The sequence below is a fragment of the Dermacentor andersoni genome, chromosome 4 (assembly GCF_023375885.2).
Source record: "Dermacentor andersoni chromosome 4, qqDerAnde1_hic_scaffold, whole genome shotgun sequence".
NCBI classification, from domain to species: Eukaryota; Metazoa; Arthropoda; class Arachnida; order Ixodida; family Ixodidae; genus Dermacentor; species Dermacentor andersoni.
This window is the reverse complement of record NC_092817.1, coordinates 100,830,784-100,902,872: the sequence shown is the minus strand read 5'-3', so window position 1 is coordinate 100,902,872 and position 72,089 is coordinate 100,830,784. Positions and strand designations below refer to the sequence as shown.

At 46.7% G+C, this 72,089-nt stretch overlaps 1 protein-coding gene and 2 long non-coding RNA genes across 3 annotated transcripts; all 3 read left to right on the top strand.

Moving 5' to 3' along the window:
- The first annotated feature begins 20,488 nt into the window (after positions 1-20,488).
- Positions 20,489-25,560, top strand: LOC129386365 (uncharacterized). Its single transcript, XR_008613770.2, has 3 exons — positions 20,489-21,410; positions 22,066-22,184; positions 25,451-25,560. It is a non-coding gene; the product is annotated as an uncharacterized lncRNA (long non-coding RNA).
- A 1,873-nt stretch (positions 25,561-27,433) lies between these two features.
- LOC126536543 (calcium-activated chloride channel regulator 1-like) lies at positions 27,434-40,168 on the top strand. Its single transcript, XM_050183558.3, has 6 exons — positions 27,434-28,153; positions 30,636-30,986; positions 32,093-32,342; positions 33,358-33,519; positions 38,449-38,679; positions 39,149-40,168. Exons 1-6 carry the CDS (start codon positions 27,791-27,793, stop codon positions 40,132-40,134), a joined length of 2,343 nt encoding a protein of 780 aa, XP_050039515.2. The 5' UTR covers positions 27,434-27,790; the 3' UTR covers positions 40,135-40,168.
- A 2,115-nt stretch (positions 40,169-42,283) lies between these two features.
- LOC129386364 (uncharacterized) lies at positions 42,284-43,603 on the top strand. The gene is made up of 2 exons (XR_008613769.1): positions 42,284-42,558; positions 43,331-43,603. It is a non-coding gene; the product is annotated as an uncharacterized lncRNA (long non-coding RNA).
- The last annotated feature ends 28,486 nt before the right edge of the window (positions 43,604-72,089 follow it).

Here is a 72,089-nt window from a genome sequence, read left to right as displayed (position 1 = left end):
CGGAGACCATCCTGGCGACTGAGGCACCAGACAAGATGAGGAGGTCGTAATACGGCCTTATCCGGCTAACATGCGCTGTCTCCTGACCCCGAATGAAGGTCCGAGATGATGTGACGGACGGAACGATATAGTTCACAGGTGAAGTGGCGTCAATGGCCCTGTACGGACAGTGGTACCGCCCAAGTAGTTCAGAAGAAATGCCTGGGGTGTGAGGCGGTATCCATAGCCACACAAGGGAACAGGCAGGGAAAGTGGGCGTGGCCTGATCATTGTCACGGCTTATCGTTTGATGCCCCTGATTCCCGCTGGTCAGCGGACGAACCAGCTGGCGGCAGTTTCCAGCCTATAGGGCAACTTCTGAAATTGTACTGCACGCAGAGGCGTCAGATACGTAGGGCAGGATAGTATCAAGTGGACACGAAGGCTCACGCCCGTACAAGAGAAAAAAAAAAACATGAGAAACCTGAGGTCTCTTGTGGGCAATTCTACATGCGAACGTAAACAACGGGAGTACAATGGTGTCACAATTGGTGCGGTATAGACGAGACGTACATACATCCTCAACATGTCGCCGAGTGTTCGGTTGTGCTGCTCCGTGAGATCGTGTGATACGCGATCGATTTCCGGTGAATAATATTGCACTCCTGAAGGAAGGATTGTATGCTTTTAACAAGGATACACAACCTCTATCGCTGAGTAGTTCTCGAGGAGCACCGGAAGAATGAACATCGCAACGAAGCACGTGGTCACGGCTGAAAGAGCCGCGGCCTTTGCGTAGCACGTCAGGTGATCAACGTCAACAATAATCCTACGGTTTCCACATGCACTGTATGGGGGGAGCAGGTCATAGAGGTCGATGCCGACGCGATCGAACTGTCGAGCAGGACACAGTACCGGCTGTATGGACCAGGAGTGCGCTGTGGAGGGGTTTTGCTTTGTTGGCAGGTGGTGCATGATCGAACGTACTGCTGGACAAACCGGTACATTCCACGCCAGTAATACCGTTGACACAGCCTTGTGAATGTTCTTAGGACGCCGGTGTCGGCGCTTTGGGGGTCGGCATGGAAGTACGCGCAGATATCGGAGCGCATATGAGGAGGGATAGCCAAAGCCATTTCCGACCGTCAGGCATAGTTGCGGCGGTAGCATCAACGAAGTCATTGCGAACACTGAGGTCGTCGTTGACCGATGGTGAGTCACATAGCAGCGAAAGGGCCACTTGCGCGCGAGAACAATCGATGATGTCACTCTGACGTTATAGGAAGTCCCACCCGAGGATTAGATCATGAAAACAGGATGGCAACACAAAAAACTCGATGATGTACAAAACGTGTTTGATGACTACACGGTGGTGCATAGAGCTGTAGGATGAATGCGTTGCGCGCTAGCAGTGCAGAGTGCCATATCAGATATAGGAGTCGTGATTTTTTCAGCTTGCGACAAAGATTGTCATGGATGACGCAAACATCGTCCCCGGTGTCGACAAGCGTTTGTGCGGATGCGCACTGGGACGCCAGCGCGGGTTTCGTCGCTTTAGAGCGGCTACCACAAACACGACGTGTGTCTGTTTCGCTACAGTAGGAATGGCTGCCAGTTTACAGTGCACACTCCCATTAGCCGGTGATCCCCTTTCTCGGTTTCAGAGTGAGCGCTAGATATTCGGACTACAATCAGGAGCAATCAGGAGCTTCAATAGTTTCTCAATAAACATTTGTTTACACTTAGAGTGGACGCTTCGGAGCAGTCACCACGCCATCTAAGATCATCTTCGTTAAAAGGAATGCGGGTAGTTCTCGTCGGCACATCGCTGACCGACATCTAAGGCTAGTGGACAACGCAGGATCGTTTGAACCAACATCTACATTCTTTTTATTTCTCCGAAGTCACCGGCGCCAACTTTTACCAGCTCAACTTCCTAAGAAGGCCACAGCTGACTGTGCACCCTCAGAGAGAGAGAGAGAGAGAGAGAGTAAAACTTTATTCAATGTAAATAAAATAAGGTACGATGGTTGGAGCCCCTATTCCAGGGCCCCACTGGCACGAGCGGCTCGCTGGGCTTGGTCCAGAAGAGCCAACTGGTTCTCCCGACCCTCGTCCGCAAGCCATGCCTCCCACTGCCTATTCCTCATTAGAGGATGTTGGTGTAATATGGGACTGTCTATGTGCGGAGGCCTCCTGGGGCACTCCCATGTGATGTGTTTTAGTGTGGGTGTGTCTGTGCACCACGGGCACTCATCAGTGAACCTCGTGGGGTGTATTCTGTGTAGGTGGTGCAGGTTGGGGTATGTATTCGTCTGAATACGACGCCAGTCCCTCTCCTGTTCGCTGTTTAAATCGGAGTGAGGATGTCCAAAACGTCTCCGCTCCTGCCTTTGCTGTAGGAGGATGTCACGAGAATTCGGTGGAAGGACGTCGCTAGGCCATGCCGTTGCTCGGACGTTCAAACCTCGAGCAATACGGTCTGCCCTAGCGTTTCCTGCCAGTCGCTCGTGTGCCGGACACCAGACGATAGTGTGGTGCCCCTCTAGTTGAGTGCCTAAAATTTTGATTATTGATTTGGGTGCCGTTCCTTGTAAAAACAGCCGGCAAGCCGCTTGTGAGTCGGATAATATGACAGCCGAATTGGTTTGGCGCTCGGCGTCCTGAATGGCCAAGGCGATGGCTGCAGCCTCTGCCACGCATGCCGAGGAGGTTTTGAAGGATGCCGTTGTTATGTTGTTGTTGCATGTAGAGACTATGCTGAAAGTGTCTGAGCTGGCTCGACTGGCATCCGTATAATACACCCCCGGTCCCATGCCGAAACGTTTGTGAAGGGTCTTTGCCCTTGCTCTGCGTCGTCCCGGATGGTACTTGGGGTGCATGTTTTTGGGAATTGGGGCCACCGCGATGTGCGATCGAACATTGCGGTCTATCTGTGCCGTTTCCTCTCCGCAATACTGGGGTCTCAGGAGAAAGCCTAACCTCGCCAATACTTCCCTGCCCTGAGTTGAAGAACAGAGTCTTTCTTTCTGGGCATATAACGTCGCGACTGCGTACTCGTCAAAAGTATTGTGCAGGCCCAGTCCCTCGAATCTCTCTGTGCTAGTGCATTCGGGAAGACCAAGGGCGGCTTTGAAGGCTTTTCTTATTATTGCGTTTGCCTGTTTAATCTCTTGGTTTGTCAAGGCCTGATACGGAAGGGCGTATGTGAGTCGGCTAATTACGAATGCGTGAACCAGGCTGATGGTCTCTCCCTCAGTTAGGCCGTCTCTGCTTCTTGCCACTTTCCTTATCATTCTGGCCACGTTTCCTGTGACCGCCTTTAGTTTTTGTAGGGTGTGAGATGTTCCAGCATTCTGCTGTATCCACATCCCCAATATTCTGAGTGTCTCCACTTCACGAATTGGCACCCCATCGAGAGTCAGAGTGAGCGGCACCCAGTCCTTCTTTCTTGCGTACTTCGCACGCACCCGAATGAATTCCGATTTTTCGGGTGCGCATGCCATGTCCGCCGCCCTCGCGTATTCCACGACTGCGTCTATGGCCTTTTGAAGGGTTTCTTGTTTGTCCCCGTAGGACTACTGGTGAGCCCAGAACGTGATATCATCGGCATATATCGCACAACCGAGATTCGGGTGTTTATCTAGCTCCAGGGCTAGCTTTCTCATCCCTACATTGAATAGCAGTGGAGAGAGTATAGCTCCCTGAGGGGTACCTCTGTCCGGACAGTTGAAGGTGTCGGACCTCGTGGAGCCAAATCCGATTGTTACCGTGCGGTGGCTGAGGAACGAGCGCACGTAGGTATAAATTCGCGATCCGCAGTTCACCGCTTCCAGTCCCGCCAGAATAGCGTGGTGGGAGATGCTGTCGAAGGCCTTTTTGATGTCCAATGCCAGTACAAATTTATCTTCCGACCCTCTGTTGGGGTGCAGGACCTCGTGCTTTAGTAGTAGAAAAATGTCCTGCGCTGACACGTGGGGTCGGAAACCGAACATCTTGGAGGGGAACATGTTGTTTAGCTCTATGTGGTTCGAGAGCCGGACCTGCACAACCTTTTCAAAGAGTTTCCCCGCGCACGACGTTAGGGAGATGGGTCGAAGGTTGTTGATGTTACGAGGCTTACCTGGTTTTGGAATAAGAATAATTTTTGCTTCCTTCCACTCTTTTGGAAGGACGCCGTCCTCTGTCCAGACCGTGTCGTTAAAGAATTTGGTCAAGCTCTTTAGCGTGTCGTCACTTAGATTGCGAATCATTGCGTTCGTGACCTGATCTACCCCTGGGGTCGTGTTTTTCTTGAAGGAGTGTGCCGCTGCGTAAACCTCTTCAAAGGTTATGGGGGCGTCCAGTTCCGGTTGGTCCTGACCTTCGTAAACGGGTTTGGTGGATTGCCCGGTCGGTACAGTTCCTACGTATATCTCTTTAATTTTGTCAATTATGTCAGCTTCCCGACCTTCAAACTCGTTTTCAAGCAGCTTAAGTGTGCGATTCGCGACTGTTTTTGTTCCTCCCGGGTCAATCATACTTCGAAGAATGCGCCATGTTTTCTTTGTAGTCAACGTGCCCCGAAGCGAGTCGCTGAACTGACGCCAATTGCTGTCGCTTAACTTTTGTGCGTATTCGTTAGCTTCCTGCGCTAGCTGAGCTATCCGTATCCTGAGTTTACGATTAAGCTTCTGCCTTTTCCACCTTATTGTGAGGCCTCTCCGGGCTTCCCAGAGATGCAACAGGTGACGATCCACGGCTGGAGCCTCCGTTGTCGTTTCAATTGTTTTGGTGACCCTAGAGTGAATAACTCGGATCTGCTCGGCCCATGCTCCTACGTCTGTTATGCTGCCGATTGTTTTCTGTTTTTCACGAAATTTGGTCCAGTCGGATAGCCTTGCCTTGCCAATAGCTCTTCGAATCCTGGCTGCATTAACCGATATGCTTAAGATATAGTGATCACTTCCTAGGTTTTCACCTAGGTTCGTCCATCGCGTCTCACTTTCGTTGTTGGTGAACGTGAGGTCGGGGGAAGTGTCCTGGGACACGCTGTTCCCGATTCGCGTTGGGAGATCCGGTTGAGTTCGCTGGAAAAGTCCGTAGCGCTCTACAACGTCTGCTAACAATATGCCCTTGGGATTGACTCTACTGTAGCCCAAGTTTGAGTGTTGAGCGTTAAAGTCGCCTAACAATATTAATTTGTCCCTACCTTGAGCGAGTCGCACCGCGGTGGCCACCACGTTTTCAAAATCCGCCTGTTTTTCTCTGGGAGAACTATAAACGTTTACAATAATTGTTTTAGGTTTGCCCCTTTTCTGCGGCCAAATCGTGATTATCTGGTGCTGAATAGGTTCCCGGAAAAAATAATTTACGCTAATCGCGACATCCTTCTTGGCAAAGGTGGCTACTTGAGGGTAGTCAGGGTGAGCATAAAGCTCGTAGCCTTTGAGTGTTTGATTTTGTTTCCCTATTTCCTGAATACAGATAACGTCGGGAGGGATTGGCGCCGATTCTATGTAGTGCGTGAAATTAGCCAATTTAGTGCGTAGCGTGCAGCAATTCCATTGCCAGATTTCAATGTGTCCGGTCTTTGTGTTGTTTGCCATATTATCCATGGATATTACTGTCGCTATCAGTGTGCTCTATAGCTTTCGGTGTCCTGGTAGGAGCTCCTGGACTTTGACTGACCCTCTTTCGGGGGACGGCTGCGGCTTTTGTTTGCACATCCTCTACCATTCGTTTGAGTTTGTGTAGCTCTGCGAACATTAGTTGCATGTTTTGTGCTAACTGTTGCAGCGTTAACGAATGAGTTCTGGAGGCAGTACTTTGTTGCAGTGATGTTTGTGGTGGTGATTTGGAAGTGTGGTCCGCAATTTGTATGGGTTGCTGTGATGTGCTGTTGTTTGCCGTGCGCTTAAAAGCTTCAAACTCGGCTCGTAGCTCGGCTAAACTGTTTCGAAGTATTTTGTTTTCTTCTACTATTTTCTTGTACTCTGGATTTTGTGTGATTGGTGTAGGTGTATTCTTAGCATTGGCTGTGGGAGATGCGACTTGCGCCCAGCTCACCTGATTATTTTGTGGGGTGCTGCATGCCAGTAGGATCCCTGGTGACTTGCTTCTTGGGGCCTCCTTCTTTTTTGTCTGATCTTGCCGCTGAGGCACCTTGGCTCGTGATGCCGACCGTCTCCTCTGTCCCGGCTGCCCGGAACAAGATCGGCTCCGCGACGGCGAGCGGGTTCTGGAGCGGCTGCGACGATCCATGGTCGGAAGAAACTCCAGCTCGGAGTCCTCGTCTTCAGTGGCGAACCACCGTAGCTGGGTCTTCGTTGGTTTCTTTGGCCGTGGTCTTGATACCTGCCTGACTGGCTTTAGTCTTTTGGGACATCGGTGGTCACCCGTTGGATGATCACTCCCACAAATGGCGCATTTGGGTGTGCACGTGTGTCCATCGGCAGGCTCCCGCACCCCGCACGAGCGGCACACCTGTACGTCGGGCTGTGGACATACGTCGGTGCGGTGTCCCACGGTGCCACAGGTACGGCAGAATTGAACCGCATTTCGGTAGGGTGTGCAGAGTTTCTCTCCCCCGAAGTAATAAACACACCTTGGCACTCGGCTGCCGTAGAAGGTGAGCAAGGCACTTTGTGAGTCGCCCATCATTCTTGCGTCGATCAACTCCAGTCCCTGCGATCGGATACGTAGGTTCGATCGCAGCACGTCAGAAGGGGTGTGTGCTTCTATCCCGTGGATTACTCCCCGCGTCGTGTCTTCTCCTGCCGTAACGTACGCATTGACCGGGTGTCGTCCGTTGATGTTCAAGGATTTAATGGCTTGCATGACCTTGGCCGTATCGCGATTCGGGGTGGATATCACTGCAATGTTCGAACCTGACTTGATTCTTAGAATAAAATTGTTGTCAGTGGTTCTGTCCTCGCACGCCTCCATGACGGCTCTTGCCAGTGCCTGACTGGTAACATTCTTGAGTGGTAGCCCTTGGTGTGGTCTGATGACCACCTTCAGGTCACTCTTCGGTAGCGGTGGAAGACGCTTGAGTCGTAGGTGCCCGCGATGCGCCATGGGTTTGGACGAGTTGGTAGTCGGACCTGATGGGAGTGCGCTTTCTTACGCGGAGCGGCGCTGCTGAGCGAGATTTTTCTTTTCCTTGAGGGAAAGAACGCGCTCCCATCCGGCTTCTGCGGTCGTTTCGTTGACCACGGTAGCGCTTTGCATGTTGTTGATCGTGGCGGCCTTATTGCATTCGTGGTGCGGTGTTGCATCACCCACCTGAGATGCAGTGAAATCCATCTGTTCTTCAAGTCGCGAAGTTGTAATAAGTCGCGGGTTCGATGTCGCAGCCGGATTTCTTAAGGCCGCCATGTTCAAATGCGCGCTCGCCCGCCGGCGCCGCTCTCCTACCTGAAGTTAGGGTTAGCTGCTCGGCACGTTCTGAAGGTGGAAAATCGGCCGTAAAACGGGGAAATATGGTCCGACTGACCTGCAGTTGGTCTCCACAGGCGCCGGACCACTTCTTGGAGATGGTGGTGATCGTTTCGGGCCGGTCCCAGAAGGTGGTCCGCCCGAAAAACCAAACATGCGTAGCCCCATGTGAGCGCAGCCGTTTCGAACGGCGTCTCCTGCACCCTCAGAGCAGAACATACTTTCGAGCCCACGTGACATTGTTTCGCACTATTGCTGCAATAGCGCTAGTTGTTGTTGCAGCTGTTTTCTTATCTTGGGGGTTTCAGAATTTCCTCTCGCTTCTCTATATAATTAGCGTTTCTCTTCTTCAAATAGGAACTCTATTAGGCTACCTCCTGCCGTTCAATTCTGGGCCTTGCCCCATTAGTGACACGCGCCAGAAAAGAGCAACATCCCCATCATGGGATACACATGCCCTGCACGTAAGAGAAGAAGAGAACGTGCCAGCAGCTCCTCGTGCAGGCTCGAGATTGTCGCAGCCGTTGCAGCGAAGCATAAGAACACGCCAACAACACGTTCTTTCCAAGCCACCGTCCTCCCGTACTGTCGTTTTCCTGCGCTCACCACTTCAGGCAAGTGATAGCTTTTACGCAGATTGCAGATTCAGGGCCATGCTACCATGCTACCAATCTCGAAGAGACTTCTTAGAACTTGTTAACCATGTTCGCTTCGAGGTTGCTACTTTTCGGCCATTTTTATCCTGTAGTAGAACATCTCGCGTTGTTCTAGCCAGCTTAACGTTCCCGTGCCTCGCATGATTGTATAGGAGCGTAATTAAATATTTATTTTACGTGTCACAAAGTTTTAGGCACCATCATCGCTCAAGGCGATCGTTAAAAGCGTTAACTATACGCACGTTGCTTTCCCTCGCTTTATCTGTCCTCAACATTATCGTAGTCTGCTAATCGTTATCACTAGGCAAATCATGAAATGGTAATTCAGAATTATCTTATGAGAATCGAGAGAGACAGAGACGGAGTCATAGTTCTATGGTAGCTCAACACACAGAGCGTATGGCACATCTCACGCTTTTCAATGGCATGAGATGTAGCAAGCAAGCTACTGGTCGCTGACCACTTTAATTCTACAGCTGCACTCGTTGTTGCTAATGCTCCAAAAGCAAGTCCTTGATCATTCTCCGGATATGCAAAATGTAAATTCGACACTAAGTGAAAAATAAGTACTTTAGAGGCACTTTCATCAGAGGGGGGGGGGGGGGGGGGGGGTAATTAACTTCATGGTATCGTGGTCTTCGTCCGTACCCAGGCATGAGCCGGCCTTGCACTGTAAAAATGTTCAACGCTCCAAGGTACACGATGAAGACCACACATGCAGAACAGTTACTGTGCCAGGTGACCACACAGAATCTCCGAACGTCCGTCACAATAAAAACAAACCAGATTCCAAGCCTAATTGTCCCCCGGACTACGCAAAGGCTAGCTGCATCAAAACGGGAAAAAGTAGGCCTACGGGAGTGTTAGAGATTTACTAATGGTGGGACGTGGTACGCTCCTCTTAAATTTTTTTTCAGCGCTGAAACGATTGCATCACTCCTCCTTCGCAGGATGAAACAGGAAAGTGTACTGCTGCTTCTGATGCCGGTGTTCGCGATGTCCCTGATAATAAACAAAGAAAGCGGTGGCTACCATGACGTACTGGTGGCCATCGAGGAGTCCGTGGAGCCGAACGATGCGCTCGTCGAGGCCATCAAGGTGAGCAGATGTCCGAACATTTACCAACCACGCAGCTTCCATAAATAGCCAAATTCTAGCGTCTTTTGTTTTCAATTTTGTGGACAATCTTGGGGCTTTGGTTTGATTAGCGTAGTTGCTCTCTGAAAGAACGAAAGTATATATTGTCACGTGGTGGTGACGTTAAGAACACAGTAGCAATACTGTGAAAGGCAAAACTAGATTTTATTGGGCGAACCTGTGCCCACAAAACAGGCTACACTTATAGCACAACGAAAGCAGCGAACACAGTCGGCGATCGTCGGAAATCTGATCAGCGAGGCAAGCGCGTCGGCTTTTATACAGCAGGCGTCGAATGTTCCAGACTAATCGTTCGGACCCGCGCGCCTTCCACAATGTTCTACACCATTCGCGTCACACGATGAAATCAGATAACACAACGTTCGGCGACAACAGACAGCCGGGTAGAAGCATCGATAACTTTCCAGAAACTTCGGATACATGCAAGCGCGTCCCGCGCTGTGCGATTACATTTGTTAGATGGCGAAACGTGGTCGCCAGATAAGTACACGTGTCAATACCCCCCTCTTAAAAAGCATCGACCCGATGCTGCAAACAAACGAAGTTAATAAACAAAAGCACTCGTAGCAAAGAAAAGAACAAAAATGACGAAGTTCGTCAGCGTCCGTAAAAGGGTTTAAGGCGCACCACGTGGACCACTTCAGATCGTGCGCGGCGCCGCTGTGAATGCGAAATGCCGTCTGGCACGACCTCATAATCCAGAGCGCCAATACGTCGGATGACCTTGTAGGGTCCGAAATAGCGTCGGAGTAGCTTCTCACTGAGTCCTCGTCGGCGTATCGGGGTCCAGACCCAAACACGGTCGCCAGGCTGGTACTCGACGAAGCGTCGTCGGAGGTTGTAGTGTCGGCTGTCGGTCCTCTGCTGGCTCTTGATTCGCAGGCGGGCGAGCTGTCGGGCTTCTTCGGCGCGCTGGAGATAGCTAGCGACGTCAACATTCTCTTCGTCAGTTACGTGCGGCAGCATGGCGTCAAGCGTCGTCGTCGGGTTCCTGCCGTAGACCAGCTTGAACGGCGTGATCTGTGTTGTTTCTTGCACCGCCGTGTTGTACGCAAAGGTTACGTACGGCAGGACCGCGTCCCACGTCTTGTGTTCGACGTCGACGTACATTGCTAGCATGTCGGCGAGGGTGTTGTTCAGGCGCTCCGTGAGACCATTCGTCTGCGGATGGTAGGCAGTTGTCCTCCTGTGGCTTGTCTGGCTGTACTGCAGAATGGCTTGGGTGAGCTCTGCTGTAAAAGCCGTTCCTCTGTCGGTGATGAGGACTTCTGGGGCACCATGTCGCAGCAGGATGTTTTCGACGAAAAATTTCGCCACTTCGGCTGCGCTGCCTTTTGGTAGAGCTTTAGTTTCAGCAAAGCGGGTGAGATAGTCCGTCGCCACGACGATCCACTTATTCCCGGATGTTGACATCGGAAACGGCCCCAACAAATCCATCCCAATCTGCTGGAATGGTCGGCGAGGAGGTTCGATCGGCTGAAGTAATCCAGCTGGCCTTGTCGGTGGTGTCTTGCGTCGTTGACAATCTCGGCATGTCTTGACGTAACGGGCGACGTCGGCGGTCAGACGCGGCCAGTAATACCTTTCCTGTATTCTCGACAGCGTACGGGAGAATCCGAGGTGCCCAGCGGTTGGATCGTCGTGTAGGGCGTACAGTATATCTGGACGCAGCGCTGACGGTACAACAAGGAGGTAGCTGGCGCGGACTGTTGAGAAGTTCTTCTTCACGAGTAGGTTGTTTTGAAGCGTGAACGAAGATAATCCACGCTTAAATGCCCTAGGGACAACGTCGGTGTGCCCTTCCAAATACTCGACTAGGGCTTTTAGCTCCGGGTCCCCTCGTTGTTGTTCGGCGAAGTCTTCCGCGCTTATTATGCCAAGGAAGGTGTCGTCATCCTCGTCATCTTGCGGCGGTGGGTCAATGGGGGCGCGGGATAGGCAATCGGCATCTGAGTGTTTTCTTCCGGACTTGTATGTTACAGTGATGTCGTATTCTTGTAGTCTGAGGCTCCACCGCGCCAGCCGTCCTGAAGGGTCCTTTAAGTTAGCTAGCCAACACAACGCGTGATGATCGCTGACCACTTTGAATGGCCTGCCATAGAGGTAAGGGCGAAATTTCGCTGTAGCCCAAACGATGGCGAGGCATTCCTTTTCGGTTGTAGAATAATTGCCTTCCGCTTTTGACAACGACCGGCTAGCGTAAGCTATCACGTGTTCATGTCCATCTTTTCTCTGGACTAGGACGGCACCGAGGCCTAGGCTACTGGCGTCAGTGTGTATTTCGGTATCGGCGTGCTCGTCGAAGTGCGCAAGTACGGGCGGCGACTGCATGCGTCGTTTGAGTTCTTGAAATGCGCCGGCCTGCGGCGTTTCCCACTTGAACTCGACGTCACATTTAGTTAGCTTTGTCAGCGGCTCAGCGATGCGTGAAAAGTCCTTGACAAAGCGCCTATAGTAGGCACACATGCCAAGGAATCTGCGCACTGCCTTCTTGTCGGTTGGCTGCGGGAACTTTGCGATGGCAGCTGTCTTCTGTGGGTCGGGGCGTACTCCTGATTTGCTGATCATGTGGCCTAGGAACAAAAGCTCATCGTAAGCGAAACGGCACTTTTCCGGCTTCAGAGTGAGCCCTGATAACTTGATGGCTTCCAACACTGTCGAGAGCCGCCTAAGGTGATCGTCGAAATTTCCGGCGAAGACAACGACGTCATCCAGGTAAACAAGGCACGTCTGCCACTTCAGTCCGGCTAACACCGTGTCCATGACGCGCTGAAACGTTGCAGGCGCCGAGCACAGTCCGAATGGCATGACCTTGAACTCGTAGAGGCCGTCTGGCGTGATGAAGGCAGTCTTTTCGCGATCTCTCTCGTCGACTTCTATTTGCCAGTAGCCAGACTTGAGGTCCATCGACGAGAAGTATTTAGCGTTGCAGAGCCGATCCAATGCGTCGTCTATCCGTGGAAGGGGGTACACATCCTTCTTCGTGATCTTGTTCAGTCGACGATAATCGACGCAGAAGCGTAGGGTTCCGTCCTTTTTCTTTACCAGGACTACAGGAGAGGCCCACGGGCTTTTCGACGGCTGGATGATGTCGTCGCGCAGCATTTCGTCGACTTGTTGTCTTATAGCTTCGCGTTCTCGCGTCGAAACTCGGTAAGGGCTCTGGCGTAGTGGTCGAGCGCACTCTTCGGTTATTATGCGATGCTTTGCGACTGGTGTTTGTCGAATCCTCGATGACGTCGAAAAGCAGTCTTTGTATCGTCGAAGCAGACTTCTGAGCTGTTGCTGCTTAATCACAGGGAGACTTGGATTTATGTCGAAGTCTGGCTCGGGAACTACGGTCGTCGGGGTAGATGCAACAGAATCCGAGAGGACAAAGGCATCGCTGGTTTCCTGAATTTCCTCGATGTATGCGATCGTCGTGCCCTTGTTGATGTGCTTGAACTCCTTGCTGAAGTTTGTCAGCAACACTTTCGTGTTTCCTCCGTGGAGTCGAGCGATCCCTCTTGCGACGCAAATTTCGCGGTCGAGCAGTAGATGTTGGTCGCCTTCGATGACGCCTTCTACGTCAGCGGGTGTTTCGGTGCCGACCGAAATAACGATGCTGCAGCGAGACGGGATGCTCACTTGATCTTCGAGCACACTCAAGGCGTGGTGACTACGAGGGCTCTCCGACGGTATCGCTTGATCTTCCGACAGCGTTACTGACCGCGACTTCAGGTCGATGATTGCGCCGTGTTGGTTCAGGAAGTCCATGCCGAGAATGACGTCTCGTGAACACTGTTGCAGGATAACGAAGGTGGCAGGATAAGTCCGGTCATGAATGGTTATTCTTGCCGTGCAGATTCCAGTCGGCGTGATGAGGTGTCCTCCAGCGGTCCGAATTTGAGGGCCTTCCCATGCGGTCTTAACTTTCTTCAACTGGGCGGCGATGTGTCCACTCATTACGGAGTAATCAGCCCCTGTGTCCACTAAGGTGGTAACTGCGTGGCCGTCCAGAAGCACCTCGAGGTCGGTGGTTCTTTGTCTGGCGTTGCAGTTAGGTCTTGGCGTCGGATCACGGCTGCGTCGCGTTGACCTGTGGCTGGTGTGTGACGTCGTCAGGTCGTCTTTCGTCGTCGCATTCTTTCTTTCCAGACTTCGTCGGGACGGCGGCGTGTCGTTATGTTGTCGAGGTAGTTTCTTCGGCGTCTTCGTCGGCGGCGGAGGGTCTTCGTCAGTTCGACGGACAGCAACCGCACCTCCATCGGTTGCTGCTTTTAGTTTTCCGGATATGGGCTTGCTGACCGGCCCCGGGCTGGGCCAGTGAATGGTCGGCGCTGCGGCGACAGGTAGCGGCCTGGTGATGGCGAACGCGACGGTCGTCGAGAGCTCCACTGAGTAGCCGCGAGGTAGTCAGCGATATCGCGAGGGCGTTCACCTTGCTGCGGGCGCGGAGCGTTGACGGCGAAACCTCGCAGTCCCATCTCCCGGTATGGACATCGTCGGTAGACGTGACCCGCTTCTCCGCAGTGGTAGCACAGCGGGCGGTGGTCAGGAGCGCGCCATACGTCTGTCTTCCTCGGGTAGCTGCGCTGGGCGACGGGTGGGCGTGCTGGCGGCGGGGGTGGTCGACGGAATTGCGGCGTTACAGGGCGCTGTCGCGGTCGCGGAGGAGGACCTTGACGGCGTGCGACGGCGGCGTAGGTCATCGCTTCTGGCTGGGGTTGCGGTAATTGAGGTTGCACCTCCGGAACCCCAAGCGACCGCTGAACCTCATCTTTGACGATGTCAGCGATCGAGGCCACTTGAGGCTGCGACGACGGGAAGATCTTCTGGAGCTCCTCTCGTACGACTGCCCTGATAGCCTCGCGCAGGTCGTCGGAGGCCAGCGATTGAACGCCGGCATAGTTTGTAGAGTTGGTGCGGCGGTCGAATTGCCGGTTGCGCATCTCGAGTGTCTTCTCGATGCTAGTGGCCTCGCGAAGAAACTCGTCGACGGTCTTCGGTGGGCTTCGTACCATACCGGCGAAAAGTTCCTCCTTTACACCACGCATCAGTAGCCGGACTTTCTTTTCCTCGGACATTTCCGGGTCAGCGTGGCGGAATAGGCGGCTGATTTCTTCCGTAAAGATGGTAACGTTCTCGTTTGGTAGCTGCACTCGGGCGTCCAGCATAGCTTCAGCCCTTTCCTTGCGCACGACGCTTGTAAAGGTGCGCAGGAAGCCGCTACGGAACAGGTCCCACGTTGTCAAGGTCGATTCCCTGTTCTCAAACCAAGTTCTGGCGGCGTCTTCTAAAGCGAAGTAGACATGCCGCAGCTTGTCGTCGGAGTCCCAGTTGTTGAACGTCGCGATGCGTTCGTAGGTCTCCAGCCATGATTCCGGGTCTTCAGTCGCTGCTCCATGGAAGGTTGGTGGGTCCCGAGGTTGTTGTAGGATAACGGGGAACGCTGGGGCAGCCATTGGGGTTGTTTTGACCACGATCTTCTTTGTCGACTCAGGTAGAAGTCCGTGCTCTGGGGGCAGTCCTTGAAGTCTGTGGCTAGCACGCTGGTCTTGGACGATGTTGGTTTTGTCCTCGGGCTTCGGGCTTGGATCGCGGCTTTGCGGGGGCGTTCGGTACATGAACGCACTAGCACCTCCACCAGATGTCACGTGGTGGTGACGTTAAGAACACAGTAGCAATACTGTGAAAGGCAAAACTAGATTTTATTGGGCGAACCTGTGCCCACAAAACAGGCTACACTTATAGCACAACGAAAGCAGCGAACACAGTCGGCGATCGTCGGAAATCTGATCAGCGAGGCAAGCGCGTCGGCTTTTATACAACAGGCGTCGAATGTTCCAGACTAATCGTTCGGACCCGCGCGCCTTCCACAATGTTCTACACCATTCGCGTCACACGATGAAATCAGATAACACAACGTTCGGCGACAACAGACAGCCGGGTAGAAGCATCGATAACTTTCCAGAAACTTCGGATACATGCAAGCGCGTCCCGCGCTGTGCGATTACATTTGTTAGGTGGCGAAACGTGGTCGCCAGATAAGTACACGTGTCAATATATGGGAAATTTCATGATACCGGCTCACAAATTTGGAGAGCAGTGGATGGTAGTGCAACACGCATGGCGAGAGTCCTTGTTTACGCCTTTGTCTCTTGTACAGATGTGTGAAAGTTTGCTACATTTCTAGAATGTCCCTCTCCGAATACTTAACATTCATTGGCACGATAAGCTGTTCACCAAGTGTTTCAGTATGTCATTGTGCTCAGTTAAGTAATTTCACCTACTTAGGAGAAGTTTATCGACAGATGGCGCACAAGAACACATACGCCGAGTTCACCTGTACTAATCTAGTTTTATAAATTAGTTGCGTTCTTCACTGTACAGGAAACTATGCAGTGACGTATCGTTCTTTCAATCGATTTTATTCAACCTTTTTAGAAATTAATACAATAACCACAATGCGCAAGGATATGCTCCTGCCAGGTTCTTAGCCATTCCTTCTGAATGAATATTTAGAAGCAATGGGCTTCGCTGTCGAAATCGAGCTTGACGCGCTGTTTACTTTTTTTCCCTCTTGGGACAGAACATGCTTTTAAGTGATTGCAGGATGCTGCGTGCTGAAAGTGTGAGGACAGCCTTCAGTCAGCGTTCTTCCTATTTTTTCTGTTTTTTTTTGTTCAGGTGTAGAGCATTCTTTTATAGTGGGCGTTTGAAAGAAGACAATGTAACATTATAAAATGCATGTTTAAAACTATGCTTCTTTCGGAGTCGTGGTTTCGTCAGAGAGAGTTATCACGAGGAGGGCGAAAACATATTGCAATGCGTACGCTAATAAACTAAACTAGCAAAATGTTTTAATAAAGTAGTAGATCGCGTAGACTTATGTACATTCAGGAATAAGTTATTCCCTAAGCCGAGTTTTCTTTCTCGCCGCCTCCGTGTCGTGGAAGTCGTCCATTTTATTATACCATACCATTTCAGCTTTATGTAGGCACGCGCATATCAAGAGGACATTTCCTTAGCAAAACAGAGAAAGTTTGTACAGACTGTACTATATGCATTTGCAAAAAAAAAAAAAAAGTTACACACGACATGTCTTTTACAGCACAAGCCTAAATTGTACAAATTTTTGTAAATGCTGCTTTTCATTCAGCTCTAGAGTGCAATCAAGTGCAGTATCTCAACGCGTGGCCTTGTGGCCATCTTCCTGCGGCCATATTTAAGAATGCATCATGTAACCGCGCAAACAACAAAGGACAAAGAAGGAAACACACAGGACAGGCGCACCTGTCCTGTGTTTCCTTCTTTGTCCTTTGTTGTTTGCGCGGTTGCATGATGCATTCTTATATCGACCACCAACTAGCCCACCAATCGCTATTAAATATGCCATGTATGAGGTTGTCAATTCTAGGGATTATACGTCGTTCGGTGTTCGAAAGTATGCGTCGGCGTTGCCGTTACCGTAGTTTTCAACACAAATACAACATCGCCATCAAGACGTCACCGCTAAGGAGCTAGTTCAATCTGCGATGCTTGTTCCGTGTGCCGTGTTCACTCCATTAACGCACATACCTCAGCGGTTTGTCGTATTCTCCTGTTACTGCGCAGGGACTTGAAGGAGTCGCCCTGTCTTTATGAAACATTTCTTCATTCCTGGATCACCAATAATTCGTGAACTAGGAAATTGTGACACATACTTTTGTAATTACTTCAGTACGTCGCGCTTACATATTTTCGCGTGCATTGGCGCTGAAGTCAATGCCGAATAGGGCGCCGTCCAAATCGCCTTTGTCTAGTGCAGCTCGCCCGCATCTGTCTAGGCAGAAGCAGAACCCCGTTCACGCGCGTATTATGATGTACTGTCCATAAATGTGCCATCCCTAAAAAACTTTATTCCAAGGCTCTCGACACCTATTGCAAAAAGGACTTGTTGGAATATTACTTTGGGCATATCCTAATGACTTATAATAATGAGACAGTAATCAATTATACATTGTGCAGTTAGAGACGTTGCGCTTCTTTTTTTTTTCATATAGGAATTGCATATCTTGAAGTACGCCTACAATTTTAATACTGGCTGAATGTATTACGAGAAAATAAAAATTCATCTCATGACATTGCGGTCGGGACGTGGCATTACAACGTCCCTTCGAACATAATAGTGCGTTCAGCAAAGTGATTATCTGTATGCAAATACGAAGCACATTCAACTGAAATGAAAAGAACGTCAGTAGACAGGGAGTTCAATTCAACCGAAGATCAACATCCTTTGCTTTTCTTTTTCCTTGCCACCACTGGACAGAAGTGTCAAAAACAAGTCGCGTTCACAAATGTGGACATCGCGCCCGAATACAATAGTACAGCGGGGCGCCGCATCTGCGTTACGTTGAAGTTTGCAGGGAGCCGCAAAGCCGGTGCAGGTCGTTGTCATCGTTTTACCGGTGCACAGAAAACCGATACGCACCATGCTGGTTTCAAGTAACGCTTGAGAGCGTATCTCAAGCTGCACTGGAGAATTTGAAGGTCTGCACAGAATAAGACCGAGAATGAAGGCAAATCACAAAAGCGTGTTGTTTTATTCGTGTCATATTCATTTCTGCAAGGTTGGCGAACCTTGCCCGAGGGGTGTATCGAGTGCGAGTTTGACGTCGACGCGGTGCGGAGTAAATACCACCATACAGTCGAAATGCTCGGACTACTCCGGTGCTAAGCAGCATATTCGGAAGAAAAATAGTATAATGTGGCCCTGTAATTTATTTACTTCAGCTGTGGCGTCGACAAGTGCTTGGCGCAGTACTATATAGTCGACATTGCCAAGAGTACGTTGGTTTGTTTCTTTACATTTTCTTATTTTTATTTCCTTCCCTAGTTGCATGGCTTGTACAGTTAGTTGGCTTTACGTGTAAGAGAGGGTGATATTTTCCTTTCCAAGATAGAGTTTCTGATTCTAAGTGCGGTACGCGATGGCATCTTTCGGACCTTAGAGCGAAACCACTTGGCGTTGTCAAGCGTAGTTTGTGGCGCTACCATCCTCACAGCACTACAGTATGAAAGCCGGCATGCGCCAACTTAGTGCAAGGAAAAGCGTGCACATTGATGTGTTAGTGCAGCAGCTGTAAGCAAGTAAATGAAACAGGAGAGCAACTTGCTTTATTAAGCTAGCGGTTCGAGTTCAGTCTTGAGGCTGTTCTGCTGATGGTATTGTACGTGACGCACCAACCGATCGGTGATGTTAATTTCTGATGACATCGCCTTTCTAAAAAGACGGCGACAAGCGCTCATCAAGCTTGCTTGACCTAATCAGCTTTTACTACATTTGTTGAAGTCTAGGATTTTGCCTTATTTTCTTTATATTCCTTCTCTTCGTTTAAAGTACTGTGAGCCTCTATATTTTAAAGTTTCATATGCCTGCAACGACCTCTGCTCCATCTCTTCGCTGCTTTTTCTTTCCCACAAGGATCCTAAACGTCTCTTGCTATTCTCCACCGCTAGCCAATTAATGTACCTATCTGATTGCAAGCCCAGGAAAGGTGGATGTTCCCTACGGGCCTAGTTTTGGTAAATATTTTGACATTATAATACAATATGCTGAGTCATCTCCCGATTTTTTAGCAGCAGATACATGCCTCACTCTGTGAATATCTGCTCCGGTATGTTTCTGTCCTTATGCCAGGGCCAGCTCGGACCTCAAATAGAAAGGCACTGCCTTTTGTGTTACCACAAACATTTTTTTCCCAGATACCTTATTTGTCGTCATTGTATAATTCCGCGAACATTTTTCATTTTCGTCCTTGCCATCCAATGTATGGCCTTAATTTCTTTGACTTACGATGCTTTCTTTTTAAGGCAGGAACCTTAAGTCGCTCATACCACCATGGCCTCGAAAAGAACGCGTCATCCGGTCTAATGGCACAAAATCTATCAGCAGCAGCAATAGATAATGCCCCCACAAATACGCAGAAAGTGTAAGGGCTCATCCCTCACAATGCAGAGGCTACGAGCACTCAGCAAAGTGAAGCGTACAGTGCATACATTCACTGGAATCACACATACAACGCACAGAGACGCGGCATCTAGTTGAGTGGTACAAAAAAAGCACGTGACCTTCTCAGTGGCTCATACTCCCGTAAGCAAGCAAAAAGTGCAATGACTCATACCCCCGTAAGGCTGCGGCTGGAAGCACTCAGCAAAGTGAAGCGAACAGTAAATGCATTACTGAAATCCCCCATACAACACACCGAACAGCACACGTTTCAATCCCGTGCTGAGCTGAGAGGATGCTACGAGAAGTCCAAGAGAAACGTTGTTGGCGCGAGTCTGACCCCGCCTTACGAGCGCGCGAAGCCGCAGCTAAGCGACGAAAACGAGCCGAAGAAACTGAACTGCGAAAGCAGCAACGTGATGATGCGAGACGGCTCATAACCAACTATGCAGCAGGCTTCTGCCTTCACGTGTTAAAGAAGTGTAACATGCTGCCGAACTTCTATTTTTTTTTTTGATGAGTCCATTTTGCGCACTTCTAATTCTAATTGCTCTGTTCTTGATTGTCGATGGTCTGACGTCATACAGGCACTGCTGCGCGCCGCCTCGTTGTCTCTGCACCGGGCGACGGGGGGCCGCGTCCACCTGGCCAGCGTCACGCTGGCGGTTCCGCGGCACTGGCCCCGACGTCCCGGTGTCCAGCAGGTGCCCCATGACCCGTGGTCCAGGGCCGACATACGCGTCGTGAATGATGGACCCGGATCACTCTGGCCGAAGCTGCGCGCGCCAGGCGCGGGCGCCTGCGGACAGCGCGGCGAACACGTGCTGCTGCCACTGGCCGCGCTGCCGACGAATTGGTCGTCGGACAAGATGGCCAGTGCCGCCGGTAAGTCTCTCGACAATTACACACAAGCGGAGACACTGCAGTCGTTAGACAGTGCGAGACTATGCTATACCAGGCAAGTGGCAGCCTCCGTGTCTCGAAGAAATCTGCAAATTAAAAGCAAAGAGATTCTTATTTACTACCATTCCATGAAATTTTCGATGTTTAAATCGGATATTGCTCTTTGTCTACTTCCTCGAAACTGTGACGAAATTCGTTGATATCTCCCTGACTTTTCTCCAAAACAAAATAGTAATGAAGAACGCTTGCCTAACCAATGAGCTAGCACATTACAGCAATTTGCATTAGCTCTATGAATTGATGTGCATAAAACATAGACAGTTACTTTTCTTTAAGCTTCCGTTAAACTAGAAAACCGACCAACGCGCTATATTTGACTTATTACGACAGAATTCAATGTGGGGTAGAAATTACGTGAGTGCCTGTCTCATCTCCATGATTAGGAGCTGCTTTCAAGCATTGTTACTCATTGTCATTTCAAGAAAACGAATAACCTCTCCAGAATGAATGGGTGTTCATGCGACCAAGTATAGAAAGCTTGCACCGAATCGCACGAAGCGAATTTAGTTATTGTTTTTAACGTATAATTCCAGCTGGTTCGAAGTCTTATCCGCAGGGGTGGCTTAGCGGCTATTGCATTGCGCAGCTAAGCACGGGGTTCAAATCTCGGCCGTGCAGCAGCGCATTTCGATAAAGGCGAAATACAAAAACATCCGTGTGCCGGGAATTGTGTGCACGTTAAAGAACCCCAGGTGGTCTAAATTGGAGTCTCCCACTAAGGCGTGCCGCATAATTAGATCGTGGTTTTGGCACGCCAAACATAAGAAATCATTTTGTTGTAAAACCGTATACTTTCATCTACTTGTATTTTGTTAATTTAACTTTTCTGTGCCATATATGCAGGCCCACGCTCCCAGAGAGAAAGAAAAAGAGAAAGAAAGAAAGAAAGAAAGAAAGAAAGAAAGAAAGAAAGTTGTTGAAATGCTTAAATTGGATGCTTAAATCCTTAAAGAACAGAAAGAACAGTGCCGGCGTACGTGACCCCACCAAATAACGAAACACGCTCTCCCTGAAGTATTGGTTCTCGCTATAAATCGGCAGGTAACGAAGAAATTGTTGGCGTGGTCAGTCTCAGTGAACGCTTCGGCAAGTTGTTCGTTGAAAGTACCCCCGAGTATATCAACCTCGTCTCGCGCAACTCGTGCTGCTCGTGCTACACAGGCTACCAACTGGCGTGGGAGTGGGCCCGTTACCGGTACGGAGTGCTCGGCGAGTTCGCAACCGCTGACGACATCTGGTATCCGGAGGACAGCGGCAACGGCACGGTTAGTTATCTCATTCCTTTTTGTACTGCTGGTTGAGTCACCTAAATTCACGTGCTGATGTTTAATCGGCCACAGACGAGCTCCGAGTAGCATCCTGGCTCACTTTCCGGGAATACTTACGGTTTAGCTTAGGAGGTACAGTTGTCTTGGTGAGCACATTTGAATGGAATATATTGGACGTGAGTCGTTGTTTCTTTGAGCTCTATCGCAATGTCATGAACGGGATAACGCAATAATGTGAGCTTCTCTTAGCGAAAAGTAAGCCGTTCCAATTGTTTAGGTAAGATTTGCATTTCACAGCTCAAAACATTTTTTTTTTTCTGCTGCCCAACTTTCTCAGTAAAACCTGATTAATAAATACAACTAACCAGAAAGAAGAATCGCTGGCGCACATCCTCGTTGCTCTATTCTAGGGAGTAGTGCTAATATGTATGTGACGTGAAGCGCTCATTGGTAGGGACAGTTATTTGCTTGAGTTTGCCCACTTCAACTCCCTATGCATGCATGCGTGCGTGCGGATATGTGTTCCGCGCACGATTCCAAGATTCATTGTTCTGGCATAAGAAAATATTATTTTAGTAGCTCCCTCGAGTCAGCCCCTGTAAATTTTACACTTTTAAATGTACAGGGCATAATATACCAATAATGTGTGCAGTTTCCTGGCAGCTGCGCCAACGACTCGATAAACGCAGCAGGCGTCCTACAGCGGGTTGACCAGCCCTGCGACCGGATGTCCACCTGGCAGCTGATCACCAGCAGTGACGACTTTAAAGGGTGAGCGATGTGCGTTTACAGTCCGTGTGCAGGTAAGTCTCGTTCCATTTGATCTGTTCTCTATTTCTAATCAAGAGGTTATCAAATGCTATTCCTAGCACGTACGAATTCATATACTTTTTCTACCGAAGTCATGAAAGGGTAGGAGTCATCTTAATAAAAGAGATATAGATTAAAAGTAGTAAAAATCTACGCAACAATGTGTGGCCGTGATCATGAAGAAATAGAACAATTATATGAGGATATTCAATTACCAATGAGAAATCTGCAAAATCAGTATGCTCTAGTCATAGGCGGCTTCAATGCGAAAGTAATTGAAAATCAGTCGGGGGAACAGGCAATTGGCAACTATGGCATTGATTCTAAAAATAGTAGAGGAGAAATGTTTGTATAATTCACGAAAAATAATATACTCTGAATAAATAATACCTTCTCGAAACCCAATAACGGGAAGTGGACCTGGAAAAGCCGTCTCGGGAATCAAGAAATAAATTTATTTTATACTCTATGCCGATACTGTCATAATGCAGGTTGCAAAATCGTTAGCTATTCTAAAATGCAGTGATCATAGCTTAGTCAGGTCTAGGATTACTCTCAAGTGGAAGAAAGAAAGAGTAAGATTACTGAAGAAAAACACGCCAACAAAGAAGCCTTGAGGCTGGAAAGGAGAGCAGAATCATGCACCAGCCTGAAGTAGAATTCAGACTGGTGCTCGCAGACAAATATGCAGATTCAGGACAACAATATGAATATGAAGGTAATGAAGGAAACAGTAACTAGATTAATTTCAGAAGCAGCAATTGAAGTTTGAGGTAAAAAACTAGGGCAACAAGGAAGTGATTCATTGTTCCCATGTAACAAATGACCTAAAGGAAAAGGCACAAAGCATGACGGTATATAACTCGAGTGGTCAGACAGAATTCCCCTAACTTTCAAAATGCATAAATAAGAGTGAAGTAAGTGAAATTCCAAACTACTGACTTCAGAAAAATTGAGGAAGCAGTAAAAGATGGCCTCAGCCTGAAATCATTTAGAAGAAATCTTCGCACAGGACAGCGCAACATGTACGCAGTGAAAGTTAAGCAGTGTAATACCGTCAGCGATTTCCATGATGTAGTAACAGCAGAATAATTCTGTAGTGACTTGTAGTGCAGTTCCCACAGCAGTCGGGCAACTTTCATTGGAAGTAGTGACAACATGATATAGAAGCTCCACGCCTAACTAGCGACTAGGTTAAAACGGCTTTACATGACATCTCCCCGGAGAAAAGTGGTAGGAGAAGGTTTATTAACAATTTATTTAATTGAAGATGCAAGAGATATTACACTTGAAAAGCTTGCGGCTCTTTATAGGCAATGCCTCTCGACTTGAAGTGTACCAGAGAGCTGGAAGAACGAACACGTTAAATAATTAGTAGAGACCCATTGGCTTGCTTTCAATACTGTATAAAATATTCACCAAAGTCATTTTCAATAGAATCAGGGCAACAGTTGAGTTCAGTCAACCTAGACAACAGGATGGCTTCAGGAAGGTGTATTCCACAATAAATCAAATCCATGTCACCAATCAGGTAATTGAGAAATCTGCAGAGTACAATCAACCTCTCTATGTGGCTTTCATAGGTTATGAAAAGGCATCTGATGCAGTACCAGCAGTCATCGAGGCATGGCGTAACCAAAGAAAACAGAAAGCATACGGGAATATCTTGGCAAATATCTATAAAGACTCCACCGCTACATTAATTATCCACAATACGAGAAAATACCGATCAAGAAAGGGGTCATCCAAGGGAACAGAATCTGCTCAATGCTATTCACTGCATGCTAAGGAGAATTATTGACGCTATTAAATTGGAAAGTATTAGGAGTCAGGATCAACGGCGCATACCTAGCAGCCTACCGTTAGCAGATACTCTCTTGTTCTGCAATGCTGTGAATGAAATGGAACAAATAATGACCTTAGCATAGAAAGTGTAAAAGCAGGATTGAAGACTATGAAGAAAAGAATGATAATATTCAAGATAATGGGAAGAGAGCAATAAATGCGTGGTTTGCAGTCAGCCTCTAGAATGCCTGCAAGAGTATGCTTATCTAGGTCAACTACACACGGAATCCTGATCATGAGAAAGAAATTTACAAAAAAATAAAAATAGGATGGAAAGCATACGGTATTCATTAGAAAACCATGACCGGCAAGTTACCGCTTTTCTGGAAAAGCGTACAATCATTGCATTCTTACCGGTACTAACATATGGGGCAAAAACTTGGAGGTTAGCGAAGAACCTTGAGAAGAATTTAGGCACCGCGTAACGACTCATGAAACGAAAAATGTCAGGTGTAATGTTCAGACACTGGAAGACAGCGGGATGGATTAGATAGGTGATACTCTAGCTGACATAATAATGACACCATGTATTTGGGCAGACCACGTATAATGCATAGAACAGATTACCGGTGGTCTATTGGAGTTACAGAATGAGCGTCAAGGGAACGAAAGCGCTGTCGATCACGGCAAAGAATGAGTTGATCCGAAGAGATTGGGAAATTTACGGGCATAGGATGGTGGTCAACTGGTATAATACATTGGCAGATGGACATCGCTGAGAGACGTCTTTTAACTGCAGAGAAAATAAAATGGACTTGTATAGAACACGAGAGAGACAGACAACGAGACGTTGTTGCAGCACCGGAGCTCAGTATCCATTGATCTGTTTTTACTTATTCGGTTCCCAGCCCCAGCTAAGCTCCCGCGCCACTCGTAGCATCGCCTTGCATCGTCTTTTTTCCTAGCTCGATCGTGTCGTTTTCGCTGGCGCTACAGGCTGATGGTGATATATTAAAATGGTAATACGAGCAATTATGACCGGTGTCACAGAAATTACGGTTGCTCGGCGGTTTTTCTATAAAGCTTGACATGTGCCTGTTTGCAGCGCAGGCGCAGTTTGGTGAAGGTATCTATCTCTCTCGAGCTGATAGTGGCGTTAGTCTGCTAAAAGCCCCACTTGCGCCCCCACCAAGATGGCATCGATCATCTTCGGCGTTCACACACTCGTCGAGTGGCCACCTTCTTTACTAGCATTTCATTTAACAAAGGTGTAAGGCAATACAGAAACTACATAGTCCCCCGTTGAAGGATCGACGCTATCTTTGAATTGGGCGGCGTACCTCAAGTACTCAAATCGCGCATGCAAAATACTTGCACGCTTATAGAAACCACTGTCGAAAGGCATTTTGACTTGAACTCTTGCTTTTATTTTTTTTTTCCAGACTTCACTCATTGAAGAATAATGAGCCAAACATGCCAACTTTTCGAGAAATACAACAAAATATCTCCATAGGAAGACACTTGGTCATAATTTTTGATGTTTCGTATACAAACAAGGTACTGTGAGCATTTCTCTTTTCATTCCTTTTCAATTCACTTCTGCATCAGAAGTTCTATTTAACTCACTCAATTCCATGTTATCAAAACTCGCACTAAATATTCAACGAATATATTTTTGTATTTCATTATAATGCAAGATTTCTGACAATGACCAAAAGCGGGGAATTGCGAAAAAAAGCGACTATCAGCTACTGAGTAAACACCTACTTACCTAATGTAAACATTTAAAATTGTAAAACGAAACATAGTGGACCATTTTATGTAGTTCTAATCCGTGCATAAAGACTACTTTTTATCATCCAGAAAGGTCATCACATCAAAAACTTGACCGCCAACTTCGGCTAATGTATGTTCGGAAGCGTTGCAGCTTTGAAGAAGGGGCAGTAATAGTTGCTATATGTGGATGCTCCTGGTATGCGTGAATATACCAAATCTTCCATTCACAAAAAAAGGTAAACTTGACTTCCTCCTAATTCAACGTATTTTTTTTAAAACATAGGCACGACACTGCCTATTTGCAGTATGCAATCAGTTAGTGCGATCTTTTTTTTTTACAGTTTTTTCTGCTTTTGTTTACGCTAACGCTGGAACCACCTGTTTCGTCATCACGTCGATAAAGTGCTGTGCTTCATTTTGATGCACGGAGACATACTGTGATTTTATTGTATGATGTGGAACGACGTGGGTCGTACAAAAAAAAACCTGCAACACGAAATGCCCCCACGTTTAAGTGGCGGGATCTGGCAAAGACTTAGAAAAAGCAGGTGGCGTATGCCAGATGAAATCGAATTTCAGAATGGAAATATTTTGCGGCGAACGTTGCGGGTAAATTACTGGCCAGATAGTTTTCTCTCATACGTGCAATCTACAGTGATTCAGATTCGAATACCAGAGCCCGTGGTTTTTGCGTTAGCTCAGCAAAAAGGAAAGAGTGCGAAGATGTACCATCAACTCTCATGTGTTACGGGCACCACTTATGGCACATCGCAGTAGGACGTACATCTCTGCGCCTCATGCTTTTAACTGGGCTACAATGCAACAACACATTGCTATTATGTTTGCATTTGAAACACTGTACGCCATACACTCGCACGCATTGGTACAAACACTGGGCAACGTAACGGTAAGATGATGTCCGAGCAAGTCTATGTGAGACTGAAGTAACGATCATAAGGTCTGATGCTGATCTTCATTAAAGGCACGATAGCCGCATTTCAATGCTGGAGAATCGCGAAAATGCTTAGTGCGCAAAAGTATGCCGGAGTCCTCCACTATGGCATGCTTCAGAGTCAGATGGTGATTTGGCACGAAGACCACCACAATTTATGCTATTCATTTACTGTTTTTTATCATTACTGAACTACCGATTAGCGGAAAGTGACAGAAAATGTTTGCTCTTTAACTCGAGCTTCTTGATCAAAAAATGTCCACAATGACCAAAACATGCAGTGCTGTGAAGTTATAGCAGCTGCAAACAATAGCGTCATAAAATTAATTGCGCTTGGAGTCAAGACCTCAGGCGCTTATAATTTCACGTATTAACGGGGCACCATATTGCCGAGGCGTCGCGTACATCCTGAAAAGAACTTTGCTTCAATTTCTCAACCGCGAACCTACGAGCAGAAAATTTGGAGAACTGACATTCTTCTGGGCAAATGGAGTAGACTGATTAGGCTGATGAATAATCTCAGAATTGTTTTCATCTTTTTTTATCATTTTGTACCGTATAGGCTAAATGTTTTGGTTTATAATCTACGGGCGTCTGTAGACAGGAAAACTTAGAACCAACCTTAAAACCAGAAACTTATTTTTAAATATCAATATATGAGGGGGGGGGGGGGGGGGGGGCGCTTCGGAGGCTTCTTTATAGCGTTTTTTTTTTATTCGATCGTTTTTATTTTCCCTGGGTAACTTTCGACCAAAGTACAAAGCGGGAAAAAGCTAAGATTTGCAGGAATATCACTAGCGAGACAGCACAACCTAGTCGCATTTAAGGCACACGACTTTAATGCATGCCTTCATAGAAAAAAACGCAAGGAAGAATCAGCAAAAGTTTGCGCTTTTATGGCAGGCTGGTACATCAATAGCGTTCAATTTTCTTTTTCAGTGATGTTTTTCATACAATCTCGTCAATCTTTAAGCTTAATAAAGTGGGGAGAAGCAATGGCACATACCTCCAAAGTTCGAGAGTTTCAACTGTTTGTACAGTGCGATGAGCCCAAATGGGGCGTTTGTTTGCTTGTTCGTTTGTTTCGTTTTGTTTTGTTTTTGTTTTTTCATGTATCCTTTCCAACCACCTAATCCCTTTTGGCCCAAGTTCCTGTAACAAGGACATGAAAGCGTGTTTCTGCTTCCAGGACGCTGCTTCGTTTGCGGCTCTCAAGGAGGCCATCGCCTCAGTCCTCATCGATAAGCTCGACGATGGTGCCCTGGTCTCGCTTGTCTATTTCGCCAATGGCAGCAGCCTGCATAGTGGTCCCGTAGCGTTGAACAACGCCTCACGGAGTGATATCACCAACAGACTGCTTGAAGTACCCATGGAGGGACCTACTTGCACTATCTGTGGGCTACGTTTGACACTGCAAGTAAGATGATGAATAAAAGAAAAGTAGTTAGTTTAAATTGATAGCTAAATTACTGCGATTGCGAGCGGGTCAGCTAAGGCGCTTTACTCCTATGCTTATATATACGCTAGGCTTCCGGCTAAGGAATGAACACAGAATTAAAATATAAGAGAAAGCTTTACCTCAGGAGCTTCTATCTAAATACATCGAAACGGAGCAACTGTTTTCCTTGGCAGTCGCTACACTGATTTTGCTGAGGTAGTGGCGCCAGCAAAACTGTGTCATCGAAAGTAGAAATAATTTGTGTATTATACACCTCTTGAAATGTACGGCTATTTTGTTTATGAGTAGGACTTCTGCAATGCTCTATTACACACTAAAAATTTCGCAATAGGCTGTAGGCTCACATATCAAAATTCTTTGGTTCATGTGTTCCAGCAGATGCAATTTACCGAACTGCGCTTTTTTGGTGCACACTTGCCAATTTATACACTAGCCACTTCATTTTTTTAACTCATCAATTTTTCGAAAATTTTTGATAAATTGAGATTCTATCTTACTCTACTTCGTAGAGTCAGCAAAAGTTTGCTTTTCTTTCTGATTAGGCAGAAAATGTTATATTCATATTTCTACAGTAGTCGCCTACAGCAGTTCATTATCATAGATAATGAAGCTGTATGTGACTCGGTTCGAATTTCTAATGTTTCTAATGTATATTTCCATTCCGTATTCGCTATGACAACGCAATGATACCCTTGTTAGACACTGCCTCCTCTTGCTCCTTTTGATGATGTCAGTCACAGCAGGAGGTGTACTGAACGTCGTCCTTGGATTTTACACCAAAAATTGTCTAGCTATGAAATATTGTTAACTTAGGGTGACATTCTTCATAGCGTGCTAAATATCTATCAATAATTTTTCAAAAGTTTATATCGAGTGGTGTTGTACCCTCTTCTTGGAAACTACTGCAAGTTCTCCCTCTCTATAAATCTGGTGATAAGCATAAAGTCGGCAACTACAGAGCAATTTCGCTAACATCTCACTCCTGTAAAATACTTGCACGCATTGTCGATGACAAAGTATTTCAATTTCTAGAACGTAACAACCAATTATAAACTGTTCAACGCGGTTTCAGGCGCCGGTACGGTACCATAACACAAGTAACAGAATTCACGTGATAGTTCTTTACAACTAGATTTAGGCAACCAAATCAACTCCATTCTGAAGATTTTTAGACCCTTTCACACAGTGCTTCATTATAAACTTTTCCTCAAACTCCAGGCAACTCTTAATGACGAAAACCTAATTCAATGAACAGGCAGCTTCTTCCTAAGCGCTCACAGTTCGTAAGCTTTAATTACGCATGATCCACAAAGATGCCAGTTTTCTCCGGCGACCCCCCGGGCTCAGTTTTCGGTCCTCTATTATTCCTCATCTATATAAGCGACCTAAATAACTTACCCTCTAAGCTCCGATCTATGCTGACGATTGTGTCCTTTACGACGTAATTTAAAACCCAGAGAACCCCAAATGCCTTAACGATCCATTCGCCAGATTTTGCGCTTGTTGCGCGACCTAGAAAATGAATTAACTTCTCTGAAACTCTTGTAATGTCTTTTACAAATAGGACTACACCTTCGTTTTTTGATTATTCCCACAACTCACCTTAAAGCAGGGTGTCTAGCTATAAACGTCTAGGTGTCGTCTTCACAGGCACTTCTTCTTGGTCTCACTATGTTCACACGGTAGCTAACACTACACTAAAAAACTACGACATGTGAAGCATACAGTGCCATCTGCCCTAAAAGAAACTAAGCTTCGACTATACAAACCACTAATGAGGCTCATATTAGAATATGCCTTAGTTTTCTGGTTCTTGCACTATCAATGGAATATAAGAGAGCTTGCGGCGGTACGAAAGAAAAAAAAGAAAGCTGTGCGCTTGATATGTCGCGGATACGACAGGTGCTTCTCCCGTCATCTCCTCTTTCTTCATTAAACTTATCACTACTCCCGGTTCATCGTGAAATTGATTCACTTAGATACATGTACAATATCATCAACTCTACATGTAGGTTTTCAAATGGCGAATACTTATCTATTACTAAACAGTCTTCAGCCTGCTGATCGCTTGAACTTAACCTGTAGCGAGTGTTTTGCTCGCACTAACACACTTGAGTACAGTTTTTCCCACGTGCTATTGACCCATGGAATTCTTTACCTGGCAATATCCGTTTCTTCCCATAAAATAACATGTTTGCCCACCTATCTCACAATGACGCCTAATAACATTTCTTCTCTTTATTTTGCGATTTCTAATTACTCCTTGTCTTTACCTGAACTATGATCCAGCGCGACTATTTCGCAAAAAAATATTAGTATGATGAAACTCACATGTGAAGCAGGGGCTTGATCTATTGCCGGGGAACTTGAGCTGGGGTCTCTGAAACCACAGGTGGGTGAAACATCACTTTCTCCTGCCACTATCAATTTTCTTTCGCAGCTACTGAGCTCCGCACATGGACAGAGTTCCGAAGGGAGCCTGGTGGTCCTGTTCAGTGACGGCAAGGTCCTTGAAACGCCGCCGTCCTCGGCTGAAGAGAACAGTGATGGCTTCCTCGCAGTGGTCCCAGATTTTCAACGGGCAAAGGTGTTCATCACCACGGTCGCGGTAGGCGCCACCGCGTCGTCGGATCTCGAGAAACTGGCCTTCGAGACCGGAGGCAGAACATTCGCCATCTGCGATACAAACGCTACGGCAGAGAAACGAAGCTGGATGGCGGTGCAGGATGCCCTCTTGGATACCTCGGATGAGCTTTGCTCCGAAGTCGACGCCTTGCGTGACGAAAGCTCGGTGAGCACGCAGTAATGTTGTATCTATATGACTCGGTTTTTTTCTGCGGCACATAATGCTATGAGAGAAGGGAAGTCAGCAAAAGAGCATTGTGCCAAGTGATGACAAAACTAGAGTAAAAAACGGGGAATAAGTGCTTGAGCATTAATGATAGTACGCAGTTTAGTTCATTATGATAATTGCGTCGGAGAAGTACAAGTAGTTCGTACAGCCTATCTAGCGCCTCAGCTGCCTCCGACCGCTTTCTTCAAAGATCAGCGGTGGTGTAATGATTGACTTGCATAACAGTCCTCTTACAAAAAAAATTATTGCTCAGTGAAACCAGTCATTAAAGAAGTGCTTCAAGCAATGATCGAACCCAACTTCGTGTGTGTCAGCGTCCAGTAATCTGACTTGGATGTATATTATGTAATGAGAGCCTACTTATAGTGCTCTCGATCGGCACCAAAGAATGTTTTGTAGTTTAGCTCTGAGAATGTCTTCGGAAGCATCGAAACGCTATGTGCGACAGTGAAAACGCAGGTGTCAACGCATAGTAAACGTCATAAAGGCATTCTAGAGTGCTTACATTTATCAGAGGAAACATGGGTTCGTCATATTTCTTGCACTGTTCCTTCCTGGTTTAGTGATGCAAGAATGGGCTCAGCGCAACGTTCTCCTTCGGGATTTATAGATAAGTTATTATTGCTAACAGAAGCTCCATACAGTTTTCTGACATTGCAGAAAATTTGACTCGCGTGCCTTGTTCTGTTCTTTTGTGGTAAGTGACTAAAGATTGCACATGACCTTCCGCTTGTCACGCTGCACAACTGACATAAAAATCAGAAACGTCGAGGAAACGTTAACAGCCCATGCTGTCAAATAAATTACCACTCTAAAACATCTCATCCTTGCGATGTCTTTCAAATCTGTACTTTTTTTTTTTGCCCTGTCAACTTAAGGGCTTGCCCGACTACGTAGCCCAGCCTTGTGTACCCGTCATCCACTTCTCGCACGTCTCTTCCTCTCCATTTTCTTTTGGCATTTCTTGGTTGGAGAAGCACGTGTGAAGCTTATGTTTACACCAGACACCAACACCATCTCAGAAAAGTTTGTCGTTTTCGCAGGCTCTCTACTATGGCACCGGCAACAGGCGTAGCTCGGGCCTCTTAGAGGCGCGAACTGGTCTGTGCTTCGAAGACCCAATCACGTTGCGGGTTCGCGTGCCAGAGTACGTCGACTCGTACCGGACCGCTCTGGTGTTTGCGTCTCTGACAAAGGGACTGTGCCCGGTGGTTCGCGCCAATGTAAGAGGGCTCGCGTTCTTCCAGTGCAACAGAACCGGCCAAGGGTTCTTACTCCACGACTCGGGACTCGGTGGGTGCCCGATTGTTGTTGAGACGTTTTGTCGTGTGCCATCTAACGTGCCTCGATCACCTACCAGCTTGTATTGCGCTATTGCGACTGATGCGATAGTGTCAACATATAGACTAATCGTTCGAAAATCGGATGTATTCAATTTATTAATCAGTGAGCTACCATGCTGTCACTGACATCCAGTACCGTTAGTACTGATTTGCCTCAAAATAAGTTACCTCCCCTGGACCTTCAATAAACATTCTGGCTATTACCGTTTAAATCACATTTTTGTACATCTGTTTGTATGATATATGCAGTTCAAGAAAAAGAGCTAGAACGGTTCCTGACACCTTCTGTTTAGTCTTATTTCTCAGGGATGATAAGAACTACCTTCTGCTACGTCATACAAATTAAAAATGACGTATTTCACTGTACGATATATAAGGAAGTCTTCATCTTCTGTACGCTGAGCTGCCGGATGAAGCAAATATCAAATATTATAGTCTGGATATGATCTTCTTGATTGTTGTATTCATATAGGAGGTTGTGGCCAAATACTGCACCAGGGTGGCCAATCCTGTTCTGGTGAGGGAATGCGTTACCGGGTATGGGCAGGACATGTAATGAGGAGGGAAGATAACCGATAGTCATTAAGGGTTACGGACTGGATTCCAAGGGAAGGGAAGCGTAGCAGGGGGCGGCAGAAAGTTAGGTGGGCGGATGAGATTAGGAATTTTGCTGGGACAACATGGGCAAAATTAGTACATGACCGGTGTAGTTGGAGAAGTATGAGAGAGGCATTTGCCCTGCAGTGGGCGTAACCAGGCTGATGATGATGATGGTGATGATGATGATGATGATGATCTTGCGGGCCACGAAACCCTGTCAGCAAACGACTTTTCAATTTTGTTTCAGTAGCCAATAGAAATTTTCTTGGAAAGAGTTCTAACTTGCAACAATTGTTTAAACGCACTATAAGGTCGTGTTAATTTATGTTTCAACCTCTTTCACTTCCTCTCTTTAATTCCGGCAGGAGAAGATGTCTACGCCGACGACGGCATTTACACGGGCCAGCTCACGAAGAGCCTTGTCAAAGGTCGCTACAGCATCGCCATCGAAGTCAGCAACAATTCGCAGACACAGTTTCTCGACTGGATCCCGATTGAGGTTCCGAATGGATCGCCCACTGTAGCAGGTCCGGAAACTCATGAAAACGACGATTTTTTATATAATTTGGATGTTGTTAATGGACTTTACTATCTGCAAATAACGCAACTATCAACTATTTATATCTAGCTACTGTCCCTTACGACATAGTCCATTTCGTATTTCGTTATTTCAGCCACATAGTATTGTTACACCATACGTGCTTCTCCATTCTGATAGTCTTTTTAACGCCTGTCTTCAAGCTTTTAGTTTCATTTCAAGAACTCCGGAAACTCTTTGATGTGTCCAATGCAGTGCGACAGCTAATAAACTCAGGACAACACGTACACTGAGAAATACTGGTGAATAAAAGTGCCCCGCGCTTGGCTTCACAATGGGCCTAAAATGAGACGTTCGATGCGAGCCCAGCTTGCTGTGTGCATGGTACTGCGTTCATCATTAATAATGCAGTTGGACATGGCCACTTCGCGTGATTCTTTCAGTAGTCTATTATATATGCCGCAACTTGCGGTCTTTGATGGTAGTTTTACCATGTTACGGACTAACGAAGTGCACGTGAGGATGTTGCATATATACTTGCAGAAACACTTTTCGTGCATTAGATTACCCTTTCATTCGCATGGTCGCCATGGAGAGAGACAAGTTATTTTCACTTGCAAAGCTCTTTGTTGCGCGAGTCAGTGCTTAGATGCCGTGATATAGAACGCACGAGGAATGCGGACGAGGACAAAAACAAGGACATACAAAAGCAAATGCAAGCATGGTCATTTTTTTCGCGCATTGACTGCGGAAAGAACATGTTTTCGATGCCCGTCGCGAACATTTGCAACTTTTGCAACGAACTCATTGTCGCTTTCATCAACATAGTGTTTTAGTCATATTCCTTGTGAGTGCACTGTTGTAACTAATGTCTAGCACTTTGGGGACGCCACACTTTCGCAATATTCTTGCTATGAGTTCGGCCGGAATTTTATTGTTATCATCATCATAATCACCCTCATCATCATTATCGTCATAAAACCATGTCAGTCATATCTGGAGGAATCCTATGCAAACCTTAAGCTCTAGAAAAATGGTATGACGTGGCCTCCAACTTGACGTGCAACCATGGAGGAATGAATACAGTAGGAGGGAGCGTCACTTGACACAAATGAAGCGTAGTCATAAAGAAATGTAGAGAAGTAGTAGGTCCTAGTTACTTGATATGCAAGAAATGTATTCTAGCCGGCCCGCTTTGGTTGCATCTGCTGCGGGTGTTTCGGCATAGGTGCACATGATAGGCGTGACAAGCGCGCACGCTGAGGTGAGTGAAAGTTTAAGCGTGTGACGCAGTCGAGTATGTGTCAATCAGGTGACACAACGAACCACCACACGTTACTTAGACGCAGCTCGTCGCATAAACAGCACGCAGGCGTCAATGCTGTCGCGAAGGAAGTCGTCGGGTAACCGACATTGTGCCCAACAACCCGAGGTCCAGCTCAGGGACGACGGGCAGCAATTGGGAGCGGTTTCAGGGAAACGAGGAAACCTTTCGCCCCCAAACGTTCGCAAGCGAGCCAGCCACCCTTCTCACGGCGATTCATCGATTTCGGAGATGTGTTCTGGGAAACCATGACTCCTTTCGCCTCCGCAAACATGTGCAGGCACTCAAGCGAGCGTCAAGGGTCTGCAGCGACGGCTTTCCCGTGTGAAAAAAAAAAGTCGTCTCTTCTTGTGCCCAAGTATGGACGGCCGATTCGGAGACCCCGAACATACTTAAGGCCATGCCGGCCCATTGTTAAGGCAGGTGGTTCCAGTCGACGCTGTCGATCTGCTCAAAGTCTTCGACCTCGCAACATACCGGCGAGAACTCAACAGGCGCGTATCAACAGCCTAACGACGTCGCGTCACACATCCTTACAAAATAATGCACGTAAATCTGAAGTAAAGCCGACTTCGGTGTTCAGAGTGCAACTAAAGCTTTTTCTCTTACAATGAAAGACGCACAGCAGAGCCTTTTACTAAGCAAAAACACGACAAAAAAAGTTCACCCCCAAACCTCGCGTCTTTTCCTAGATCAGACAACTCCTCTGGGAGTTGTCTAAGTATGCGTAAGCTTCGTGCCACTTGCTCATCTCCATGCAGCCCGGTGTCATTATCAATGTTATAAAACTTGATCCGGCGAGTACAAACGACATCGCTGCGGCCACACGACCTGGTGTGAAGGGCGCCGCGTCGTCATGAATCCGCCGAAGCGCTATGAACCGGGACCAAATGTACTTGCCCGGCAAATACGTTTGGAACAAAAATATTTACTGCAAGCACATAGCCTGTATCCAGTTGACGTTCTCTCACTGTGCCGTGTCCTTGATTCATTAGTTGTTGTTTTTTTTTTTCATTCTCTCCATTACGTAATGAAAATAGCGTAACAAATATGAACGTTTGCGTGGCTAAGAGGTTTTGAACTCGGATTTCACGTCGCAGGTCCATATTTGTGTTCAGTGAAAAATTTTCAAGGAATCTCTTTTCTTTAACATGTCACCACCGACTAATTTCGCTACTGTATTGTGTATAAACCGTGACAGCTAGGAATATAGGTACTAGTTCGCACAGAATGATTTGGGATGCCATGTTTACCGCCAGGAATCGGGTAGCGATATTATACAGGATATCCCAGTTAACTTTAGGCAGAGTTTAAACATATGCAGGTGCCACGTATAGCTGGACAGAACAACGGTAATGTTGTTTGACATCACTTGGGGGTACTCAAACTATTTTTATTCTGTCTAATTAGATAATTGGTCTTAATTGCTCAACTTCTCAAATATTATTAGATGAGAAATGTCAATGAGAAAATTGTAGAGTGGCATGAAATACTCCCGATACAGCTTTCTGTTCCTCAATACGTATTACCTAAAAGTCTTTTTTCAGAGCTTGAAAGAGGCCCGCTGTTGCGGTTTAGGGTGGCGTTCGGGCAAGGAATTAGCCAAGCGCATCGACGAATACGTCAAGTTGTAGGAATGAACGAAAAAAGGTTTATTGTCTCATTTACATGGCTCCAGTTACGCAAGCCCGCTCCGTGGAGGAGGAAGCTAAACATCCGAGTTCACATCAGGACCCTCGGCCCCATCGGTCGAAAAGTATCCCCCTTTAATGCCGTTGTCTTCCCTAGGTGAGTCGACTAGGTAATTTGAAGACTGTCTAGCAGTAAATCACAATCGTCGAATCCGTTGCTATACCACGCCCATGCTATCGCAACGGTCTGCAGTAACCCCAGTTCCGAATGCCGGTGGTATGGAATATGTGGCAGGGTAGGAACCTGCGGGGGCGAATCCAAGGTCACCGTTATTGTTCGGTAACTAGGGTGGTCGCTTGGGCTAGTTGGTAATTCATGATAAAAACGACGTACAGCGTGAAGGACAAGGACTGTAAGGACTGTATGTCGTCTCTCGCAGTCCTTGTCCTTCGCGCTGTACGTCGCTTTTATCATGCTCGTCAACATTTGATGTTGGCCCCCCGCATCATTAGTTCAGGCTGTTAGGGGCTGTCAGGTCGGGGGAGGGGGAGGGGAGGGGCGGTAGAGGCCTTTTGTCGACTCAACAGCTGGTGTCCACGCTGCGTGGACCTCTGCAAAGGCGCTGACGGATGAGTGGGTGTTTGCCTCGTGGCAAACGTCTAACTACAAATTCAAGGTCGCCGTCGTTCTTCTGTAGCATTTGATGTCCCCGCCTCATCATTTGTTAAAACTGTCAGGGGCTCTCAGGGGGGGGGGGGGGGGGGGGGAGGTAGAGGCTTTTTGTGGACCTGTCAACAGTCGGTGTCCACGCTGCGTTGACGTCTGCGTAGGCGCTGATGGATGGGTGAGTGTTTGCCTCGTGGCAAAAGCCTGATTAACGCTTTTGTGGTGTTAGACTCAACACCGCGGTACATGCAAAGTACCTCGAGTGACCAGTCGCACGGCAATTTCGCGTGCATTTTCGGGCTTCTTTCACACTCGGAAAAACACTTTTCTGTAGCACGTGTAGCACGTATTCAGCTATAGAAAGCTGTAACGGGAGCTTTTCATGTCACTCCACAGTTTTCTCTAAGGCGCTTTTCATCTAATTATAATGTTTGAGAAGTTGATTAAATAAAACTCATTATTAAATTGGGCGGAATGAAAAAATAGTTTGAATATCTCCAAGTGACGCGCAAACAACATTACCTTTGTACTGCCCAGCTACGTGGCATTTTGATATCTTTAAACTCTGCCTCAAGTTAGCTGGGACACCCTGTATATTATGCTTTTATCTCATTTTCAGTAAACCAGATATATACATTCGTTTATCCGGAAACAATTTATATTCTTGTCTGAATAGATGTAACATATAATGTTGTGACGAAGTATTCGCAGTTTTTTTTTAAAACACCACAAAGAAAGTTAATAGATGGCTTTGCACTGATTTTCGCAAATTTTACGGGAAAAGGTAGATTACCAGCAGCAAAAACGAAGGCGAGATTTCCGTTTCTGGAATTTTTCCCCGAGTTCTCAGTGTCAGTAAGTCAGTGTGACGTCAAATATTTTCTCGTATCTCAGCCGTTGTGGCGCAATAAATGTCCTCGAAACTTTGCTAAATGCAGTTTCGTTTAGAATGCGATGTAGTCCGTCTTCACTGATACTCTACGCCCGAACATACACCGTCGAAACTTATGACGTCGGAGCGTCATAAGTTTTGACACGTATGACGTCACGCATATGACTTGACGGCGAGCTGGCGCTGGAACTTCGAGGCGGCATCTTCACTCTCCTCTCGTTTGTGCTACTTTTCTGGTTTATCAAGCCTCCTCTCGCGGCAAGAGTAGCCTTTTCTATATTTAACCATCATTTACTGTACACAGCGCAACTAATTTTTCTCTTTAGTATTCCTATGACACTATTTTTGATATCAAGAAAAACTTTCAGCCTTCGAACAAAATTCTCGCGCTCGCTATACTCCAGGGGAACGTGCATCCACGGACAGCTCCCTGGAGGGTGTGCGGGACCACTCCACGGGTGCCTTCTCAAAGACGTCAGCGGAGCACCCGCTGTTTGTAAAGGAAGACATGAAGGAGAGGCATGTGCCACCTGGCAAGGTTCGGGACCTGAGGGCTTCCTTCGGCTCGCACGAAGGCCGCCCCACTGCCCGTCTCTCCTGGACGATGCCCGGTGCACACGCCTTCGAAGGAACTGGTGCGCGTCCACTACTCACTGAAATCCGATTTCGCTTTCTTATGTCCTGACAGTCGCTGTGAGACTCGATATGATTTCACATATTTCCTACAGTGCGGTCATTCGTTGCAATCGGAAATTATTGGCGTGAAGGGATTCGTTGTGCATCACCGTCAAAGCGCATCTTTTTATTTTACACCGGTCTATTTCAAGCTTGCTGTTCCCGTTGTTCCCCTCTATATATCCTTCTCGCGCTCTAAGAGACCTGAGCTGCCCCTCACTGCCCTGTAAATGATCATATTTTGTCGTTGCTAACATTCTTTTGTCAGAATACACGAAAATCCACAGTAACAACGCGTCCACTTATGACGCTATGAAGTAACATGCAGCCGGCTTGAACGATTTAAGTGTATATTCACATAAAGTCAAAGAGAAAATGATCTTATGCTGTTATGTATAGCTCCATTTTCATTTTACTAAATATCCGCAGTCTCGTCTCTCGATGTCCGGTTGTCTCGGAGCATCCAGACGATGCTCGGCTTCTTCCACAACGCCACCGCAATCTCAGAACGAGACCTTGTCTCCGGCTCGCTGTCGCCACTACCGGCGTTTTCCCGCCAGCAGGCAACCATTTCCATCCCGTCTACCGTCATTTTCGGCCATAACGAAGACCAAGCACCTGCGGTGTTATCAGCTGGACACGCTCCTTCGGCGTCTGGCCACAACGTCTACTTCGCCCTGGTCACCACCAACGCCGATGGTTCGCACTCCGAGGTCTCTAACTTGGCGAGAGTATTCGTCGCTGCTAACCTTACCGTCCCAGCAGGTAGCGCGACCGCTTTGGCGGGAGCCGCTGCGTTAGTCCCGGAAGAAATTTTGGTCGGCAAAAGAGATTCCGAAAGCGCAGACACGTCGCTACCGACAGAACCATTAACGTCCTCCATGTCACCACCTTTGGAGGAACCGGCGACGACACCGGAGGTGGCAACAGCTCCACCACAACCTCCGAATGCTGTTACGCCTCTTACGGAAGGCCCAGACACACCCGAGTCCACCACATCTTCAGCGGAAATAGAGGAAGAAAGCTCTGATGAAAATACCGAACCACAGGAAACACATGCCTCTGTCCCTACCACTAAGAAGAAAGTGACAACTGCCTCTGTCGCTACTGCAAAGGAGACCCCAGCGTCAACATGGGAGAACGAGGCGTCGTCCGCTCAGCAGCCTTGGGTGAACGCGACTGAAACTGACCAGAATGCAACCACTCCACCTATTGCAGAGAAGAAAGAAGTGAACAAGGGCGGCCAAGAGGAAGATGACGATGGCATTTTTCGGGCCTGGATACTGTTTGGCGCGTTCATGGTGGCGTGTCTTCTCATCTGTGCTAACCTGGCATTCCTGTACTGCAGGGCACAGTACGAAGTGGACGCAGGTCCGCCCAGCCCTGGTCCAACTTCGGGTTATGACACCTTCTAGCGAAGGTCGAAATAAAACGGAAGAAGAACGAGGTAACGAGAGACAAACTGTGTCAGTGACGTCTCTGTGTTCTTTCGTGTTTAATTTAAGCATCAACGAAAACGCAGGGAAGGAGTCTGGCTTTTATTGGGCGTAGAGTTGCGTCCATGATGCGTTTTTAAAGTGAAGTTGCAAAGCACAAGTGTCAAAGCGTTCTGGACATTTGTGGTAAGAAAAATTCGTAGCTAAAGGCGGCGCAGCCTTCTACGGTTCTGCAGCCGAAGCTATAGGCGTGGGACTGTCACAGATATGAGCTAGAGGTCAGGTAATTCACTCGAACTTCGAACAGCGGTTTTTCTTGTACGTCTGCTAGATATTCGGTCCTTCTTATTACCCACTGTTCTATTCTAAATTCTTACGAAACAGGGCACGTTCGCAAAAAAACGTCTGGCGCTAGAATTAAACTCCTCCGAGAATTGTCCAAGTATGCGTAAGCATTGCACAACTCGCTCATCTCCACTCAAATCAGGGTCATTATCAATGTTATGAAACTTGACAAGACCAGTATAAACGACAGCGCTGGGGCAAAACGAACTGCTGTGACGGCGGAGCAAGATGACTTGATGAGGCAAGCAAACTGTTGCAGTTGGCGGAGCCAGGTGCGCTGAGGGCTTTCCGGTCATTATAAGCTGGTATCGGTCTTTAGCGCCCTATCCATGAGGGTTGAACAATTGTGCCGCGCGGAACATATCTTGAAAGCGATCTGCGATGCGGACAGAGTGCCGATTGCTGATAGCTCGCGCACTGTATTCTCGCCGCATCATATTGAGACGCGGGCGTGTCCATATCATCAAAGCGACGTACGAATAGGGCAGGGTGCCGCGTGTGCTGAAAGCCTTGGGAGCGCTATGTTCTCGCCACTTCGTTCGCGTGGAAGCGACAGGCAGCAAGAAGGCAAAATCGCTCGCTGCTGCGGGTCCACCTATATTCTATGCGTCATTCCAAAGAATGTATGCATTTTCTTGCTTCGTTTTGCTGAGGGTTTCAAGCCTGCTTTAACTCCGCCGTGTCTCGGGCTGGTATTTCACTGCCTCCGGGATTTGGCCAACATTCTGTCGTACGGGATGGACGGACGGTTTTATCATTGGGTAAGCATAGAAAAACAGCGTTTTCATATGGGCACGGTTTGACCATCTCGTGACCAGAAGCTTTAAACAAGGGGACACGGGACACATCTGACAAAATAACCACAGGATGACCAGAGTTGTTCGGAAGGACAAGTCCGAGCCAATCCTGGTGTCGGACATATTAGCAAAGGCCACTGGTAAAATGCAAAGCGCTTGGGAACCAAAAGCTGTGTGAATACGCCAATGGGTGCTCAGAGAATATTCGCAGTGATGAAAGCAACAACAATTACGTTAAGTTTATTAACTAGCACGGCTGCGGTGGCCCACAGTGTTATACAAAAGGCTAATCGAGGTTTTCGATATAGGCGAGGAATACATTCAACCACCTAGCGCGTGCATCACGCAGGTAGCAGTCTTTTGCTTTCCTTTTTGACCAGCATTTCTAGAGTGGTTTTATTAGAGTTGTACGTATAGCATTCCGTCGGTGAGCAGAGGTATAAATATTTCAGGCTTGAGCGTATGCGCATGATCAGCGTTGGCATTATTGGAATGGCATGCCGCAATACCGCGTTCATGGGCGAAATATGGCCAGCGACAAGGTACTACATCTCGCGGGGTGCTGGAGTTTGTACGACGTTCTCAGCAAAACGACTCAAATGAGCGCACTGTGACCTAAGCCAAGCGAAGTCCATTAACAGCAGCAATCTCAAGCGCCTTAGCGTATGCACCAAAACTTTAAACTCCGCTTGCGTTTTTTTCGCACTCTTCTTGAGTTCTATTGCGCGCATGGCTCATAACGTCCCATATCTCATGGTACCAAATTTCGAATACTCTTTACTGTTTCGCTAAAGGCCGACAGCTCAACTATTTCGTGAAAGAGACCAAGGCCACACCGCTCGGAGTTTCCCCGTTTTCTTCAGTGCAAGCGCTGATCAAGGCCAATTCTGCTGCGCTTCGGCAATCTTACGACTCCCACGTGAGCATGCTATAGACGAGGCAACCTAAAGTTTGCCCGCGCGGCACCAGCGCCGAATGCTCCCCTAGCGGACCGATGGAAGTTTCGAGGGTCGTCGCTGCGCTCGCGCGCGCCCGTGTTCTGTACGTCGGGAGCGCTCGTGCGCGTGGTTTTTGCGATGCCGAGTGCGACCTCATCAGCCAGGAAAGGTGGCGCGCTATACTGGTGTGTTCTCGATTGCCACAGCAGCCTCGAAAACACGAAAGGTCCTACGTCGCCCGTGAAGTTCTACAGATTTCCTGGGAAGTGGTACGAGAAGGACAGACGACAAGCATAGATAACTGCAGTGCGCGGCCGAGTCAAGTAAGTCTCATACTTTCGCATTCGCGTGTAATATCTTGAAAGCGGAATAGTCATATGCCTGTTTTTAGTGCACGGCCGATTGTTTAGTCGTGTCGCGTTGTTGAATTGTGGTGGCATCCGCCGTTTGTTAGCGGTAAATGCATGCGTGTTGCGCCGCTAAGCTCTACGACGCGTGCTCGATTCCCAGCCACGGCGGCCGAATTTCGAAAGGGGCAAAATGCAAGAACACCCTTGTTACCGTGTGCTTTGACTTTTGTGCACGTTAAAGAACCCCCAGAGATTAAAATTATTCCTGAGACTCCCCATTACAGCGGGCCTCATAATGATTTCGTGGTTTTGGCATTTAGAACCCCCGAATTTATTTGATTGCACTGTGCCTTCCCTCGCGATCGGCATGGACGAGCTCAAGAGAATTATTTCCCTTTTCCAAACGCTGCAACTTAAATTACTAGTTGTGCAGGTAACGAAAGGGGCCGCGCGCTACTTTTGTGCGGTAGCAGACCGTATTTAATGCAAGCCGCGGTCGTCGCGTGCGTCGGGAAGCGGCAGATCGGAAAGCAGCCGCTTGAGACGTGCGCGTTATGTTTGTTGTTTGCCCATGCTTCCTAAGTATCTAAGTGTGCAAGTATCATAACTTGTAGTGGTACCACGTCTTGTAGAATAATATATGCACACAATCACAGGAACGTTACCTTTGCAAACATATTATTGGGAGTAATTTAATCCCCACAACAAATAGGCACACATACTGTTTCATTTATATGCGATGCAGATGGAAGCGGCGCCAAACAGACCAATGGCAATCACAACAGTCTTCTCAGCAGTCAGCACCACCGGGACATGTGCTTTCGTACTGCATCGACGCAGCTCTCGAGCAGCAGCAAGACACGTGTGAAACAGACTCCAGAACATGCCTTTGTGAAGTGACGGAACCGTCAAGAAGCAGCCCAATGGATCTGCAGTGATCGAGTAGTATGACAACAGAAGTTCCTGCTGCCAGTGTGACTTATGTTGTAATTGAAATAAAAGTGGCTAAATTTCTGAACATGGTGCGTACCTCTAACTCGACGTCGTATACGATCTTGTCGGACACCTGTGACACGCACTTGGCTTTCACTCTCACATCACCGTCCACAATTTGTTCAACGCCGTACACGTTCGGAAGCAGACGCTCCCCTATCGTGAGGTTGCCGCCACGAAAAAAAGCTGTCGGCGTCGGCAACCTTCTTGAAACCGCACGGCTACCTTTGTATCGCTGTTGCGCAAGCAAGCGATCTGCCGCCGTCAAAAACGGAGCGCCGTGAGAACGAGCAGCGAAGAAAAGCGCGGACGGCACAACGTAAACGAAGCGGAGACTACGCCACGACGCGACCGCGCTGCTTGGCGTTTCCACATTGGGGCGCTGTCAGGAGAGGCGCAGGAGCGCCGCCTGGCCATGGTTTTCTCATCTATCCAACGGAATAACTTTAATCTTATTTTGATAGAGTACATGTCTAAAGGATAAAAAGCCTGGGAGTGCTGCACGTGCAAATTTGCGAACTAGAGCTTCCTCTTGCAGAAATGCTAATTAGCAGCTTGTGATGTTTCCGGAAATGTAAGAGGAATCTGATTAGACGAAGTGAACTTTCTGAAATCTTACTGTCCAATTGCTTGATAAGAAATGTGCAGCCGCAGTAGTAACTTATTAACCTCACTTTTTTTTTTTTTACCCATAAGTGTTAAACCCATCTTTTTTGCTCCTACTTTCCAGTGACCGTTTTTGTGAAAGACAGAACGAGGAGTACACCCAATGTCAAACACCGTGCGAGCGCTCCACTTGGCTAACGCTTCACGTTACGACTGTCCACTAGGATGTCTGATTTGCAACTCGCGTGAAAGTAATTTAGAAGTAACGACTGACTTTTTCCGGTAATTAGTACTCTGCTCAAGTACTTTTTGAAATGCTATATTTTGTACTCTAATAAATTAGTTTTTTTTTTCTTCGCTTTGAGCACAGTAATGCAATTCACTTTTTCTGTGTGACTCATACACGTCTGGTAAAAACCTATGGTATACAATATAAGTGTTGCACGTCTTTAGTGGAACCATTCAATATGCTGCGGACGTGTATTAAGAGGTCTATAGGATTCATAAGTACCCCAAAGCTAACATTGTATATGCAGGCATTGTCTGATATATATATATATATATATATATATATATATATATATATATATATATATATATATATATATATATATATATATATATATTAGGATGAACAGATATGGGCTGTCTGGCACTATTTTGTGGCTCAAAATGCAGCTCCAGATAAGCTAGTTTTCTGGACCCAGTATTGTTAACAACGCTAGCATTGATTTTACGTGGATGGGTTCGATCACGGTCTTGGAGCACGAGGCAATCGTAGGTCTTGGGTGCGAGCGACCTTCTCGCGATGCACGTGTTGGCCTCTCGTGAAGAACGAAACCAGCCAGAAGGCTACGTGCGCTGCCCGACCTGGCGGACACCATAGCAGATTATCTCGTTGTTTCTACCAGCCACTTGAGAGCTTTGCGTCAGCTATCAAATATAATGGCACCTCAATTTTTGCCATGAGTGGCGAGGAAAGGTATTCGCCTGGAAATATGCGCCTGTCCCGTCTCGCTTGCTGTGTGTTGTGTTTTTTCGGCGCTATAACCCTCTTCTGGAAACATGCACCAACTAGCCCCCCAACAAGTATTATTCAATCATGGTTAGGAGCTGCGACTATACTGTTTAGTTTTAGTTATGGGATTTACAGTCCTAAAGACAGACATTTTGTCAGTTTCTTGACCAATTATTAAATCGCAATAAAAATAAAACATCCTCTCTTTAATTGCTCTAGTGCAGGGCAGATAATTTGAGTGCGTAAAATGTAGAAGTAGTGCGAAAACACCTTTTGTTTAAGTGATATCAGAAGTAATGTATTGCTGAATAAGCGAGACATTATCGTCACGCGTTTGGCGTCGCTTTATTATAAGCAAAATGTTCCGGCGCCTCTGCGTCACGATCCACTATCGTGTCTTCTGGTACCCCTAGACGTCCTAGAATCAGGTGAGATAAAGATCCGAGGACACCTGCGCACTCCTTATGACTTCTGCATGCGAGATCATTTATGTTCGATTGAACACCACTGAGTGGTCCTTTAATTTTTGTGCTGCGACTGATGTACAATGGCGTTACATGCCGCCCGAGCCAGCAAGCAGCAGCAGCCTGCGGTGCCAACGCCGCATGCCAGCAGCGTCATGCACAACGAGAGACTGAGGAAGCGGCAGCGGCCACCAAGGCCCGCAGGCGCGTGCAGCAGCTAAGCCCAGTGGAAGTGAGAGTGAGAGAAAGACACGGACCGCAAGTCGGCTTTCGAAAGCGAGACGGCGGCAGCCGCATGCACGCACGCGTCACGTGACTGCCTCCCCGATGACGACCCGTCTAGCCCCGCGGCGTCGCGTTACAGTATCTATTACGAGGAAGCGCGCTGGTGACGTGGCGTCGTGTTGATGCCCTCTCCCGTCAAGTAACACCGTTTCGCCAGCTCTGATCCGTCCAGGCGTGCTCGTTCGTGATGGGGCGTCGCAGCCGATTTGGAATTTAGGTGCCGTTTCTCTGCTACAGACGGCGGCTTTTTGGCTCAATGGGCCATTTGATGCTTTCGCATCAAATAAAAATAATAAAGAAGAAGACAGCGGACCTCAGCAGTCGCATCGGCTGTGAAATCACTTACGACGACGGAAGCATTCCACCATAGTGAAGATCACCATTTTGTTTTTGCTTGCTTGCTTCTTTGCTTGCCTGCTAAAATAAACGCACTCACCTACTACGGAGGAATGGTCAAGATGTCAGAGAAATAAGGTGGTTGGCTAAAGGGGCGTGGTCAAATAATAATGTATCAATATAAAGTGAGAATTTTGAAAAATGTGAAACTTTCTTGGTAATTATAAATGATGTGATATATAACGAAAAAAAAGTGTTTAGATTAATAAAATGTGACTATCCTTTTCATACTAGATATGATGGGGCAGCGTACAAAGACAGAGCACTCTTGTGAACTTTGTGTGCTGGCCCCCACCTTTCCACTAGGAACGGATGCCAACTTTTTCAGTTATGTACTTTACTATCTTTTGAATGGGTGGAACGTTGTCCCTGCGTCGTGTAGTAGTGCTTGTAGTAAAATTGAAAATACACAGGGTCGACTTTGTTTGTAGACTATATTTGCTTAGTTCAAACATATAACTTTATTGAGCCTTTCGTTCACTGCTATTTTATCAAAGGCATGTAACAATATTTTAATGCGATTAGCATTCCTAGGTTACTTGACGCACTTTCTGGGGTCTGTCTTGCTTTCGGTATCTGGCTGTCCGTCTATCTGTCTGCGTGTCTAACCGTTTTCCCGCCAACTTGGGTCACCTGTGAGCCGCTCCGCAACGAACTTCTTTCACCCCAACTTGGGTAAGTGCATTTTTTCCATTGGCTATGTCGCATATAGCTTTGCGCCACGCTTCAATGACAAACATGTTCTTTGATTTCTCCCGTGCTGGGTGGATTCGAACTCGTATCATACATATTCAAACAATCTTGTCTGAGTGTATATTCGCACACACACTACGCCTGGACTTTCTCGAGACGCCGCTAGATGGCACAGCGTGTCCACAGCTAACCGCGAGAGAGGAGGCCGGCTCCATACAAGCCTTAAACATGACGCGTTTCAGGGGTGCAATACGGAACGTCGCTACATTGCTTCAACGCTTATCGCATTAACGCCGACCTTCGTCGTGAGATAAGTTTCGCGGGCATTACTTTGCTTCTTCTGTTTCTTTTTTCGACGCGGTCCAACTTCTTGTCAATTAAAAATATTCACTTGAAACATTTGGCATCCCGTTCATTTTCATTTTTGTTCGTCATTGTGGTAAAGTCGTTTTGTGGTCAATGTAATAATTTGTGAGAAGTTTTGCAAAACTGCAACATTTTCTGTTTACGTCAATCACTAATAACAGCGTTTCACGTATCGGTGGCGTAGCATTTGGATTGACCTGGAAATGTGAGGCTTCCTTACATCACTTGTTTTTATTTTTAATTCAGTGTTTCTATTAATCAATGTTTATGTCACCGGTGATCAAGCAGCTGCTGCAATTAAAGCTTCTTGCTTTTCAGGCTAGACGAGACACTTTGAAAGTTTCTGCTGGCGATTATCCAACTTGGAGGTCAAAATTTCTTCTACATCTGTAACTACCAGCGAAATGCCAAATTATGAGATTACAGCGAAAGGTATTTCTTGTCTGCACATTTGGAATGCCCATATGTCGGATCTTTGGTAGCTACGAGTTGTGTAAGCTACTAAGTAAACAATTGTTGGTGCTATCATTGCCAGGTCGTTGTTGACTTTGACGCCGTTGACGCTTTCCACGCTTTCCACGCTTTTTCCACCAACCGCCTGATTCTGGGCACATCATTCATTGTGGATATCGCCCTGTTTCTGGTCATCATCGTGGTCTCGTAGAGCTCTTTAGGCCGCTTACACTGTTTTCACGAGGATGACCACGAAAAATTTCGCTCAAGCACACCGCCATCTTGCCAACAACTACTATAAAATCTACACGATACCCACAATGTGATCCTCATTTACGACAGTATTGCTCGTCGCGGCTTTGGACAAGAATGCCCAAAACATCACTGCTTTCGTAGTGTGTGTGAAAAACCAAAACGTTGCAATCTTCACAAAAGCTAAATTTAAGGGATGGGACGGATCGCTTAATCAGTCCGCCGGCAGGTGAACGTGACTCACCTGCAGCGAATCGCGCAGCAAGCAGCAAGCCAACGGCTTCTTTCGGCGTGGCGTGATAGTACGGCACTGAACCACGTCATGCTCCTCCGCAGACAAACCCGGTGATCCACTTCGTCGTGTGAATCCAGCTGAAGCGCTGATGTGGCGCGATATCACCGTGTTAGCGCGTCTGGTCCCTCTCGTGCACATTGTCGCAGTAACGTGAGTTCGAATCCCAGTTATGGCTGCTGTTTCTCCGCCCCATATATACGGTAATTGGTGTGAAGCTTGAAATATGGAAGCGAATAATTTCGGTGACGGCAACGGTCAGCGCTATGGAATGGACTGATAGACAACGCGAACCCACTTTTAAACGCAGGAGCAGTAAAATTTTTACTCTGCGCTGTCAGGGAGGAGCCGAGTCAACAATACCGCAAGGTGTTTAGAGGTTCTGGGCGCTCAGGTTTACGCAACTTAAATTTGTGTTTGAACGCTTCATGCCCTGAAATATAGACTTGAAATCAACAAAATATGTCTACGCTACCCACGCACTTAAATATTTCGGGTGAAGAACTGACGAGGCAGCTGTAACAGTTCGCAAGCCTACAAAGACGTTGTTGCAAAGGTGCCGGGTCGGTACACGGCTTAAGTTACCCTTACACAAAGTTGAAATGTTTAGGCAGATGGTATTGATTTGAATTCAGTCCGTCGAATGTTGGTGTCAGTTCTTACTGTGTAAAGCAGATTTCCGGAGGGTTGACTGTCGAAAATAGCTGATTTTTGTTGATTTATTGCCTCTGATTGCGTGTGTTATTCTTTTTTCTTTTTGACTGCACCTGTCATTCTGTGTTTCTTAGCTCCCAATCTACATACTCCTTCTAAACTCCACATAGTAATCTCGCTTCCACCGTGAATGCATAAGGTGGAAGCAGCCACTTGCAGGCCTGTGAACACGAAGAAAGGTGTTGTCAAAATAAAGATAAGAAAGCAAAATTATATAGCGAGACGTCGCCGTCCTTATCTGCGGTTTCCTTTGAGCTTCCGTCTCATGCATACGCAGGGCGTTCCAAAACTTCCATTATAAATTGGTCTATTTTTTAAATGTTTCTGCATGCTTGAGATCGAAGGTCTTTTAGTTCATTTTTTCTTGGGACATTTCCTCTTCACCGCTGTCTCCCTCTTCGCCGTTCTGCACCGAAGGCCCACCTGACAACATGGGGACAAAGAAAATTCGGGAGATTCGCATAGGAAATGAGAAGAGGGAAGAGAGAGAGAAATACAAACCAAAATATATATTTCGCTCTTGTTCTTCTGGGTCACCGCAACGTCAGAAACAGCTCCGCGTGGCTGCTAGCACAGTTATAAGATGTCTCGGCACTAGTACTACAAGCAGAGACGGCGCGTGCGCGCGCTTATAATTCATCAACATGTACCATCTCCCTTCTGTTTTCTTTCTTAATGTACTTCATTGCATAGCACGGCAATTCAGCGGCAACGCTGACTTAAAGGAAATGCCTTATGCAATGCGTATTATACCTTTGCCTCACTCTCACTCCGCAACGCATGCCTCTGTCTGTAGTGAACTCAGTCAGGCCTACCTGTATAGTGCCCACACACAACTCGCTTGAATTTAAATCTAATTTCAGCTAGCTACCTCGCTTGTAATGACAATTACGAACAATGCGCCTTTGCTGCATGACTCGTCTTTTTCTTTCGCTGTGGGGCTGGGGCAGTTTTTCGTGAGATTTAGGGCAGTGCCAGTTGAATCGAGGGGATTGGTCGGTATTCGGGAGTGTCTCAGACAAATCGAGAGAATTGGCAGTTATGCGAGTGTACTTGGTTCATATATGGAGGCAAAACAGTCCTTAAGCCTATTTTCTTCATTAGCATTTTCTTCTTTTTTTATCTTTTTTTCATTACATGGCTCTGGAGGTGTCCTCGAGTGAGCTGGACATCTACAGCTGAGAATACACGGCTATTTCCTTCAAATACTGACGCGGAAACTTGCGTTCCATTATAAGCGGTCACTTCCATGCATGTTACTGAGACCAGTTAAAAACAAGAAACTGGGCTTGCTGTGTCTTTCCGTCCGTTATTTTCGCTAACAGTCATCATTGCGCTATCGAGATCGTGTACTCGTGATCAGGTCCCCTCCTCATCGACAGTTTAGCCTTCCCCATACTGCCACGCGTACATCAATTTGCGTTTTGCCGGTGACCATTTTTTACCTGTTATCCAGCTGTCGCTGAGAGCAAGACGCGCTTTTGTGTATCCAAAATTTCTTGAATGCTGTTGCCGATTCTATGGAGAAAGAACATTGTCTAATCAGATTGCGCATACGATGACGATGTAGTGTTGTACCTTCTACAATGCACGCTAGCACCTGCGATTGCTTCAGGATGCATAGTACTACATGTATACATAGCAGGCTTTCTTGACCTGTAGGTTCAGATTCGACGACCGACACCTGTGCTCGTTGTCATAACGGCGCTTTCATCTTAAATTCAGCTACTTTAGACAACATCATTTCCGTCCGTTACTGTGTTTATTACCTGCTGTGCCATCCAAATGAAACACAGACTACACCTCTCTCAGAGTCTGCGTGGAGGACAAAACCTTGCGCAAATTGCCAAGCGTGAAAGTTGTGCCGTACATGGGAAAGGCCAGCATGTCGAGCTGCACATTTCCACTGTAGCATGAGTTTGATCTCCGGGGGGGTGGCGGGTGTAGTTTTGTTTTTCTCTTGACACGTTGTTGTGTTGGTGAAGGATTTATCAACTGTGCTCGCCGCTATCGTTCTTCCCTGTTTCTCTTGGCACAAGTTCGCTGAATATAAAGAGGTAAATGGTTACTCACGCTTTTCACAGTGCTAAATTCTTCACCTTCACTACAATGTGACAAGAGAAAACAAAACTGCACCAGTGGCGATGTGCAGCTGGACACCCTAGCTGTCCATGCAACGCGCAGCAGTCTCGCTTGGAAATTTGCGCCGGTTTTTGTCCTCCACGCAGACTCTTAGCTAGGTTTAGTCTCTGCAATTATTTGGGATGGCGCAACAGGTAATACAATAACCGATGGAAACAATGTTGTCTAAGGTAGCTGAACTTAAGACGCAAGCGCCATTATGATATTTAAGGAGCAATCAATCAATCAATCAAGCAAGCAAGCAAGCAAACAAGATAGCCATCTCGATTTAGATAGCCTCTTACAGCCACAGAAAATTGGTTCAGAGCTAGGGGAATCGACAAGGCGAGCGGTCTTTGCTTTTTCGATAATTTTTCTCCAGAATACTTACTTGACATCTTACTTAGATCATCGAGTTTACTCCAACAAACACTTCACGTGGAAAAATACTCGCATGGAGTCTACGAAAGATAGCTAACAGGATGCTTTTACCAAATCTTGGTCATTTCTAATGTCTATTTCCTTTAATCGTCGCACCCTAGAGTAAGGAAGAGGAAGAGGAAATAAAGAGAGAAGGCAGGGATGTTAACCGGAAGTGCGTCTGGTTGGCTACCCTACTCTGGGGGACGGCAAAGAGGGAATAGAAAGATGAGATAGAGAGAGGGAGGGAAGGGCCAGGAAAGCCAGTGAAGGTCAACTGTAATAAGGACCACCAACGCACTAGCAGTAGAGTTACACCATTCTCTCTTTTTTTTTTTTTTTTTTGTCCACATAGTCCAGTTTTCGTTTTCGTAAATGCTTGAATGTGAAAGGAAGAATTCACGGAAACATGATTGCACGAACAGTTGAGCCGGAAGGAACGGTACCTTTAGTGGTACCTCCCCTTTTTGTAGTATCTTTTACATTTTGTGGTAGTTTTTACCTTCCATGGTATCTCATTGGGTACCAACATCTCCAAGTACCTTTCAAGCCGCCTCTTGTGGATTCTTGCTCTGAAGTTATTCTCCCTGTTTCGTCACGGTAATCAATAAACTTCGAACTTCAAACTAGAAATCGTGGAACGTGTCTCATTATTTCGTGACACCTACTCGGACATGAAGTGGAAGAGAGCTGTTCTGCCTGAGTTGGCAGTTTGAAACTTGCACCATTCTTAGTCGGTGTTTCTCTGCACGTCTGCCAGGGTGGGTGCCTGCCAATGCTACTTTTAGCAAGCGTATACAGAAGATCGAGACACTGGTATTTGTAGGGAAAGGAACATCGGAAACCAATTTATTTCAGAATTAGATTTATTACCGGACAGTTCGGTGGGACGTCCTCTGGGCTCAATGCCTTAACACGGCTTAATAGAACTCGTTTGACCGTTATGTGGTCAACTCAGTACACAGCACACATATTTAATCACAAATATAACGTGATGGAAACGAAATTAAAACAGGCAACATTGCAATACATATTGTAAATACACTATATATTATTTAACATACATGTTACATAATATATAGTGTCCGTACAGTTTGTGTGAAAGACTACAGGCACCCTATGCTGGACCCTTCATAGTCATCGAGCGCCCGACTGATGTGAACTGTACTATCGCAAGCATCGCGACCAGTGGCCGCCACTCAGTGATACCACAGGTGACGTATGGGACCTGCCTGAAAACCTAAACAGAGCGCGAGACCCGTTTCCTCGCTCAGCGGGCTTCCTCTGCGCGAAGAGAAATGTGGCGGCATGGTTGTTAAGGAAGAGGACTCGAGATCTTAAGAAAAGAAGGACGAAAGACTTTTCGGCGTCTTCGCGCCGTCTTGTGTTCGCTACCGCATCTCTTAAGCAATTAACGCCTTTCACCAGCGTAACAATATTATAATCGGAACCCTTTGTCTTGACCTGATATCGATTCCGGTTGCATGCTCCACATAGGCTTAAAAAGCAGCGCCTTCAAACATCTGCGCAGTAACACTCAGTGATTTCCTGTCTTCCTATCGTATGTTATTGAGCCACTGACGGAAGATGGGGCAAGCAGTACAGGCCCTCTCACGAAACAAAGGTCGGGTTATTTAAAACGGCTTGGGGGGGGGGGGGGGGGGGGGGTATGAACGGTATAAACGGCTAAGAGTGCCCGCAACATTTTACAGATAACCTCCCACAGGGCACTCACTATACAGTGGTCCGACTGGATGAGCACATCAATGGCTTTGGCCTATGCACAAAGCGCAGCTTTTTCTAGAGTACATAGTACAACTTTCCCGTGTCCTTTAAACACACCTCCGGTTCAGCGCACATATTTTTTCTTGCTCTTCTTACATCAAGTTTCTTCGCGCAACCTATTCATCCTGCTAAAACGCCATCTCATTTGCATGTCAAAGGGCACGCTGAGAGGCGGGGACCCGGGTGGAAGTTATCTTGAAACGTACTTAGCTCTGCGCTTTCTTGGCGATCACCAGCGCACGGTATATTCAACGAGTTTATGCCGTGTGCGAAGCGGCAGCGTGATATTTCTACATGCCAGCCCGCAAGGCGCCAATCTTCTCTAAGGCTGTGTTCCTATAGTCTTGTGAAGTATAACTGCACGGTCGATATTTAACTCGGATTAAAGAAGAAAGGATACCAAAGGGCTTTTCGGTAGCAGCTCCTTTTCTCCAAATTGTAGGCCTCATGAACGCGGAAGAAGACTTTGGTTTCTTCGAGCAATTGCGGGAGGAGGGGAGGAGCTCTTTCTTTTCCGTCTTTTTAAATGCTACTGAACAAAGCTTGTGTGCTTACTCTGTTTTTTTTTATATACATATAATCGCTGCGTTGTACAGCCGCACTGAAACCGGTTTTTCTGTATAAAGCGATGTTCTCGCGCCGGTTTTATGGGAAAATTTGGACCAGGTCACATTTTATTGTTCCCGATGACTTTCTTTTTTCTTTTTTCACAAAACTTTGCACTCGCCGTAAACTTTACAACAACTATTGATTGATTCCACTTTCTTGACGCCTGCTATTGCATCTCGCTAAGAGAGAGCCTTTCTACCCCCTTCATTAAATCTTATTCTGCGTTTAGCGGAAATAACGAGAGTTCACTGCAGGTTCGTTTCGGTGGCGTTCGTGAAGCGAACATGTTTTTGTAGCAAATAAAAAATGCTCGCGTGAGAAACCAGTAAAGGCTGTGTAGAGCTGGGCAAACTGTTCGTAAACGGCTAGCAAGACTGAAACACACATTAGATCGCTTTGGCATCAGAAAGTAAGACGTTTTTGCGTCATAAGTCTTCCTTTCGACCATATTTTTTTTCACTCTGCTTTACTATTCTTGATCTCAAAAATCTTGCGCAGCTTTAGTGATAATTGGCCCTTGATGAACGTGTATGTAATAAAAAGCGGACGTGTCGGCCAGCCACCTATCACATTGACTAGAAAAGAGATATCATTCCTCGACACTTCGCAACTTGCCTCTGTAAACTTCTATTTGACTGACCCACGCTGACGGGCTATAGTGAATGTTGACTTCGATTTTTGTTTTTGTTGTTCTTCCTTCTATTTATGTAATGTTTCGCTTGCAATGAAGTTCATTTGAAAGACCGTGCTTGTACCAACAATCTTTTTTTCTGTGTCTTCGTTTTTTCCGTGCGCTGCTACCATGAATAAGTTCCAGCTCGCCCAATTCGCCATCTTGATGAGCAATTGCGCCTTTAATTTGAACAGATAATAAAAAAAACATGGAATAAACCAAAGACAAAAAAGACATTTACAGCCAAATGACATCGAAATAGGGTAGCCTAAACCTTTTAAACAAAAGCGAAAAAACAAAGAAGCGTTTAGCAGTTACAGAGACAAAGCACCTGACTACGGCAACAGTTCTGCCGCGAACCATCGGAGCTCAGTGAGATCCTGCTAAGTGAGCCAGACCCACATTTCCATTTAGGGCTCGTTTCACAATGGCCGGCTTATCCCGCAGGGCCGTACACCTTTCGGTTCGGGCACACGAGAGGGGCGGGGCAGTGTCCGACAGAGCCGACACACTACGCGGTCGACACAAATACAAGGCAAGTAGAGAGAAAGATCTACCCTCTCCCTTGTGGCCGCCAGACAAATGGGGCGACGCCCATCCGTCTTGCTTAGTGCCTTGTGAGGCGAAAGACCACGAGGTGCTATATCGCCGGATGCGTTGCTTCCGCCGTCCCTATCGTGTGCGGACACGTCATGTCGTGTTTTCTGCAGCATCACTCGCCTAGGCACCAGACAGCTCAAGAGAAATTGTGGTTCGCAATAAAAAAAAAAAAAAAAATTGGGCTCCGATCCTCGCTGTGAAGGCGCTCGGCCAGCGAAGCTGTAGTATCACCTGATCCGATAGACCAGGGTGACGCAGCCTTGAACGATTGATTAATGCACTACGTGAAACGATAGACAGGAAAACAATTAAATTTACTGTTCCCATTTCCGCTCATCATGTTCGCGCTGCTGTTTGGAAATCCTAACTATGCGTGGCCTTCCCACAGCGCTATCACAACATAGATGTAATCAGTTGCTAGGGGGGTTCTTCTTTTACATGTGAAAGTGCAGTGACGTCACTTCATTATTCGTGTGCTACGGTTGCCGGGAAGCGGTAACTGCAGCGTATGCCACCGTAATCTTTACTGGCAAACGCATGCGGCGAACACTACGTGCTTCGCATTGTTCGAACGCGCCTTGTCACCTGTCAGGTGGTTTCGACACTTGTCTTCTGTTTTTATTTATTGAAACGAATGCTGGGGTGTGTCTTCCATGCGTAATTTCAGTGGAGATGCGCACTTTGGCTTTACTTGGTGGAATTGCTTTCTGTCGACAGTTCTGTAGACTGTTCTGTCGACAGAGATGTAGAAATTGCAAGATTCGTGTCATATACAGCCTCGCTGTAAAAAAAAAAAAAAAAAATGTTGTTCACCTTATGGGGGCACAACGGCAGTTTAGTCGTTGTATGAAGTTTGGTTTCCCTCGATCTGGGCTGCATTGATATCTGTTAAGTATATCACTTGATTGCCTTCTCATAAAAATAGAGGCTGTTGAAAGGCTGTTGATGCAGGTAAACTACTTGTGCAGGAAGCATGCTCAAGAGCGCTTCTGTAGTTCATAGACAGCCGGAGTTGCTGTTCAGAGGCTAAAAAACACTGAGTATATGAACAGGCGCACTAAATGTCCACTTCCTATTTTGACGTTCTCTTTTCCTATCCCCAAGTTCAGCATATATAGGTATCGAACCATTTTCCTATTTCTCTCGTTTTTTTTTTCTCTCTCTCTCTATTTCGGTTTATTTACAATTCAATAATTCTCCTCATTTTCCAGAAACAATCGTCGGTGGTGGTAGAATGTTCATGCGCTTATGCTAACACCACATGATAGACAATTTTTCCGGTACAACACAGGACTTCAGTCGACTGGAATAATCTACCTACATCATTAGTAAGCATCAGTGACCCCACACGTTTTAAGAATGCACTAATCAACATAAAATAATGTATGGGGGTAAATGGCATAATCGCGTACTTATTCGTGAACGTCGTCTGCTTGCTAAAGTGTACTCTTTCTGTAAGTCTCTGTTATTTGTTATGAATGCATTACTAGTTTTTTCATATTGCTTTTGTTCCTTGGAAATTCCTTGAACTAATCCTGTATTTTTTACTCTTGGAATGTATTCTCGCCCCTCCCCTCTGCAATGTACAGTTATGTACCTTGAGGGTATCACACCCGCCGTGGTTGCTCAGTGGCTATGGTGTTAGGCTGCTGAGCACGAAGTCGTGGGATCAAATCCCGGCCACGGCGGCCGCATTTCGATGGGGGCGAAATGCGAAAACACCCGTGTACTTAGATTTAGGTGCACGTTAAAGGACCCCAGGTGGTCGAAATTTCCGGAGTCCTCCACTACGGCGTGCCTCATAATCAGAAAGTGGTTTTGGAACGTAAAACCCCATAATTTTTTTTTAGGGTATCACAACTAAATAAATAAATAAATAAATAAATACATCAATAAATAAATAAATAAATAAATACAGAAACTCGTCGGAGAGAAATCAGTGGAGAACATAGAGAGGGAAAAGTAAACGGCACTGTATTTGGGCTCTTTTTCCCTGCGTATTCTTACGTAGTGTGTGTGATTTGATCATGTTCCAAATCAGTCGACAGATTAAGATCTCCACTACAGCACCATCCGCTTCCCCACCCTACTTGCCCTCTCTTCGGAATGAGCGATCGGGAGTGTTTCCCGGAGGCCTAGCGCCGTAAGTCCGGCAAAAGGGTGGAGTGGCTGGCAGTCATAAAGTTGGAGGAACGTGGACACTGTGGGAAAAGTTCTTTGAGTAATGGTGAGATCAACGCCGGTGCCAGCGCGTGATTGAGGGAGGTTTAAACCTTTAGCTCTGGGGATCAGGAAGGAGCCATTTGGGGACAAGCATTTTTATCCGTGCTTTTGTCGTATGTGCTTGTGTTTTCAGATTCACTGGTATTTACTTCGAGTGTCGTAACGTAGCCTTATTTTCACGAAAGACTTCGCAAACCCTGCGAAAATACTGCGGCGTGAATTTTTCAAACGGTATACTGCGCTGACAGCTGCTTCTTTTTTTTTTTGCGTTCGCGGCGTCCTCGGAGGTGCGATTGTCTCTGCCAGGCGATGCAGTAAATGGTGGCGCAGATGAAATACGGAAGTTAAAGGGACCAAACGCCACACCGGTATACCAAACACGGCACAACTCACAGTATGGGAACACACCATTGCCGGACAGAGATGGAGGAAGGGGGGGGGGCTAAAGAGGGAAGGGGCGCTGGCGATAATAGTGGTGATTAATGGACCAAAACTTACTGGGATTCAGTGCCAGTTCATCTAAAAAAACATGGTCACATTGCCGCCCATTCTAAGTAGGATCCAGAATCCTGATAACCGTGTAGGTATCATTCTGGAATTTTTTAGCAAAGGTAGCTCAAACATCATGGCAAGAGCAGAGACATCAAACACCTGACATAACCATCCTACCATCGAAACCCTTGCACCCACCTTTGTAATCCCTTCCGCCAGAGGACGTGAAGTCTTAAGCGGATGTATTCCTCAACGCACGTTTTAACGTATCTTGCAAACAAGTGAGGCAGTTCGAACACAGCTTTGTTTTCCTTCATTTCGAGCACGTTCATCTCCGTTTACTCCCGCCTTGTCCGAGTTACTTGTCCATGCGAGACGATCATGGGCCTGTAACAACATGCTTCATGCAAGCGCTCTATCCATCAAGCGAAAGACCTGATCCCTCTGTGCTTCCTCCTTGCAATGAATACTTTATGAGGGGGGGGCACTGCAGCTCTGCAGTTAATCGATACGTTGCTAGTGTGCACAGTGGAGGCATCTGAAGTGAGAGTGGCTGTTGTAGATAGTGTTGTGCATCGTAGTGGAATATCTCTTCCCAATGGCAATAATGATAATCTTTGTGGTAGTGCAGGAGGAACGACAGGGACACGGAGAGGCAGATTAGACAAATCCAAAGCGCTCTCTTTCAACAACACATTCATTTCCACTTCTCGCAGATGTGCCTATACTCCTCAAAACGTCGTAAGACACGTGTGCCGTTACTCGGCAAAAAATAATTCTTTAATTATGGGGTTTTACCTGCCAAAACCACTTTCTGATTAGAAGGCACGCTCTGGTGCAGGACTCCGAAAATTCTGACCACCGGGGGTTCTTTAACGTGCACCTAAATCTAAGTGCACGGGTGTTCGCGCCCCCCATCGATATGCGGCCGCCGTGGCCGGGATTCGATCCCGCGACCTCGTGCTCAGCAGCCTAACACCATAGCCACTGAGCAACCACGGCGGTTTCGGTAAAAAATAAACAAAGCCGAGAAAACCTTATGCAGACACTTTTGCGGCCACACTGATTGGTGGAAGGGTAAATGTTGAACGCGAACAAAATAATCAAGCTCTATTATTGATTTAAAAAATTATGACACACTGACACATGCATCACTAAATGCTGCTATGTTGTTCATAGCTTTCTTAATCAAGCGCGTACTTTCGCATTTGCTTATACTTATGATAACAGTTAGCTTTAATCTGGGTTGGCAGTCGCAGGCCTGGAAACGAAGGCAAGAAAGCCGTCATTCGCCATGTTCTTTACTTTGTTGATGCGCTCCTGTAACCTATTATTTATGCTACACTATGGTACGGTGTGCGATGGTATGGTATGGTATGGTATGGTATGGTATGGTATGGTATGGTATGCTATTATAATGAATGCGAAACCATAACGCAAATATGCAAAGCTATAACTAGGATCTATACCCGGTTTGGAATTTGTTTCACAGGACGGGGCACAACGCGTACAAACCGGTATATAGGACGACATCTTTTTCCGAAGAAAAAAAAAAAGCAGCTGAAGTTACGCCTCGTCTTATGTAGTGGTCTTTAGCACGTTGCGAATCGTCGTCTGGCAACATGTGGCGTGCATGTTCGCGAACACATAGCTATAGCCGTATCCGCATCCGATCGCCCTGTAACCACGTTTTGTAGCGTAGTCAGCTCCCGTCGCCATTTCTGTGTTGTGATACGGTCGACGTGGCTTTCGTGTTAGGTGGTGCGTGCCGTTCAAGATGAGTAGCGGAACGCGTCGCCAATTTTCGGCTGCTTTCAGAATGAAAGTACTGGAGTTCGCTGAAGCCAACAGCATGGTGGCTGCCGTTTGAGGAGTGTGCTCTAATCAGCAGTGCCCTGGACGGAACCGATGACGACGCTCTGCGACAAGCGGAGAGCGAGAAGCAGTCGTCATCCGACGAAAGTAGCAGTAGCTCCGACGAAGGAGACCTGTGCTGTTCGTGTGCGCGGTTTTCATGCGAAAAAGGGACGCACGGACTGGAGCTTAGAGGGTGGACTAGCGATGCAGTAAATAAAAGTGAGTATTTTGACACTTTTCAGTTGATGAATTTTTTCCCCTTTCGTTGCCTTCAACGTCATGGGGTCTGCCAACATTCCGGGCAGACCTATCTGCCATGTTATGCGGTACTTTTCGGGCCGACCGTATAGAAGGATACGTGAGAGAAAGATGGCGAAATGCGGGAAAAGAAACTATAGGCCGAACAAAAAATGATAGGTAAAGAAAAAACTACCCAGTACAGTCCAAAAGTAAACAAAATTGTGTAAAAAAATTATAAACTTCACAATGATTCATATAACTTATGCGATGACAACGCAGGCTTCTGCGCCGAGGCCGTCCTACCAACAAATATACGGTAACCTTTTCATCTATACTTTGATATCACGTCACTATGACGGCCACTTGTACATAATAAATAAAAAGACGAGAATGTGTTATCGATTGAAACATCATCAATATAAAAGAACGTGGAGTCGTGACCTAGTTTTCCTCCCCCTACGGTTTTTTTAAGCGAATCTTTCGCTGCCTACCTTCACGGGTTTGTCGTGGCTGCTGGCAGCAGGGTTGATCAGTATCTCGGCACGTATATTTCTGAAATATGTATTTACAAATTTTGCAACTGCGCCGACTGAAAGTACCAGCGAACGGGCTTATATAAGGCTTTCATGCTGCCGAAGTATGCGCACGTTTGCTCTGTGGGAGAAAAAAAAGTCCATTTCTACATAAAACATGAACATAAATGCCGGTTCACAGGTATCTCTAAAGGCCGACCCTATACGCACGACGTTCCGGGTCTGGCGGAAGCAAGTATACGCACTAAAATGCTGAATAAAAAAGCAACGACTTCCTCTGAACTTTGCCGTTTTCTCTCTCGCATGCCACGCCTCCGGAGACTCGACCCTCCTATTGGTCGAAGCGCCGTGGTCACGTGCTAGCGCGCGCTTTTTTGGTACGTAGCAGACGCCGGCGCCATTCCGGCGTATCGAAATCGCGCTTTGGTTGGTTTCTGGCGGCGGAGTTTTGGCGGGCAACGTTTCGCTAGCGCTGGCACCGTTTACGTATTGCGGCGTTGCCTAGCTTATGTTTGGTTTGTGGGTGCAACAACCGATGAGGCTAGGTGAAAATACTTTTTGTTATTCCATCAGCAAGAAGCAACGCGGCTCACCGAAAGATTTGGCTGCACAGTGTCGGCCGGCCAAACTTTGAAAATGCACGGGATCCACGCCTTTGTGAGGGAAGTGGCCGTTCATCAGAAGTCACTCGTATTTGTTCGGACGATTTGATGAGAAGCGCGAGTATCTGCAGCCTTTCTTCGCACTAAATAACGTTCGGCATGGTTGTACTTGTAAACGTTCACTCGCTGCTACGAAAGCCGTGCTTCATGTTGTCTGAGCCTCGCCGTTCACGCTTCTGGTTCGGCAGGCTACATTATGAAGTTGCGCACATTCCTTGGAGCACTCGTTTCGTTGTAGTTGAAACCGTTGCTAGGCTGAGACACTAAAGTTGCGCTTCATATGCTAGTTCCACCCACCGTTCGTGGCGCGTATTGCATACTGAAGTGACGCGCATTGCTAGACGTATATTTTTTTAGTTGGGCTACGCTGATGAACTCGAGACTAAAGCGGTGGTTCTCATCTTTTGAGCCCCCGCTGTTCATGCTACTTGCTGTGCAGGTCCAGCTTTTATGTAGCGCGCATTGGTGCATGCATTTGTATTTGCGGGGTTGTTACTAAAGTCGGCAGTTACTGTGCCTAGGCACAGTAACGGCAGCTATATCTTGAGTGCGCTATATCTGCGCGCGTAATAAATCAGAATGCAGATATCGGCTAAACACAGCCGAAATTATATTGGGTTCAAGATGTCGTCCAAACCTAAGCTGGTTCAAACATCTTTAACGCGAATAGGTCGGGTAAAAAAAATTTCTAACGAAGGGGCGCGCAATGACCTGAACCATATTCAACGTTCGACGTTGATAAAATTGTTATGGCCACGCATACGGCGGGCTGACATATCAACACTTCTTATTTTTGAAATTATTTGTGAAATGTCACGGCATATATTTTCTTCCGTGCCTTGTATCATCTCTCAAAACGTTGTGCCATACCAACTCTTAGCTTATTCATCTTAGAATCACTTCACCGAACACCAATTTGAAAACCAAATCCTTCGGAATTACGGCATCAAGGAATTAAGGCCCGATGCATTACCAAGCCTTCTTGCGGTAAGAGCAAACGCGCCTTTGACAGAATATATTATGGAAGTAGTACGTTACCATCGGTTCATATAAAGCCTAGACCCCACGTCTGTGTTGTAAAAAGGTAAATATCCACATACAAAGTGTATGTTGTTCCAGTTTCTCTTGGCGGCGTTGAAGTTCAAATGAAGCTGATTAAAAGGCGCCGTTCGAGAAAAAAACACTCCGTCAGCTCGCTGGCTCCCACCACTTCCTCCGTTGACACCGCAATCGAAGTGATCGCAGTCGAAGGAGCTTCGATAAAGCAGCGCAGCGCGGATACCGGCAGTTATTGGAGTAACTCATTTATGAACCTCTCATTTCATAAACGCAACAAACAAATCCTTCAGGCGCGAAGTGCGCTATGCGCCACAGGAACGAACGTTGAGAGCGTCTGCTAGCTTTACTAGGCCTAGATGCCGCCGCTGTCGGCGCCCGGGAGGAGCCGAGAGAAAGAGTGCCGGCATAGGAGGAGGAGAGAGGAGATGTCATTACTTTTGGATCATTTAGGGGTTTTAATACGCACGACGCGACTGCGCCGCCACGCGGCATCTTCAGAAAACTCTGAACGTACCTTCAGGTAAACCTCTTACCCTCTCTAATTGCTAATTCGGACGCAATTCGACGCTTTGCCTGGCTTTGCTTTGTCGGTGGCTGTAGCGTGCTCGGCAACCTAACCTAACCTGACCTAACCAAACAAAACAGGGTACTTTCAGAGTTTTCTGCAAACGCCGCATGGGGGCGCAGTCGCGTCCTGCGTATACTGGCCTCCGCCAGACCCCACGGACGTCGTGTGTGTAAATAAAATAATCTCTAAAGCACACGGATCTGTTGGTAAAATGACGATTTATATTTAACTGATTCTTTGATTTACTTCATTTCCTTCTATTTGACCACTTGGTATCTGCCACTGTGGCCGTTCTTGACCTGTCCTCCAGAATGGGTATGTCCCACTGTGATTCATACGTAAAACCTGAACATAAAAACTCGGCTCAGAGTTATCTCTAAAGAACACCGTTCGCTTGATAGATTGATGGCCTATACTTAAGGATGCTTTGATTCACTTTACTTTCTTTGATTTAGCCATTTGTTATGTGCCATTGTGTGTGTGTGTGTGCCCGTTATTTGCCTATCCAAAATGGGCATGTCCCACAGTGACACAAGAAGTACGGAATCCAAAGGTGTTGCTTGATACGTGTCGAACTTTCCTTTTCATACATCTGTTGTCCCCCTTCTTCACTCAGCTGGCATCATGCATTCGTCCTTGGGTCATTACGTCGTAAGCGTCTAACACTCTGTGTCCTCCGAATTTGTATAGTTTGCCTTTCGGAATAACTCGTTAACGATGCAGTACAGAAATAGAAATATTACACCAAAAAAAAATCGTGACCTTTGTGGTGGATAAACATAAACACCGCGTGAGATTACACGCTGCATGGGATAAAGGTGTACAAAAACTGTAAGCATCGCCGTTAGTTGTAAAGTATTAATTTAGCCCTTTTACTAAAGGTTTTCTTCGCAGAGATTCCAACATGGGCATTAATTCTGCACATTTTGTTTCTTACAAAAGAACTTTCATTATTTTAAGCATGATATTAGTATACTGAGCTGCCTAATTTACCATGCCGCTGCAGCTACTTGAGAAACTCGATGTTATCGTCATCCTGGTGTTAAATGACAATTGGCTGACAACTAGGATTGCTCCTAAAATTGGCTCCGACCCAACTCTTTCTTAAAGAATTTAAGCTCTTGCGTGGATTCGTAAAAGGGAATCTCAACCTGCAGAAGATAGACGGATTTTAAGAAAGCACGTACGAATGAAAGCCAAATGGAACAGAAATTTTGAGCAGAACTTGCTGTTGGCTTAGTTGGTACTTGCTGAGTGACATAATTGCCACAAAAAAAGCGCACACGCAAGTGGTAAAGGTGTCGTGTGTGTGTGTCTCTTTTACCTTTTTTGTTTTTGAGCTTATGAGAAGCTTTGACCTTACGTAAAACGACCTCCTGCATTCTACGCTCTCTGTGGAGTCTTTAACCACTTCAAGATATATATTGTTATATTTGTTTTATCCTGGCATGAAGCGTTGCTTTTTGTTTACATGTCTGAACTAGTTAAACCAGAGTAGTTACCACGTCTGTGCCTCAGATTTTATGCAGGTGCGCCAGTTCACATGCATGGTAGACAATACGAAGCCATTCCCGTCATAATAAACCACTGGCGGGTTATTGTTTTAGGACAGGGCTATGACTTCAAATAATGGATCATGGAAAGATGCGAACGAGGTAATTTAGGCAGCGGGACATGACAACGGCGACAATTTCTAGAATATTTCTAGAACACATTGTGCAACTTTCGTCTTTTTCGTTTCGAGCTGCCTAAATTAGCTATACATCAGCGCCAAGCCTCCGACAAGTTTGTACTTTCGCAGAGCGAGCGAGCGCGTACTTAAAAAGGGAAGATCAGGGGCGGAATTCGCTAAGCTGCGCTGTTCGTACGCAGTTTCTTAGCCAAAAGCTTCTTACGCTGAGATAAAGGTGCTACGGATCTGGCAGCATACTTAACTTACGGCGTCGTAAGGGAGCGAGGAGGAAGCAAAGCTCGGGTTAAACGACAAGAAATGAAAGAAGTCCGGTCAATTGATACCATGATCGCAAATCATGCATATGTAGTTGAGGCTATATTCTTAGGGCGAATCATTGCAGACCCCTATTCGACAGCTTCCTTCTCCGGCTGTCTGCATCAGCGCCGACAAGAGTCAACCGCGCTTACCTATTCACCGCACCGCAGTCAAAATAATTGCAGTGGAAGTGTTACGCATGCCTGTCACATTTCTGCATGAGACAGGGCTGATGGTCAGACGGTTACATCTTCGGCGCAGAAAGAGACGCTCAGTCGGAGCAATTGCCGACCAGGTCTGTCAGGATAACACCGACTGTGTACATCACCACCATCGTATTACAAAGCGACTAAATGTCTTTATTTCGATCATAATTGCGGAAATGAAAAAAAAACTCCATAACTTATAGTTCGTAAACTTCGAGCGAAGGTGCCCAGCACCCGTACATTCATCGGTATGACATGTGATCGCGCTGCACGCGGTTGCAGGTGTGGTTCTAATGCCGCGCATCGGTTCAATATCAGCTCCTCCCTCGGCAGCCGGCACCGTCTACGCTGCTGGTCGACGATCTCGTCGACCGCCAACCGGTGCCTAAACGTGTGCTCCCTTCACATTGCATCACTGTCGAGGGCACGGAGATCCATGAAAGCATCCCTAAATAAACAAATGCAGAAAGAAGCCGTGGCTACCGAGACTCCAGAATGACGACGGAAAACTTCACTACGTAACATCCCCACCTGCAAGTTTCGCTGCCTATCACACTTTGACCTCGTATCAGCGTTCATTGTTTCTTCTTGGCTTCTTTTCAGCTGATACAACATAATTATACCTCGCACCTGGTCAAGCGGTTGTCTCGCAGGTTCGGGCGGCCGCATTCCCACAAAGGCGAAATGCACGAAGGCATGTACATATCAATTCTGGAGACCGGTAATAAAACTTAGGTTGGTAAAGACAAGGCCTGGAGTCCCTAACTACGCTGTCTGTTACAGCCCAAGTGGCACCTCAAAGAACTCAAAGCTAATCAGTCAATATCAGCACGATTCCCAGCGCCAACATTCCCATAAATTAACCAGCCTCACAAGAACACACGCTCAATTGCACCTCAGAATGCTGCTCAGCACCGTTCACGAAGCACATGCGGTTCGATATTCCAGCTGGTTTCCGATAAAAATCGGTTCAATTCGTCGATCTTGCGTCACTGACGAACTTTGTTGACAGCAGTCACTGCGCTCATAGTACGATGACAAGGTGGGGTGGTAATATCCAAGCGACGCCTGACGCCGTTCTGTAAAGATGCGAATGCGGCCTCGCAGTACGAAGGGAACTGCGGTTCAAGAGCAACAGTCCGTTAAAATTTCGGACGAATTTTGGATGTTGTAAAACGTCATCAGCGTACTTTAATGTTAACTGAAATAAGAGGGCTTCTTCCAGTGATCTCTAATAACCCCTGACCTGCGTTAGCTGACTCCGAGTTATGCCTGAAAATTTCCCGGTTTCATTACTCCACTTAATTTTGCACTGTCCTCAGCAGCGCTTTCTTTCCCCTAGCGCCCACTCTGTATTTCCAATGGATCAATAATTACCTGCTCTATGAAATGCGCGGCCTCTCCAGCGCCTGTTTTCTTCTTAATTTCAAATGCCACTACCCCTACTTTCTATCTGATACACACCACTCTCTTCGTCTCTCTTAGCGTTACGCCTAATATTTTTCGTTCCGTCCCTTGTTCGAGCGGTCCTCAACTTTTTTTTTTTTTCAAGCTTCATTGTTACTCCAACCCATATGATAGTATTTCATGAAAGGAATGACTGTACACCTTTCTTTTCAACAACAGCGGTGAGCACCCGGTCCATGATGTGTTATTGCCTACCGTAAGCACTCCGATCCATTTTGATCCTTGTGTAAATTTCTGTCTCATGATCAGGGATCCCTGTGAGTAACTTACTTAGATAATCGTATTCCTGTACACACTCTAGACGCCGACTGCCGATCATGAATTCTTGTTCGATTGACCAGTTGTTCACCATTACCCATTACCGTTGTCTTCTGCATATTATTCTGCACATTATTCTTCAACCTACTCCAACACTTCCTCAGTTAGGGTCCTCAGTCAATTGTTGCAATGTGTGCCAGCCTTGCTGGACAGGAAAATGTCATCGACAAGCTGAATGTCGTGCAGATATTCGCTGTTGAGGATCACCCTTAATCCTTCCCAGTCTAATACCTTGAATACTTCTTCAAAACATGCAGTGAATGTAATTGGAGAGATTGTGCCTTCTTGCCTTACCACTTTCTCATTAGGTTTTTTTTCCATTTTTTTTTTTGCGGGTAATATAAAACATGTGAAGCTGGAGCTATCACTGAGGCAGAGTCGAAGCATGAGAATTCGCGGGGGTACGTGCGCTGTGGCTGAACGTAAATATCGAAGTTACACAAATGAAATAATTATTGGGTCGCCAGCCGCATGCTGCAAGCACCACGGCCTTGATGTGAATTTCATTCAGTCCTTCCGTACGATCCGTACGATATGGACTTGCACCGCTAATTGCACTGAAATATCGTAGCTTTGTCTAAACGCGCTGAATTAAGTGATCGTACTGCACACCTTCGGGAAAGTGCGCAAGGCAGCATAATTCCAACGACCTAAATGCCGATCTTACTGATACGACGCCTTTTAGCGACCGCGCTTAGCGTCTCGCACAGTTCGCATCGTTAATTTCGCTTACTAGGCCACTGGGACCGGCTTTTTCGTGCCGTCATGTTCGCCTGACTAGTGCGCAGCAGGCGCGGAGTGTCGTAAGACTATCGTATGCTCGAAGAAAATTCTTGCACTGAATTCACAAACGTATATGAAGGGTTTCTTAAGTAAGAGGAGGAAACTATAGAAAGAACAACGCACGAAGCTATCCAAAGACGTGAGTGACGTCATTTTGCCAAGGACTGTTGCCATAGTTTGGGGTTTAGAATAAGGATCTTACGCCTGTGGCCTGTTACTGGCTTTGTGCATGCAAAACAAAAACTTAGTGGCGTCATTATGAGCGTTATGCTGCGCGCTTTTTTGAAAAAAGAGAACGAAGTGTCTCCAGTGACACTCGTCAGAGTGGTTATATAAATATAAATGTGCGGGTGCGTGCGTGTGCGCCCGCCCTCATGAAAGAATAGTTGACTTCGTTTTTATTTTAAAGCATCAGTCTTGTTCAAGCAGTCCACATGATTTTTGTGTCAATGGTGGTACGTTTTCTTATTATCAATTCGCGTGCGTTGGTTTATACCGTAGGCCACAGAATGGGCAAAACCGTCGGCAGAGACACTACCTTGCTTCGATTTAGGGCTGAATTGAAACTATGAGCTATATAACAAAAGGCTGGTCTGAACAGCACGGAAGAGGACAGCGAATTATGGAAGAGCAACAAGTTTTGATAATTAGAGGAGTGTAGGCGCTTTTTCATTGTTCGGATGTCGCATGGAGATTTATAGCCTCAACGAGCTGGAAAAAAATAATAATCCGCAGCCCTATTAGCAATAGAAAACTCAAAATGAAAATAAAAAATAAACAAAACCATAGAAGTGCTCAAAACCCATCAATGACAAACATGACTGTTTTCAGGGACGGACACTACTCTTCTATTTGATCATTAAAATTCAGCCACATACAGGAACACGGACTATCAGACATGAGAGAGAAGTTCACAGCAATAATGTTACTGTCTTCCACAGCAGCGCACGCTCAATACCAGTATGCACTGAAACAGTTCAACGCACTTTGAGATGACAAATGAGAGCGTGCTACAAAGATATAAGCATGCGCCTTTCATGGCTATCAGATGTGGCTTCTGGACAATCAGCCGCAGCAGCGTGTTCCAACGCTTACCCGTGTCAGTTCGAGCCACGCAGATAGACATAATTATGTTCTGAAGACTGCTACACCCCTATCGCAGAAATTTCTTCTGAATTCGTCGTCTTCTACGGCTGTTAGTTAGTTTTTGTGAATCGACTTACGCTTACGACTGGCGGAAGTGCTGAAGTTCGCACCTGTGCGACCTTTACATAAATGCATTTTTTAAGTACATTGTTCGTCTTTGCAGCAGGGGCGTCGGAAGCTTGCTGATCTTACGAACAGGTTTGTGAATACGCGGTTTTCGTAAGATTTCCCTTACGCCAAAATTTGTTCGTAAGTTCGCGTAGTGAATTCCGCCCCACATTCCCCAATAAGAAAATTATTCGTGACTATACGTGGTTAATGCGAGCTATCCCTACCTTCACTTTTTGTGACTGCCACCCTAAATAAGCACCATTGTGTCACGCAGTCAGAAATTTCGCATGAGCCATCTTTAAGAAAAATCGTTGGAGTAGTACAATAAAATTGGACCGGGAAACACCTTAAATCTTTGAAGTACGGCTTTGAGCTTTAGCGCGAATGTGTTCAACGGCTTCCTTTGTTACACTGCTCTTTGTGTCGGCCACTTTCACGAATCAATAGAGTAATCAGGGGCTTTAATGTTGGCATTTCGCCCCGTCTGCATGCGAAAATGTCGAACACAGCAGAGTGGTCGCAATGCAGAATGAAACATCCCCAACGTCACACAAATCTCGTCCCTTCTGTAACTCCCCCCCCCCCACACACACACACATCCATCTTTCTTTCTTTTTCATTAACCTGGCCGCGTTTCGCCAACCTGTGCCATTTATCTTTCTATAAACTAAGGCTGTCTTGTGTACGCCTTGGCTACCGCGCAGAAAGTACGGGCAGACAGCGGCGGTGGCTGTTAATGGTTTCGGAAATGCTACGCCTAATAAACTGGAAACCAACCTAAAGAAAATGTATTAGGTCAGAGCTGTTTATCTGGTTGTTTTACTTAAGCCGCTGAAGGGAAGACGGACACAGTGCAGTAAAAAAATATTCACAGACCAAATTCATAAAGCCCAATCGAGCTCACTGTAGAGTGAAATAGCGCTTCTCCAGCCTTATTTCTTCCTCTCTTTTGTTTTGTCAGAGCAATTAGTATAATCCTTTCTCTTTGTGCCTGCTTGCTTGCTTATTTCTTATGCGACGACCTCGGGCGCGTCTCCTTGGTCGACCGTCCTCAAATGGCGATCTCGTTCGGCGCCACAGCGCCAATCTTATCAATTTTCCGATAACACCGAGCTCAGTATATCTTCAAATTAGATTGCGCCACATGACCCGCCGCGGTTGCATTGCGCTGCTAAGCACGAGGTCGCGGGATCAAATTGCGGCAGCGGCGAGCGCCTTTCGATGTGGGCGAGATGCAAAAACGCCCGTGTCACGTTCATCGGGTGCTTGTCATAGGACCCCAGGAGGTTGAAATTGGAGACAGTTAGATTTGGAGACTCAAGCCGCACACAAGCGTTGGCGGTGTTGGCGTCGCCCAATGCTTGAGTGCTGCTGGCGTCACCTAACCTAAAGCTCTCTGATAATGCGAAGTCCCCACTACGGCATGACTCTTAATCACGTCGTGGTTATGGTGTGCAAAACCCCACAATTTATTTTATTAATTGCGATACCTCATGCCGATCAGTAGATACCCCGGCATTAGTCGTAAGAGGTTGCACGGATCTGTAACTGTTTCTGAATATCGGGATATCCACGTTTGAGGGTTACCTTACAAGATGCGTTGGATTACAAGATATTACAAAAAAAGGAACAAGCTCGAAAAAAAGAATTTGATGAACCGGAACGACGTAATGTTGATGTACTAGCTTTTCCCAATTTCATTGTCTCGTTTGTCAGTTATTGCGTTCGAAGCCCTGGGGCTCACGATTACTGGTGTAATGAAGACAAGAACGACAACGAGTACCAGTGCACAGTCGCTGCGCGGCGTTTGTCATAAAATTCGGGAAGGCGAGACTTTCTCAGCGCTGTCAACATATTCCTCAATAAAAAGCAGCAGATCGCATAAACAACTAACGCTAACAAGCTATTATATTAGTTTACTGAACTTGGTTGCAAGACGTCATTCGTTTCATGCAGCGCACCGCTGGCGGCGTCGAATTCGTTTCTCTCACTTGTCTTTTTTTTTTTTTCTCAGATATAATTTGAGAAATTATAAGGAGTTACGAACGGTCTTTAGTGAAAGGACCAGAGACGTCCGATACCCTGAAATACCGCGACTGAGAGCTTTGATGACTCCTGCGAACACTTGATAGTAGAAATAAAGAAATAATAAAAATAATACACCGAGGACATTAAACACACAATTCACTGGCAACATGCTGCATTGTTTCCGTGCTATATGTTGAGTTTATTAGTATGCTGATAATTCAAATTTATTTATCTGCCAACACAACGCCTGAATGAAGTACTTCGCCTCCTTGTCTAAAAGTATCTGTCAGTGCTGCAGCCAGTCGCGACCGACAGCAGCGCACATACATTGAAGAAAACGCGTTTAACTTATTCATAGCTTGCCTTCGTGAGTCACCATTTTTGCCACAAGCGTCAACTGAAAACCCGTTGAAGAAAAGCGGAGGAAGAGCTTTCACTTCATTAGTGAGGGCCTAAGTAGACAGCTTCAAGGCAAGCCGTTCTCGAAAAACCCCGCTCTCCAGCATTTTCCCGCACAAGAGTGTGCTTTACGGCTCATACAGAAGTGTTTTGTTGGTGGTCAAATTAATCCGGGGTCCCTCACTACGGTTCGCTTCATAATCAGATTGCAACATTGGCGCGCCATATCCCAGAATTCGATTATTCCAAATCAATAGCCTTTATTCGAAACTTTCCTTTTCCATGTAGGGAAATATATCGTGTGTCTCTGCGACATACCGCTTTAGCCGCAAGCAAGAAAGAAGAAATTATAAAGTTGTCCGTTGATACTTGCTCGCACTTGTCGGCACAACAACAAGAAATATCGATAAACCCTATGCAGAGACGTCAAGCCGTCGGAATGTGAAAGTTAAATGTAAAGCCGCAGAAATCGAGCCCAAATATTGCGTGCTGTGCAGGGAAACAAGGCGTAACTACGGCGTACAAAACAACAACAAGCGCTGCGAAAGAAAAAGCTCTCGTCCTGAGCGCATACTGGTAGGGGAAAAAAACAAAGAGGGAGCGGGGTCGGGAGGAGACGGGAGGGTTTGGTTGAAGCAGGGTAATGCTGCGTAGGCTCGTGTTTGTTTTCTCGGCACCGCCA

Coding starts and splice junctions, on each gene's coding strand:
- LOC126536543 (XM_050183558.3), top strand. CDS start 27,791: ATGGGGCGTTTGTTTGCTTGTTCGTTTGTTTCGTTTTGTTTTGTTTTT. Junction 30,987..32,092: donor CCTTGCGTGACGAAAGCTCG/GTGAGCACGCAG, acceptor TCGTTTTCGCAG/GCTCTCTACTATGGCACCGG. Junction 38,680..39,148: donor ACACGCCTTCGAAGGAACTG/GTGCGCGTCCAC, acceptor AAATATCCGCAG/TCTCGTCTCTCGATGTCCGG.